Source organism: Lactuca virosa, chromosome 9 (assembly GCF_052849685.1).
Source record: "Lactuca virosa cultivar CGN04683 chromosome 9, Lactuca_virosa_CGN04683_v6, whole genome shotgun sequence".
Lineage (NCBI taxonomy): Eukaryota > Viridiplantae > Streptophyta > Magnoliopsida > Asterales > Asteraceae > Lactuca > Lactuca virosa.
The window spans coordinates 292,821,083-292,893,171 of record NC_136434.1 but is presented as its reverse complement, the minus strand read 5'-3'; the positions used below and the strand labels follow the sequence as shown (position 1 = coordinate 292,893,171).

Below are 72,089 nucleotides of genomic sequence, written 5' to 3'. Positions count from 1 at the left end.
TTATTTTTGTCTTTGATTTTCAAAAACAAAAATCCAAAAAGATTTTCTTATTTTTGTATTTGTTTTTCAAAAACTAAAAATCCAAAAAGATTTTCTTGTTTTTGTTTTTAATGCATATTATGTTTAACTCTTCGTGGCTCATTGTAACAACATGTTATTGTGGCGTATGCTCAACGATCATATTCAGAAAGGGAACAAGTGTTACTTCGAACTAATGTACTAGTAGGGGTGAGCAAAACTGAAACCGAAAAACCGAAACCAAACCCTAACCGATGGTTTTGGGTTTATATTTCTTAAAACCGAAACAATGGGTTTGGGTTCGGTTTTGTTAATATGAGAAACCGAAAAAACCCAAACCAAACCGAATATATCTATATATATGATTTTCGTGAGATGTTAACATAAAAAGGAGCTTGGTCTAGTGGTTAAGTGTCTGGACCTATAACCTTCATGTCTCGTGTTCAAATCTCGTCCTTTGCATATATCTTGATTTTATTTTGAAAGCATGTTGCGTCCTTATTTCTTTATATCTTCACTGCATTTCGTCCCACATCGCCCATGATACTAAACAAACATGCTACTTACCTCTATATAATGAAGTCTTTGGCTCTCTAAAACCCATAAATCGGTTAGTTGGGTTTAAACTCGAAACCGAACTGGGGAAAATTGAAAACCCGAGAAACTGAACCCATTGGTTCTTGTTTTGGTTTTGGTTTGGGTTTGGGTTTGGTTTTCAGAAACTGAGCCTTGTCGGTTTGGGTTCGCTTTTAGGTCAAAACTGAACCAACCTGACCCATGCTCACCCCTATGTACTAGTTAAGTGTCCCTAGAAGCATGTTGTTGTATGTTGACCTCAAGCCTCATAGACTTTATGTGTTCGAAGCCTTAATGGAACTCTTATTCCGAAGGTTCCTTCCCAATTAGGCTATATTCACATTAGTCGAAGAGGTACCTTCTCTTCTCATATAGAGTAAAGAGATTTCTGTTATGTCCATATATTTCGTAGAGGTACAATGTGTTCTTACACACAATCTTTTTCACCAAAATTTCTCTAATAATCACACACTTCACTGCATATCATTGACATCTATGGTCGAAACCTACCAGAATGTAGATATTGCCACACTCTGTGTTTATGATCCTAAGTTATTCTTCCATGATGATGTTGAAACCCAAAAACTCCAACTAATCAAGGAATTGATGGTGAACATTTTTGTTCAAGATTATAATGAAACACTTGTTTCAGTACCTTTTTGATATTCAAAATTATATTTCATTTAACATGCGTGATCTTGATGAAATGTTCTAAAACCAAGACAATTTTGCCCAACAATATCCAATACTTATTTTTTTTTGGAATGTGATTTTCGTCTGAATATCTTTCTGATTTCAAGTTATTACAAATGATATCCAACCATACGTGTTTTTGACTACACTGGTCATCCAAGTAATTTTGATCAATTGAATCACACTTATGTTAAGTTGTGGTATTGAGCAAAATTGAGCCTACCTTTCGAAACCAATACAAAAAAAGCCCTTCAATGCTCATTAATGAGTATTCGGTTGTAATTCACGGGAAACCACGCAAGCAGTTTGTCATCTCTCTTGATGTCGAATGAAGAGATCTTTGCCCAGGATCCAACTGTTTTCGTATCAAATGCAATTTGATATCACAATACCCACATTTTTTAAAAAATCTGTTTCTCACTCATTCTTTGGCACACAATTGCACTAGAATCCTTGAGGTTTTGGGTATTACCAACTCGAAACCTAGATTTCTCAAAGACTGGCATGTGATTTCACTTTCAAATCCCAAAAGCGAATGAGCCTTACCTCAAAGCGACAAAATGATGTTCTCTTGATGTCGAAACAATAAGATGTCCTTGCTCATAGTTCAAAATTTATGGCGGTTCTGATCCGGTTGGGAACAACGAAAGATCCGGCTAACATGACGGTTCATAATCTTCACGGGATTTGAGGAAAATGTGATGATCGCTTTTATGACGTGGCGATTTTTATGGCAACCAGTTAAATAACCAATGCAATACGTGGCAAAATATTATTGGTTAACGGTTCAAATTCAAAATTACCGTGAATTATAAAAGGAAATTGGTGGTGTCATTCTAAAACTTTATGCTCTCATAATATTTTCCTAAAAACCTCTCAACTGTTTATCGTCTTCAACAATCCTTGCACTCACAACAATGGCGGCTCCTAACACCAATGTTGATCCCACAAATACCACCAATGAAGAATAAATTTCACAACCCCTGATGAATATTAAGAACACAAATCTTTGTTTACTTCCAACTGTTGATCAATATCCATAACAATTAGAGATGTTGATTCTAGCCCTAAATCATTATGTTCTTTCCACAGTGTTATCGTCGTCGTTTGTAGTTCTGATGACTTGGCTGTCTCTTGCTGGTTCTACTGTCGTATTCAATAAAACAACCAAGGTTGTTACCTTTCAATTGACGAACAACAAAATGCAAAAGCTTACCAAGAAACAATTTGCCCAAATCATGAGGCTACCGGTCTCAGGTACTTTTTATGAACTCACTAATGAACAGGTTGTTCACATGTTCAACGAGATGGGTCATCAACCAGTTCTGACTAGAATAAGTCTATTTTGCAAAACGAGTCTACCCTGCATTTGGAGTTTTATATTTGGCATTGTATTGTGATGCTTGACTTGTCATAGTTCAGGGTTAGACAAAGCAAAATTTTTGGTTTATGCTTTTCTTGCTGGCATTTACTACGATTTAAATGTCGATTATGCAACACAGCTTTGGGAAGAACAACCATAACCAAAAAGCTAATAAATACCAAAATGTTGCAATGGATTCATAGTGCCAAACCATGTTCCTACCCTCAACAGCTCCTTAGAATTTCTGGTACTTTCCTTGATTCGAGTATGGATCTTGTGTTTTCAGTAGTATGGGCCCAATACTACCTTCCACACCTATCTATACTTTCATCATAATCATCCTGAATCCTCTAAGCCACTTCCTCATAATGGTACCTTCCAAAATCTGCTAAACATTGCATCACTTGCACTAAAAACGCTTCCCAATCCCTCCTAAGATTCCCACCTCACCCTACCATCAACTACTGAAAGACTCCCGTCAATGTCAGCTAACTACTTCATGGATACCATTACATACAACAAAACTTAAATAATCATTCGACTAAAAAACCCAGACTTACAACAGTTAGACTCAGACAATAGTTGCATAATAAGGCCAAACCAATCACTCTGAGATTAGTTTACCCTGCCAGTATGTAACTTAACATATCCATGTGATAATCAACTTACATCAATATGAGTCCTACAAAGCACAAAGCAATCCTCATCCGAGCATCTAGAACTAAAAACATTATATAATTAGGCAGTCCTATCTCAGAAGCACCTGAAGATCTCTAATCACTAGCATGCATCACTACCAACTCACACAACAGACAATAAGGCATCTCTCCTAACCAGGCATCCTACCATGCAACACTGAGTGGATCCTTAGCCCTAATCTAGCATTCAATTCTCATATACTCATATCAAACATCAACTATAAAACATGTATGGGTATTGTGGGGAATACTTATTTGAGTTCGCCTGATTGCACGCATCGCACCCCCTTTGATAAAAAAATAACTTTTTAGAAATTCATTTTTTTAGAAAATTTTACCAATTCCTCAGTTTGAGTTCACGCACACCCGAGAGTATGCTTGAATCCCTTAAGCCAATGCTCTGATACCAGCTTGTAATGCCCCGAAATTCAACCCAAATTTTTCAAAAAAATAAGTAATTATTCCATTCTCAATTTACAAGAACTTAGATAAACCATTTAACTCAAAACATTTATCAGAGTATCATCAAAATTTAACATGTGCACAAATCTCCCATGGATGCGATGCAATCAAGTCGTGCCCTTCCTTTAATATAAAAAAACCTAAAAACATTTAAACCACAAAACGTAAGCACAAAGCTTAGTGAGTTTTCCCAAAAGTACCACATACAACACAACACATATAATAATTATGGGTTATCAACAACCCTGAAGACTACCCGAAGTCTTAGTGGGCAAACAGCACTCCCAGTGGGTTATCAACAACCTTGAAGACTACTAGAAGTCTCAGTGGGAAAACAGCACGCTCGACGGGTTATCAACAACCTTGGAGACTACCCGAAGTCTCAGTACACACATTAACAACAAATAAGACCTAACTGGTCAGCACATATATATACTACCACACAGACCCAAATACAACTAGCATCATTCATACATAACTTAGTGAGCCGACATTGTTTCCTTCAACCCACAAGCACAGTGAGAAGACTCACCTCAATCCGATGCTAATCAATCACATACACTCGAGGTGTTGATGTGAATACTCCTCACACTAATCATAACCAAAATGACCTTAATTAACAATTAAGGCAATTATCCATAAATAAGGGTCCATATTATATTCTATCATGCCAAGGGTAAAAGAATAATTTACCCTTCCCTTACTTGACCCATCTAACCATGGCCCAAACCTAGAATGATACAAGACCCAAATGGCGTCCTGGTGAGTACGCCCCGCATACCCACCCAGTACGCCCGACGTACTTCCCGATCGAAGAAAGGGAATTGGGTCGAAACTCATTACGCGCAATGTATCAGAGAGGTACGCCCAACGTACTCCAACTAAAGTCAAAACAACTTTAAGCTCTTAATGATTAGAGACCAATTTGCCCAAATCACAGATCTAACCTCTAAGGGATGTCTTAAGTCATAAAGTTCTTGACTTTATGGCTTTGCATGGATTAATGGAGTCCAAACCAAAGCTATAAATTCATAACTTCACCAAGAGGCCACTAACTCATGCATGGAAGATGTATACCCATCAAGATTCGATTTTTATAACTTAATGACCTAAAAATGACTAGAAATGAGGCTCAAAAGATCTGGAGTAACTTATACTCACAAAATCCAAGCCATGCGACCAAGGCATAACCATAACATGAGTCAAATATAGATCGAGTGAAAAGAGTGATAAAAATTCAAGCTTTATACCTTCTGAGGTCGAGGAAAGACAAGTGAGTTCAAGATCCAAAAGCTTGAGCTTCAGCAAACTTCAATGGTGGACTTCTTCTTCTTCAAGATGTATCCAAAAACACCCAAAATCACTCAAGAGGCTCAAAAATCTTCACAAATGGGACTAGGGTTTCGAGATGATGCTTTGGAGAGGTGAAGGCTGAGTATGGAGAAAGTTTCCAGAAGTTAAGTTGCTTAAATTGGGCTCAAACCCTAAAAATTAGGGTTTGCATTCTGTGTAATTACACCCAACATAATATATGTACGCCCAGTGTACTGGGTAAAGTCTCGTGATCCATTTAATGAAGTATGCCGTGCGTACTCCCATGTACGCCCATCGTACTGCTAATTCTTCATTCCCATCTAAACTTTAAACGACCATAACTTCTTTGTTCCAACTCCGATTTCGACGTTTTTTATATCCACGGAAAGGCCTTGAAGAGATTTACAATCCTATATAGTTAAATTTGGCTTAACAAAAGTCTAACTCAAAACCATAATCCTTGCAAGCAGTCTAACACATATCCTTCCCCAATTCACCCTTGGTTCCCACACACGATTTAAGGGCTTAGATCTCACAACCAAACTCGTCAACCTCCAATAAGGTCTAAACTTTACTTTATCAAAGCCCCAAAGTTTTCACATAATCGATTTATAGCCCACTGAATCACAAATTGATCCAAAATAGGTGTTACAAAGTGCACGGTTCTGGGAGCCCTAATGAAGGGTTCTGGAAGCCTCCAACTTAGATATGGAAGCTATATTTGAATAAGAATAAAATAGTATTATTTTATTATTCAAATATAGGTTTTCAAGGTTATCATGCTGCTATATAAAGGGTCCTAACCCTAAGCCAAAATTGATCCCTCCTCCTCACACAGATAAATCAGTTTCACATCTTTTCTCTCTCTCACCCATATCCAATCATAGGGTTTCATAGTTTTTGGGTGTGACACATTAAAGGATGTCATGAAATTGGAGCAAGTTTTTCAAAGAGATCTTCAAGTATTTGATTACTTAATTCAATTTAAGAAAAAAGTATGATTTCTTTATCCATGAATTTTGATTTACATAGCTTTTAGTTTTGTTTCATAAAGTATGTTGCTATTAATAGTGAAAAGCTATAAATCCTTATAGGTTGCATGTGCCCATAAGTGCTTATGTGAAATTTTATGTGATTCATAACCTAAAAACCCCAATAGTGGTATCAAAGCTTAGCTTTGTCAATTAGTAGTGCATAAAAATGAAACCAGAAAACTAAAAAATTCGACAATTTGTTATGACCACGACGTGGGCAGTCCTCTACCACGTGGTGGGAATTGCCTGAGATTAAAACTCGGGATTTTCCTGCCTTATTCAAAAGATAGGATAATTATTAGTTATTTAATATTATTTTAAATGTCTAAAATCTGAATATGATAACTAGATAATTAAGAATCCTAATTTGAATATAAGGAAGTTCTAATTATATAATGAAATCATCCTTTAATAAAGATTTAATAGTAATTAATTAAAAGCTTAATTAAATATAATTATTAAATCTTCAAATATTAATTAACTAAAAGGTTAACTAAATCAATCTGATTTGAACCTTGTGATTTAAGAAGTTTTAAAATACACCCTATACATATGTACAAGAGTATAACATTATATGTATGACTAAAGTAAGTCAAATCAATAGTAGATCTCATTCACAAAGCCACACTATAAGAGATGTATAAGGAAACATCATATAAAATGATCGTGGAACGAGTGTCCTTTTCACCCACCGATTCTTTATGTAGTGGAGGGTCGTTAGTTGAACTGGTTTGATAGAACACTAATCATATTAAAATTATAATGTAAAAGTAATAGAACCTTCCATAAAATCCCAGTCTCGTTTCTTTAGGAAAAATGTGAAATTGTATCCTAATCCATGAAAACGCACATCATTTATTTTCAAGTCATTAGTGGAACATGTGTGGCTAAATGACACACTAATGAGGGACTAAAAAGATGAAATGATGGAACATACTCAAATTTGTGCTTGTTGATAGAGCGTGTGTGGTTAATCGGCATGCTAATGAGAGATCATAAACGAACTCGAGAATGTCACGTGGGTGTGGATGGTTATTCAACAATGTTGCGAGCCCCCTAATCGTGGCTATTCAACAAGGAAAGGGAAAGAAGAGAAAGGCCCATTCCCAACCCAGGTGGAAAGGGAAAGCCCACACTGGAGAGTCCAGTGGGTCAAAGGGAAAGGTCAACTTCGATGCTCCTCCTGTCAGTGATCCAAAAAAAGTTGTGCGATTTCATTATGGATAAAAGGGGCATTGGAAGAGAAGCTTCCCCGAGTACCTATAATAAGTTAGAGAGGCTAAGGGCAAGATGAATGGCTCTTCATCTAGTATGTATTATATTGAAATCAATAACACTTATATTTCAAACTCCTGGATCCTTGATACTGTATGTGGTTTCCAATTTGTTCTGATATGTAGGGAGTAAGGGAAAGTGAAGAGGTCGAGCATGGGAACCTGAACCTGATTATGGGGAATATGTGAAAGTTGGTTGTTACAAGGATTGAGACTTATGAGCTTATATTTGATAGTGTTAGGGCTGATTTGAACAATTGTTGTTATTCGTCAGAAATGACAAGAAACATAATTTCATTTCATGCTTTAGTTAGACAATGATATCATTATGGTTTTGATGATAATGATGGTGCAATTTTATTTTATAAAAATGGTGCATTTACTTTCAAAGCTTATCCTTGTAATGGTGTATATGAAATTGTTGTGTGTGTGAATGAACTTGGCAATAGTGTTTATAGTATTGATTATTGTAATATTTTAGACAACGCATGCTTATGGAATTGTCGTCTAGGGCATATTAACAAGAAATGCATTGCCCAACTCCAAAAGGATGGAGTGTTGGAATTGTTTGACCTCAAATTAGATGATGAATGCAAGTCTTGTTTATTGGGCAAGATGACTAAATCACCTTTCCTGGTACTTGTGAAAGATGTGAAGGAATATAAGACTTCATCCATACTGATGTATGCAGTCCTTTAAGATCCGCCATAAAGGATGCTAATCGGTACTATGTGATGTTTACTGATGATTATAATAGATACTGGTATATCTATTTGATCAAGCATAAATATAAAACCTTTTAAAAGTTTAAAGAGTTTAAGCATGAAGTATAGAACCAATTGGGCAAGAAAATAAAGATGCTCCGATATGATAGAGGTGGATAATATATTAGTATCGAGTTCAACGACTATCTTAAGTAATGTGTAATTATTTCACAATTGACACCTCCTAGGACACCATAACTTAATGCTTGCAACCTAAAATTGTTTGCATCACCTTGCATATCTTAGTTCGAGCTTGATCTTGAAACATGTATTTGAGCTGCTCGTTCATTCTTACGCCCTAAGGTTCTCGCAAATTTTTTGGAGTTTAGAAGACATGGTCACCAAAATTAGACATGAGACCTCGATAGAGTGATATCGATGCTTTTCATGTTTGGCTGCTTCTTTGTCAGTAGCATCGTCAGGAAGCTCCTTTTTCAGATACTCATCCAAGACATACCCTTTTTTTCATACCTCATAGTGATCCTCAAGTTACGAATCCAATCAAGGTTGTAGACTATTGGATTAAGTGTCTAAGGTCTTAACTAAATTGCTATAATCTTAAAGAATAAAAGAGAAGTCCTTTTTGGGTTGCCCTCATAACCAACAAATAGTTTGGATTGATTATAAGAAAGAGAGAGAGAGAGAGAGAGAGAGATTAATGATTTATTAATATATTATATGATTAATATAATAATTGGAAATAGTAATAAATAATAAATAATTAATCAGGATAAATTTGGAATTAATCGTGAGCTAATTAGAATTAATTAGAGGTACATTGTGATATCCTCATTTTCACGGCCAGAAAAGATCGATTTGGTTTATGCTTTATAAAAATCAGAGTACCTCTTTTAATGAAAATGTTGCGGAATTTGTTCCCAGAAAAACATGATAAATACGTCATCAAAGCATTTCTGAAGAAATGTATTTTTATTCATTTTAAAACATTGGGATGTCATCGTCAATACAGAAACATAAGCATAAACAGAACTTACATTCATTTACACTAGTGATCTACATCTCTTTTAAATCTCTCAGTGTAATGTAATTTCATATCGACACCTGTGATACAAATAAACTGAGTGGGTCAGGTTGGGAAACCTGGTGAGTACATAGGGTTTTCAACCCACAATAATATAATTATTATGTTTAATCATTAAACAATTAACCCAATTACCCATCCCCATTATCTTTTTTACTCTTAAGGATCTACCCTAAGAATCAACTATTTCTTGTTCATACGTTCCTAAGGATCATCCTAAGGAATAGGCACGAAATCCATCGTTGCCAGGGTTTACTCAACGGGCACTAAATCCATAGTTGCCAGGGTTTGCTCAACAGGCACTAAATCCATAGCTGTCAGGGCTATTTCGTTTATCAACAGTATCGTTTCCAAGAATCCACTCGCAATACATGTCAATGGGTTTTTATCTCGTTTATCGACAGTATCATTTCCGAGAATCCACTCGCAATACATGTCAATGGGTTTTTAGAGTACATCTGGTGAATACACAGTTCAAAACACCTACAGGTTGCGAGCCTGCTAGTGTCCACTGGACTGTCTAGAATAGTCTGTGGTTGTCATCCATACTCTGCTGAATGACAGGGCCAACACATGGGTAAAAGGCTTCTCTCATGGTTTACCTCTCACCCTTATCTCATGGTCTATATCACTTCTCATCATTTTATTTTTGTCACACAACAACTATTTCATCTACCCATGTTTTACCCAACACATTTTGTAGATATAAAATACATATACAGTTTAAATCATTTAAAACATGTATAAAAATCTTTCACCCAACACAGACGGCAAGTATACAAACAATATGCACACATAGCACGTAATTTATATTAAATACTTCATATCTATGTGTAAGATGAAAGGGACTATGCACTCACCTGAAAGGTGGTGACTCGGAACTCAGACAACGCTTCGTTATCTCAAAACAATTTTCCCTTGACAAAACCTAGTATCAATACCACTAGGGTTTAGTCTAACGTTAACCGAGACTAATTAATAGTCTAGCTATTATTATTATTATATAAGCATTAAACAACACTATATAACTCATAATAATAGCCCAAATAATTATTATAAGGTCCTAATAACATTACTATATTAAAACATAAGCTATACTAAAGATAGGTTAGACGTAGCGCACTTACAGCGGGTTTTTCTCAAAAACCGGGCTTCGCTGGAGCAGCGTTCCCAAGCCGAAAGGCTCCTTTCTAGGGACTCCGGGAGCCTCGGGGCTTCCTTCGGGTGCTAGGGAGGTTCCCTAGGCTTTTTGGGGGGTTTAGGGGCTATAGAGAGGTTCTAAAGAGAGAGAAAAAAGAGGTTGGAATGGTGTGAAGAATGAGGGAACCCGACACCTCTATTTATAGGCTGGAAAATAGCTCTACTCGTCGAGTCCATGCCACATGTCACCTTCTGGTGGCTTGCCTTGGGGAGAAAGCCTTGGCCCATAATCAGCCACGTCACCCCTTTTGCAGCAGCACCCTGCCGACTTCTAAACCCCGTAACTTTCGCATACGAGCTCCGTTTTCGACGTTTTTTTTCCACGCGTAGGTAAAAGCAAGATCTACAACTTTCATTTAGACTCCATCGGCTAATTCCCGACCGATCTTAAATTTAACAATAGGATGAGATTAGACTGTTAAATTACCACGAAGAATTCGTAACTCCTTCATACGGACTCCGTTTTCGTCTGTCTTTTTACTGTTGAGTTCCTATTAATGACATCTTCAACTCTCATTTAGGTTGCGTAAGCCAAAAACCACTCGAACTAAAATTCGAGTTTCGGGTCATGCATTGATATGCCAAATCTTAGAAAATTCATAACTTCCTCATACGAAGTCAGATTTGGGCGTTTTTTTTATGGATGTTCTCGGTTTAACATATACTACAACTTTTGTTTAGATCACTAATGCTAAAAAGTCCTCTATTGTAAATTCACTATTTACGTCTCCCGGTGTCGTGCCGGTTTTGCCGAAAAACTTCGACGGGCCATAACTTATTCGTTATAACTCGGATTTCGGCGTTCTTTATATGTACGGAACCCTTGAGACATATTCTACAACTTGGTTAAGATTATTTATTCTAAATGATCTTTTGTCGAAAAGTCGTTTTCGACCCCTATTATCTCTAAATTGACTAGCCCGGATCTACGGGCGTTACATACATGGTGTGAGGTGCAGTTGTTTAATAGTTGAGCAAAAGAGAGGATACATAACCTTCCTAGAAGTGGACGGTTTTAGGAGCCCTGATGAAGGGTTCTGGAAGCCGTCAACTCAGATAAGGAAATTGTATTTGAATAGGAATAAAATAGTATTATTTTATTATTCAAATCTAGGGTTTTAGGGTTATCTGGCAGCCATATAAAGGGTCCTAACCCTAAGAAAAAACCAATTCATGCTCATCACATAGATAAATCGGTTTATCATCCGTCCTCTCTCATATATTCAATCATATGATTTCCTAGTTTTTGTGTGTGACACATTAGAGGCTACCACACAATTGGAGCTATTTTTTCAAATAGATATTGAAGTGTTTGATTGCTTAATTCGATTTAAGCAAAAGGTATGATTTATTTATCTATGATTTTCATTTTACATAGGTATTAGTTTTGTTTCATAATGTATGTTGCTATTAATAGTGAAAATTTATAGATCCTTTTAGTTTGCATGTGCCCATAAGTGTTCATGTGAAATTCTGCAAGTACATGTGATTCATAACATAAAAACCCCAATAGTTAGGACCAGTAAGCTTATCTCGTGAGAGGGGTTGGGTAATGAGAAGTTTGTTGAAGTGGTTAGTACAGGAGGAGGAGTGGCACCCGAACCAGAAGACGTATATTTAAGACAAAGAAAACACAATTAGTTTGATCAAGATATCCATTTCATATAATTACCTGATATCAAATTATTAATCAAAAGGCTAGGATTCATATTTGTCTTCACAATGTAAAGTGGAATAGCCGAAAATTACACAATGAAATTATTTAGGTGGACAAACTATTGTTAATCTCAATCTCTATGAGACTCCTAGAAAAATGTGATTTATTGACTTATGTCATTAACATGCTAATCTTTTCTAATGTTAATTTAACAATCATGATTGGATTAGCCAATGATAATGAATTCAAATAGTGAATCAACCATGCAGAGTTAAAATGAGATTCGACTCAAGTAACACTTGAGAATCACGATCAACATTGTAACGCTCGCGTTTCTCACTAGGCATTAATAAAATGATGTAATTAAAACGATCAACAATTTTAACCTTTTATGAAGTTAATAAAGATAATTATTTGAGTATTATGTGATTTACGAGTGATGTGTAGTATACGTGCTTAAAGCAATATAATGAAATAAGAATAAAATATACATTCAAAATAGAATAATAATTAGGAAAAATAGCCTTAATGAAAATCGAAGTAGTCATGATGAGGATTATGGGGATATAAGGAACACCCAAATCAGGCGTAGAACGAAGAAGCTATGACTCGTTGAAGTTTCGTGTTCAACTCAGTACGAGATCAAGTGTCGTAAATAGTAGAAGCTCCCGATTCAGACTTATGCCCACATAGTTCCCAGTTTTCATCAAACTACTCGGTAAGATAAGCTACACTCTTTCTCTTTCACTGTAGCTTATATCTATAGTCATAAGTTATTTTTATGAACCTATAAATAAGATTTATCAGTGATTCCAAGTCATTATAGTGAATGGTCGACTTACAGGGATGATGTCTAGGCTGGATTTATGAGGTGTTTAAAGTGGGATTTCAAAACAGTATACTCTGTATACCAAACATATCTTACCTCCGATATGATCCTACCTGGTTGTTCCTTACTTGTTAGATCTTGATGTAGACTTTGGGATTGTTGTGGAATTTAGACTATTAATTAGTCATAAGAAATAATAAACTAAGACTTAGTGATAATTGAACCTAGGTCACATCAAAAGAAAGGCTAAGTGTTGAAGTGAAGTGCTGCCCAACTGTCCTCATCCACTTTAACAAGCGAGTGTATTGTTACTTTCAGCTTCCATAGATGTAAAGTATCTAAATGATTAAATGCTATGTGTGTCTATTATCTTAATTACTTTATATTTGTGTTAGATAAATTATATGATTTTACTTGGTTAATCATATATGTATTTTCTTATATATTTATATAAAATATGTTGGGTAGTAATGGGCGATGAAAATGATGAGATGATGATGAGAGGACTTGACTATTGATGAACAAGTCGTCTAGCAGAGTATAAATGACGACCACTGACTATTGTAGATAGTCCAGTGGAATGTTGGCAAGTTCGCAACCTATAGATGTAGTGAACTATAAGTCCATTGATGTACTCTATCCCCCATGATTCCCTTACCGAAATTAATTGCTAAAGGAATCCCCCGAGCAGTATTGTTTACCCGTTGATGATGATGATCCTTAGGATAGGTCCATTGAGATCTGTATATTAGGATCAATATATGAGAATAACGAGAATGGGTAATCGGGTGAATTATTTGATGTGAAATATATAATTAAAGAACTTAATTATTATGGTTCGAAAACCCTATGTGATCACCAGGCCCCAAGTATGACCAACTCAGTTTCTTTGTATCACAGGTAGCGACGCGACGGCCCAAGGATGTTGAGTGGTTTATGGATACTTGTAAGCCATAGTATAATAAAATATTGTAAGGCCTGTAGTATTTTCGTTATGCTTATGTTTCTGTATTGACGATGACATCCCAAATTTATTAATGAAACGCATTTTTTCGGAAATGCTTGGTAATAATATTATCACATTATTGGGAACAAATTCCACATTATAATTCTTTAAAAATGATACTCTGAAATGAAACAAGCATAATTAAATCAATATTTTATGGCCGTGAAAACGGGGATGTCACAAAAATATATGCTTTTTTTTTACTATATTCTTCCTTTGATGAGTCGGTAACCACACATGCTTATATAAGAAAGAATATACCACAAGGCATAATTTACATTGCAAGCATAAGACTCACATTATTATAAAACTGGATTTTGTTTTACTACTTATTAAGTTAATAATTTTAACTTTTCATAATTGTCCTATAAAACCATTTCGGTAACTCTACTTCTAAACGCAAGAAGGCTGTGAGGGTGGCGAGCAATAGATGCCACTTAAAAGCCAACCTAATTAGGAATCGAATAGTCCTCCTAGAACCTTCCTTATAGCAATCAAAGTAGGTGAGCCTAGTCGTGGTAAGACTAACAATGCACATTTAAGAAACATGTGAGGACACAATGTTTATTTTAGTGTTATACATAAAAATACACTTTTGCTCTCTCTCTCTCTATATATATATATATATATATATATATATATATATATATATATATATATATATATTGATGAGTTTTGAGCATTACAACATTCCTATAGTGCACATGCAACCCTAATTGGTTTGGATCTAGGTTTTTCTCAAGTTATACATGCAAATCAATTATCAAAAGCAAGAACCCTAATCTAGCATACAATTTTTCGGATCAATGAATAAAAACAAGAGTTAGAAGAATACCTTTCTTGTTGATTCCTTGATCTTGACCTTCAAGAGCTTGGTGCCTCAATTGTTGCACCTCTAATGGAGTCACAAACACCACTAACAATAAGGAAGGAGGAGAAAGGTTGTGGAGCTTCACAATTTTCGGCCAAAGGGTTCTCTAAGAATGCATAGTCGAAAACTGTAACCTAGGGGTTCCCTATATAGCTGAGCTGCTAGGGTTTTCCAACTGGAAACCCTAATTTCCCTTGCTTAGGCCCTAAGCAACATATGGACCCCCTTATGGCAAGCCTTGGACGAAAACTCTATGGGATCCCCATATATTTTCGTCCATCCTATACCAATAGGATCCATTAGCCCAAACTACAATTATTATTGATTTACATAATCAGTCCCCGTTCTTTTAATCAATCTCTTTTGATCACTAAATTAATTTATGATCAATACTAAGTAATTAATATGATTTCTCAATTAATATATTATTCTTATAATATATTAATAAACCATTAATTAATCTCTTTCTCCAAAACTCATCCTATCAAATTGCTATGGTGAAGGCAACACAAAAGGACCATGGTACTATCGGGTCAAGTACATACCAATTATAGTTATGGGCTTAGACACCTAAACCAACATATATATATATATATATATATATATATATATATATATATATATATATATATATGTATAGAGAGAGAGAGAGAGAGAGAGAGCAAGAGAGAGGGAGAGAGAGAGAGAGTGAGAGATACATTTGGGTTTTATATGTCTTTTAATTTTATTGACTAAAATGTCAACGATTAAATTTTAAGAGTCCTAATATTTTGTCTTTTAATTAATCTTATAATTAAATCAAATTTACTTTATATTTTTGTATAAAAGCTAGTTTGTATGTGTTTGAAATTGAAATGAATGAGCAACCAAAATAAAGAACGAATTTAGAAAATTTTGGAACTTCAGTTTCCACAACGTGAGGAATGAGAAACCACGTCGTGGCACATAGAAAATGTGAAATTTTTTTAATAATTATTTTAGGGTTCTCAGCAGCAGACTACAACATGGCCAAGAGGAGACCACGATGTGGTAAAGAAAATAGTAGCGATCCAAATTCAGCATCGACCTAGCCCACGACACGGTGGAGGACTAGCCACGATGTGACGAACAAATCCAACACATACAAACCCTAACATATATCAAGACGAAATCTAAGTGCAATAGACTTGAGTTAACCTATGCTTTGATACCACTAATAGGTTTCGACCCTAGTCAAATATAAAAAAACAATGGAAGTGGAAACAATAATTATCAACCAATGACTCGAAACCAACATATCTAACTCAACAAATCAATGCAAGTTGTAGGACACAATAGATTGAAACATACCTTAGATTTATTGATGATTTTATTCTTTTGACGAACCAGTTGATTGGACTATAGAACCTAACGGAGAGTTCCTCTTCTATAATCGCACCCAAGAAACAAAACTCTAGCAGGACCAAGCAATCCTCGAACAAGAACAACTAACATAAACGAAGAACTCGAATCTTCTGTGGACCACGACGTGATGAACAAGTTGTCACGACGTGAGAACTTCACTTCAGGAATTCTAGGATTTTTTAGGGTTCCGAACTTTGGTGACCGAAAGGTATATCTTACATGTCACATCTGTCAAACAGTATTTGGAGCCCTCTGTATATAGGGTGATGGTTTGAAACCCTAAGGATAATCACCAAATATAATAATAATTATCTATGGAATTCAAATCATTCTGGAATATTCCATATTTCTCTATTTTCTAATTAATTAACTAAACTATTAATTAATTAACAAAACAAGTCCCTCATATAAATATCTTTTTATTTATGCTTTATTATGTTCTTACATGTAGCCTAAAAGGGCACTGTTATTATACTAATATTATCGGGTTTGTTATGACTGTGGGCATTAATCTTCATCAAATCAAAACCTGAAATCAACAATTTAAACCATGTAGAGTCAGCTACACGTACCACCTATAACAATTAGATGTCACACCTCATTCTACAACCTAAAACCTCAAAGTTGACCAAAATTCAACTTAGTCAAAAGTCAACAGTCAACGGTTAACCAACATCGACCACCGCTCCACGACCAAACTCTTGACCGTCGTGATCGGTATAGGACAAAACAGTCAAAGGACTCAATATTCCACCGTTTCGTGGACAAACCATTGATGTGTCACCGTTTTCGTCCAAAATAACTCAATATATTAAGCTCTTAACCTTTAAATCTAAAGCTCCAAGCTCAGATTTGGATTGACTCAAGCCATGCATGGATAGAGTTTCCAACTTTATCCATCCCTTAACCTCTAATGACCTAGACCTTGAACCCTAACACAAAAAGGGACCAAAATGACCTAAACGTATTTACATGGCTAAGTTGAGTGCAATACTCAGCTTTATGGAACCATAAGATCCATAAACCATCACTAAATCAAAAGAAGGCACGGAGTTGCTAAAAATTACAAGAATCTTCCTCCAAAGACCATAAAGGGACATCTATGCATGCTTAACTACTAACTAAGGAGATATGTATGAACTTTATACCTTTCGAAAGCTTGAAATGCTTAGAATATCAGCTCCCCATAGCCACAAACTCCAACAACAAAGAATAGCCACCTCCTTCTTCTTCCAAGAGCACTTAAGATCTTAAAACACCTCACAGCACACACTAAGACACCAAGAACACTCACACACTCACACCAGGGTTTCTCTCTGGATGGTAGAGGCCGAGAATGAGATGAAACTCTAAATATAAGGTTATTTAAATAGGGCTCAAGGATTGAGATCTAGGGTTTTGAGTCCAGCCGCCACCACGCCGCAACTACCACCTGATTGCACTGCGACTTAAATGACGTGGTCTCACTGTGGTGGATCTCCGCTACCGTACTGCGGTCAGTCATAAATTTCCAAACAACAAAACTGAAATAATTAAATGCTAAAAGATTGATACCTAAAAACAGATATTGCGCGTTTAACCATGAATTGCAAGCAACAACATGAAGCACAAACTCTTCTCATTAAGTTGAAATCCATTTCAATAATCTTCATTACACTTTGAATTGAAAAGAAACATATGTCTCGAAGCATCTCAAGATCGAAACACCATATCAATCAAAATTTCTCCATCATAAAACATATTAAAATTAAATCATATGATTGTACTACCAAAATTTGATTCGAGATCAAAAGCCATCAAGTACATCTTTCGATAATACTTCACATTGAAATTTGTGTGCAGATCTAAATCTCAAGGCATCTTCTTCAATGAAACAACACTGGACCATCATTTTCTATAATTTTCTAACCCATAAAACTCAAAATAAGATCAAAATTCGAAGTAGTAGGAAGTAGTTATGTATAGATTTCTTCTTCGAAATTCGTTATTGCAAACAAATTAGGATAATACGTCCACATCTCATTATTCGGCTCCCATGTCCGCTTTGAACCCTTATGGTGTTGCCATTTCACTTCACCACCTCCACCACCTTGTTGCATAAGGTCTTTGTCATCTTATCTAAAATCGTTACCGGTCTTTCCATACAGTTCATACGCTCATCTGCCTGAATGTCATATAGTGGAACAATAGAAGTCTTGTATGATATGAACTTCCTCAACTAAAAGACATGAAAAGTATTGTGAATATGTCTGAGCTCCTCGGGCATATCCAAGCGATATTAAACCTTACCCACTTGGGAAAGAATATAAAATGGTCTAAAAATTTTGGGTCCTATGTTGCCCTACTTATGAAATCGGATGACACCCTCCCCTGGGGACACTTTCAAAATCATAAAATCCTCGACCTGAAACTCAAGATCGGACTGAAACCGATCAACATAGATCTTTTGTTAGATCTATGTGGTCCGTAGCCTCTCTTGCACCTGTGACATCCCCATTTTTACGGCCAGAAAAGACCGATTTCGTTTATGATTTTTAATAAAAATCAGAGTAACTTCTTAAGAAAAGTATTGCGGAATTTGTTCCTAAAACAAAATATGATATAAATTTTATCAAAGCATTTCTTAAAGAAATGTATTTCCATTACATTACAAAAACTCAGGATGTCAATCATTGATACTAACCATAAGCATAAACTAAAAAGAAATAAACATCTTAGGCCACAAAACACTATCTGGCCTCAAATCCGTAATCTCTCGTCAAATTATCCAACTATGCTTTTGCCACTACCTGTAATACAAGAAACTAAGTAGGTCAGGCTGGGGAGCCTGGTGAGCATATAGGGTTTTCAACCCACAATAATAAGTTCATTATTTACTTTCATCAAATTACTAACCAGATTACCCGTTCCCGTTATCCTCACTAATGTATGTGGACCATTCAAAACCGCCACAAGGGATGCTAATCGCTATTATGTGACTTTTATTGATGATTTTAGTAGATATGGTTATGTCTACTTAATCAAACATAAGTCATAAACTTTTGAAAGATTTAAAGAGTTTAAACAGGAAGTAGAAAATCAATTGGGCAGGAACATTAAGATGCTTCGATCCGATCGAGGTGGTGAGTATCTTAGTACTGAGTTCCTCGACTATCTTAAGGAGTGTGGGATTGTCTCACAATTGACACCTCCCAGGACACCACAGCTGAATGGTGTAGCTGAGAGGCGTAATCGAACTTTGTTGGACATGGTTCGCTCTATGATGAGTCGAGCTTCGCTACCGATCTCTTTTTGGGGGTATGCCTTAGAGACTGCCGCCCACATCCTTAATCTAGTCCCTACAAAGAAGGTTGCCAAAACACCTCATGAAATGTGGACTGGGAAAGTTCCCAATTTGGACCATATCAAGATTTGGGGTTGCGAGGCTTTAGTGAGGCGCGAGACTCATGACAAGCTCGAACCTCGAAGTGAAAGGTGTATTTTCATCGGCTACCCACAAAAATCCTTTGGTTACCTCTTCTACAGACCCAGTGAGAATGTGGTCTTTGTGGCAAGGATAGGGGTATTTCGAGAGAGAGAATTTATAAACCAAGGAGACAGTGGGAGGCAAATTGACCTTGAAGAAATTCAAGACTCAATTGGTGAAGGAACCTCAGACACTAGAAATTAACCTGAGGAGGAAATTCCTGTTGATCCAGCTGACGAGTCTATACTTCTGAGGCGTTCTACAAGGGTTAGGAACACACCTGAGTTTTATTATGGATTTCATATTACTACGGAAGGTGATACATTTATCAGTGACAGTACACTGGTAAATCTGGATGAACCTAACAGTGTTAAGGAAGCCATGGCAGGCCCAGAGTCTGCTAAATGGAAGGAGGCTATGGACAGCGAGATACAGTCCATGTATGACAATCAAGTTTGGAACTTGGTTGACAATGTACCAGGGCGTAAGACAGTCGGGTGCAAATGGATCTTCAAGAAGAAGACCGACATGGATGGGAAAGTGCACACTTATAAGGCTCGACTGGTCGCGAAGGGTTTTACTCAGACTCAGGGTATTGATTATGATGAAACCTTTTCACCAGTAGCAAAGATTAAGTCTATTACGGTTATGCTAGCCATTGCTGCATTTCATGATTATGAAATATGGCAAATGGATGTCAAAACCACTTTCCTTAACGGAAATTTGGCTGAGGATGTTTACATGAATCAGCCAGAAGGTTTTGTCAGTGCAGAGTACCCCAATAGAGTGTGCAAGCTTGAGAAATCCATTTATGGATTGAAACAAGCATCTCGAAGTTGGAATCTTTGTTTCGATGAGAAGGTCAAAGAGTTTGGTTTCTCAAGAAGTGAAGATGAGTCCTGCGTGTATGTCAGAGCTAGTGGGAGTATAGTTAGCTTTTTGGTACTGTATGTGGATGACATACTACTCATAGGAAATGACATCCCAACCTTGCAGGAGGTTAAGTCCTGGCTTGGGAAGTGCTTTGCTATGAAGGACCTTGGAGAAGCTGCCTATATCCTAGGGATAAGGATATTAAGAGAAAGGAGTAAAAGACTAATTGGACTTAGTCAGAGTATCTACTTGGATAAGGTGTTGAAAAGGTTCAACATGCAGAATTCCAATAAAGGAGAATTACCGATCCAAAGCAATGCCAAACTGAGCAAGGCTCAGAGCCCGAGTACAGAAGATGAGATAGCTGAGATGAGTCGATTACCTTATGCTTCCGCTGTTGGCTCAATCATGTATGCTATGACTTGTACCCGTCCTGATGTGGCCTTTGCTTTGAGCATGGTCAGTAGATATCAGGGGAACCCTGGCAAGGCTCATTGGACTGCGGTAAAGAATATTCTCAAGTACCTGCGGAGGACTAAGGATTGGATCCTTACCCTTGGTGGGAGTGATGACTTGAGAGTAGTAGGGTATAGTGATGCTAGCTTTCAGACTGATAGGGATAACTTCCGCTCTCAGTCGGGCTGGGTCTTTACCTTAAATGGAGGGGCAATCACTTGGAAGAGTTCCAAACAGGAGACTGTAGCTGATTCGACTTCTGAATCAGAGTACATAGCAGCGAGTGAGGCGGCAAAGGAGGCGATATGGCTGAGGAACTTCATCGGAGACCTTGGAGTTGTACCAGCTATTAAGGAGCCTATGGAGATTTTCTGTGACAGCAATAGTGCGGTTGCCTTAGCCAAGGAACCAAGAGATCATGGCAGATCCCGGCACATTGACAGAAAATATCACTTCATAAGACACAAGATAGAAGAGGGACTCCTCGTGGCAAAGAGGGTATCGTCGGATGAGAACCCTGCGGATCCCCTTACGAAGGGACTGACGAGGGTGAAGCATTTGCAGCATGCGAGACGCATCGGGCTGAAGGACGATATTAGTTTTACAGATTAGATAGTTATTACTGAAACTTGTAAAATGTAATCGACGTTTGATGATGAATAAAAGTTGTGATTTATTCATGAGTAAGGTGTTGCTATCATTGTCAATTATTTACTATTGTTTCAGCTTTGCATGTTTTGACTTCCAGAATAATAAGTTTATTCAAACTCTCCACAGTCGGTCATATGTCGGAAGTAGGTATGAATCAAGACTGTCATGAATTGGGATTGTAGATGACTAAAAGTGTTTAGCCATAGCAATGGTTGCTACAACATTCATGAGTACTCATAAGTTATGAGTATTGCAATAAACCCACGCTCACTTGTATCACTTCATGGAATTTATCTCGAGTGATCGTGAGACGGTAATATCATATAAGTCTTCAAACCTAGAGATATGAGTTGTTACCTATGAGTTGGTTGTGCATTGATTGCACGTAAACGCATCAGTAACTTGATGTTATAAAACGTGCCTTTGTGTGCAATTCAATAAGTAGTAGAACAAGCATATGAGTCGAAGTTTATATGTTCCTTCTAGAAATAGAAGCGATATCTGGGCCCCTCGATGATTTTGTTTTGACCTATGTACCGGGCCCGGTCAGAACTAAACTTATGTGTTCGATTAAGTTCTTTGTCAAACAAATCGGAAATCGGGAAACAAACTGCTGGACAATAAGTAAGACATTGTTCCATGTATTTGTCCGGTTGATATCATGAGAGCAGAGGATTATGTGATCACTTATCTAAAATGGCGCTTCATAGTTCAACAGAGTTTTCGAGAGCTACGATTGCCGGTTGGTTCCTGAAGCTATATAGGCAAATACAGTTATCAGACTCATCCAAGTGGGAGACTGTTGGATAAGGTGTCTAAGTCCATAACTTATTTGGTATATACTTGACCCGACCCGGCATGGTCCATTTGGGTTGCACTTCACCCGAACTATTTATATGGATAACATTATGAGAAGAGTATATTTACGGCCTACTAATATATTATAAGTTATAATATATTAATATGAAATTGTATTATTTAATTAGTATTGATCTTAAATTAATTATGAATTAATTTAGTGATCATAAGGTGACTAATTAAATAATGGGCTATTGTACTTATATAGTGTGGGCTAACACTCATTAGGGAATGGGCTAAGCTTAAATAGGAGTCCATGGATGATCCATGGAGCTTTTAACCCATGGATCCTTGGAATAGGAAAAGACATGGGTTATTAGGGTTTGCATGGTTCATAACCCTAATCATCTACACTATATAAAGAGGCTTATGGTGCTTGAAAAGAGACTATGTGTGTGTGCATAAGAGTGGCCGAAATTCTAGAGTGATTGGATACTCTCTCATAAGTTTTCCAAGTTTGTGGTGATTTGTGATTTCCATTTGAGGCATTCACATTATTGGTGCTTGGCTCTCAAACTCCCAAGGAATCAACTCACTAACAAAGGTATGTAATTCTTCTAGTATCTTTTATGTTTAAAAGTACCCCATGTATGCTAGATAGGTTATGAACCTTGGAAAATTATTTTGCATGTATTTTAGACAAACATAGATCCAAGGTTTCTAGGGTTGCATGAACACCTTAGGAGTGTTAGTTTGCTCAAAACCCAACAATTACATCATCTACTAATGCCTAGCCCCGAAACACGGGCGTTACAATTTGGTATATCATGTCAATAATCTTGATCACCACCTCATTGCTCCTTATAACTCTCTAACCTACTTATCCCTAACAAATCGGAGTACGACACTTCCTACCACATAACAACTCGAAGGGAGGCATATCAATGTTGGAATGATAACTATTGTTGTAAGAGAACTCTACTAACGGAAGGTAGACTCCTAGCTCCCACCAAAATCCAATACATATGCCCTAAGCATATCCTCAAGAGTCTGGATGGTCCTCTCACTTTGCCCGTCAGTGTGAGGGTGATATGTTGTACTGAAATGAAGTTGCATGCCCAATTCCTCATGGAACCACTTCTAAAACCTAGAAGTGAAACTAACATCCTGATGGGTTTTAGGTACTATAACACTCCTATGGTGCACATACAACCCTAATGCTTTGGATCTAAGTTTTCTCTAGTTATACATGCAAAAAAAATCATAATCATGAAACCTATAACTAGCATACAACTTGATATTTGAAACATAAAACAAGTTAGACAATTACCTCTTTGTTGTAGCTTGTAGAGTTTTTGGCATTTCAATAGCTTAATGTCTCAAATTTTGCACCTCTAATGGAATCACAACACACCATGAACAAATGGAGAACTTTGAGAGAGAGGTTAGACACACCAAAAACGGCTATATTCTTCATGGAATACACAAAGTACCGATTTTAGGGTTTAGAGAATACATATATAGTGTAGAATTCCAAGAGTCATATGTAAACCATAATTCTTACACTTAGGCTTATGATCCAGTAACTCATATGGACTAACTCTTCATGGAATCTCATATAAACTTAGTCCATCATGGATCAATAGCCCAAACCATATGTATCACTGATTTACATAATAAGTCCTCATTAATTTAATTAGTCTCTTTTGATCATTAAATTAATTCCAAATTAATTCTTGATAAATACTAATTAAATAACAGGATTTCTCAATTAATATATTATACTTATAATATATTAATAAATCACAAATAACCTATTTCTCAAATATCCATCCTATCAAATTGCCCTGGTGAATGCAACCTAAAAGGACCATGCTACTCTCGGGTCAAATACATACCAATTATAGTTATGGACTTAGACACCTAATCCAACAGTCTCCCACTTGGATAAGTCTAATAATTATAACTACAAGTACGACTTCAAAACCCGACTAGCAATCGTAGCTCTTAAAAGCCGTTGTCGAACTCTGACGCGTCCTTTAGATAAGGGATCATATATTCCTCCATTCTAGATATCGTATGGACATGAGACATGGATTATAATCATTCTCTCTGTCCATGTGTTGTTTCCCGATTTCCGATTTATGACGACCGACTAATTGAACAAATTAAATCAGTCCAGGCTTGGCCAAGCGCTTAGGGTGTCATCACTAAATCATCGAGGGGCCCATAGATGCCACTTTTATTACTCTTAGGGTAAAAGGAACGGATAAACTTCGACTCATATGTTTGCTCTATTTACTCATCAAATCACACACAACAATATGTTTTATAACACCAAGTTACTGGTGCGTTTACATATCATCAATGTGCAACCGACTTGTAAACTGCAACTATACGTTTTCGTTTCAAGAATATAATATATTATCGTCTCACAATCACTCGTGATGAAATACATGAAGTGATTATTCAGATGAGCGTGGGTTTAATCCAATACTCAAATCTTATTACATGAGTACTCATGAACACTGCAACAAACTTGTGCTATGTCTAAACACTTTAGACAATCTATAGACGGATTCATGACAATCTTACCTCAATACCTACTTCCAAAGTATGATCGACTGTGGATAGTTTGAATAATCTTATTATTAGGGAAGTCAAAACATGCAAAGTGAAACACAAGAATAATCGAATTCAATATTGTCTCAAAACTTTTGAATATATATAAAACACCTTTTATTTAATCACCATATTGATCACACATTATTCATTGTATAATGTTTCGATTAATCAACTTAATACTTGAATTAAAACAATAGTTATCCCATGCTCCAAGAATGCACACTATGGTTGCCTATGGTCCTTTCTTTGTGAAATAGACACATTTTCAATGAAACTCATTTCACAATTCCAAATCTTTATCATAAGTGTAAGATTCTAAAATATCATGCAATGATTCATTTTGTAATGTCATGGTACCAAAGTCACAGAGACTTTGCCAATGATATTACAAAGTATTCAATTGGAGATTGTTACAAGACAATTCCTCGGAATTGAAGTCTCACATTCAAAGTACATTCCTTTGAACATCCTTCTTGCATTACAATTTCTAACCTACACATAGATTCTCAATATCCAACTCCCAATATGGAAACATTTCCATATTTTCCATATGACAATTTATTCTTAACAGAATCCTATCTATTCAGAATCATGTCAACATGGTCCATTTATTACTATACTTCCAACTGCCCACAAACGACCAATCCTTAGCGAACCTTAGATTGTCCTTGACAGTTGTTTAACCACTTTAGTCATATCTGATTCTAGTCCTTTTCTCTCTTAATGCCCTAGGTATTTGGAAAATCAGAACACATTAATATTATAGCATATGTAATCGATCCTATACCCGTAGCATATGGGATATGATTCATAATGTCTTACATAAAGACATGATGCTTGACCAGTCTCTTGCTATAATATTTTCATATATAGAATTTTCAGATATTCATATATAGTCATGACTAAGTTTGATTAATACTTCAATCTAAGCTTTTAGATTTTAAATAAAGTATAAGTATCCTCTCCCTTACTATAACGAAACAACTTTTCAACCTTTGCAACTTTGCAAATTAGAACTTTGTTTCCTATAAATAGCATTGTTAACTCGCAACACTTACCATAATAATTATGCTCTAACTAGCATAATAATTATTATCTTACTAGCATAACACTTATGCTCCCTCTATCTTTGATATGTATCCAGAAATCAGTTGGACTTCCAAAAATCAATATTTATTGAATTTATTTCCATAGTTCAGATTTCTGATACGAGATGCTTTGATAATCCTTTATCTAAGCTCATACACCTTTTATAAGAAAGCTCATATGTGTGTCTAAACTATTTCAGAACTTACAGCAGTAAGTCCCGAATGTTCAAACTATTTGTCATTTCTCACAATTCGAACTATGAAGAGGGATGTCGTAATCATAATCGAATTTGAGAATGCAAATATCACAATTGCTAATCTTTAAAATCTACTTAGTGAAAGCGTTTCCTCACAATCATTTTCATGAATTCGAGAGAAACCTTACCACTTAGATTTATTGGTGTATGTGTTCCTATCCATGTGAATCTGTCATTTCCAACCATTATCATAAGACAAGGTCTATGACAAATTCAAACACATATGGACTGAACTTATTTAATCTTAATTTCTTGCTATCTGGTAGCACAAGGGTCCTACCATTGCTTCCATGTTATTGAGCAGCTCACCCCTACAAATCAATGTACTTTCCATTGATTAAGGTGCTTTGCCTTATGCAATCAAATGAGAACTCACATGCATAGTCAAATTAACTGGAATAGGCAAAAAAAATAAGAATATGTCAACACGATAGGATATAAACCTCAAGTCGTGTGCTAGTGATAAACAAATAGGTTTATTCTTGATTAGTTCTTGAAACTATTCATAACCATTAAGACTCCCACTGACCTCTTGAGATATAAGATTCTCTTGTCAAGAAACATTCCTTGACTAACTAATATCCAAGAGTTAGTGTGGATTCCTATCAAGACAAACACTACACACAATTGTTCTTAGTTGGTCTTTGTTTTATCACAACTACCAATCACAAATGTGCTATAAACCTACTTAAGATATGTCACTCAAGGCATAATCTTGGAGTATGACTCTAAGACTTGATATTGGAACGAAGTATGACTCGTCCTTTTAGTTTTAACCATTTTAACAATTCCCGATACCTCTCCTTAGTCATATAAATGCACTAAGGTATCCTTAGAGGATCAGTTGAGACATGATTCCATAATCATAAGGATGATCATAAAACATGATACTAAAGTACTCTCCTTTCCTTTCAGATTGGAGAAACTTTTATCTTTCTGCCTAATTGATTCTTCTTATTCATTCTGCTATACATTGAAACTTTTCAAGTTATTAGAATTACACTTAAACTTGTAAGCATAACCATATTTACTGAACCATTAGTAAATCATGACGAATAGCCTTTATCATCCTTTGTGGTGGACCTGACCAGTACACATCAATGTGTACTAGATCCTTTCATCTTCCACTTGACTTACATATATATGTAAACAAGGAATTAGTCTTAATTTCCCAAGTACCAATATTTTCATACATCATATGATTCCAGGTTTCTATCCAATTGAAACTTGGGCGATGAGAATCTTTCCTTACTTAGAAAATTACGACACTACCACAATTGATATAACTAAGAATCAAACCATTTTCAGTATTGCTATTAATAGAAACATATAAACAACAATTTTCACAAATGCCATTGCAAGGAAATATAAAACAAGACAAAATCAATTTTTTTTATTTATTTATAAAATGTGCAGAAAAACTTGTCTTTACAATGCAAATACAAATGAAAACTATGTTGCCATCTATTCCTAAGCAATCTATCATAACTCCTAAGCAGCAACTCAAAAAAAATTTGATCATCGAACCATGCGATCGAAGTCCATCTCTTCGCAATCAGTCTCGACTAACTCTTCTTTCAAGCTTTATTTCTCTTCTTTGATCCTACAAAACATCAAAATGCAATCTTATCACATCATTTATTAATAATCTATAAGTAGGAACTTAATAGAGTTAGATAGTGAACTTACCTCAAAATAGAACCATACAATTTGATTTTACCATCTCTTAGATCTCTCAGGTAGTCAGAGCATCTTCACAACCAATGCCCCTTTTCTTGGCAATAGAAACAAACAGACTCTCTCAGAATGGTACACGGGACAATCACAGACTTAGCCTTTCTCTTTACCATATGGTCAAACGGTTTGGCCTTGGCTAATCCCTTTCCATTGGGAAGAGAAAGCTTTTCTGGACTTCCAATTTCGCCATTGTCAATGTCCATGGAAGTTTTGGAAGTGGATCTTCCAATCAAGTTTGCTTTACCAGTGTGCAAAATCATTGCTGATTCAGCAACAATAAGCAAATAAGTAAGATTGATAAGGGTCACGTTGTGGTCTGTCACATAGTAATCTTTAACAAACTCACTATAGGACTTAAAAAGTGAATGAAGAACCAAGTCAACTGCCAGCTTCCTTGGGAACACGACACCCAACATTCCCAGCCTGTCAATATGCAGCTTTATGTCCAAGACGTGAGCACATACAGACTTTCCATCTTCATGTTTGCTTGCCAATAGAGCTTGAGTGATCTTGAACTTTTCAAGTCGACGAACATGTGGGTCAGGGAGAATAATTGGAGGAGGTGGAGGAAGTGAATAATGATTTCCATTTTCATGATCGAAGCGTGGAACATCATCTTCATGAGGGAAGTTATCTTCAAAATATTCGGGAAGACCATAGTTGTCAGAATTAGACATCTACAAGGGAGAAATTCAAGTTAATTGATTTAAGTCCTTAATATAACACCCAAATGAAATATTAAGGCTAGGACCCAACACAATATTCTGCAATTCGGAAGAGGGATGCCGTAGTCCAATTGCAAAATATTTGAAGGTAGGTAAATGACGATTTACCAATTTCCACCATGAAAAACGAAAATGAATATTAGGTTTTAAATGAATTGAAATTCATAGATTCTTTTAAGATTCATTGAACTTTTCAATGGCATGTTTAATCTTGATTATGCCCTTCAACTTTGTGACTAGGATACCGAGGATCACAAATAAGGTGTGAATAACCATGCAAATTAGCTTGGTACTCTCGATGTCATTAATCACCTAATCAATGTGCCGGTTAACCACACACGCTCCATTGATCAATGATAATTTACGAGAAACCCATTGCCATCCTTTATTAGTCTACATTAGTGTGCCGGTTAACCACACACGCTCCACTAACTAACCAACAAGGTGCAATGTGCAATTTCATGGGTTAGCATCAAATTCACATTTTTCGTAAAGTAACTAAGATTGAGAATTTATAAAGTGTTTAGTTACTTTGCATTTCATTATACTTTTAATGAGGATTTAAGTGTCCTATCAAACCCGTTCGGCTAACGACCCTCCACTGGTCAAGGGTGTGGTGGGTAAAAGTGTATACCTAATGGCAGCCATTTTACATGCCGCTTCCTTAAGCACCCCTTATAGATCAGCTTCGTGAATAAGACCTACTAACGGTAAGACTGACTTTTTACTTATACATATATAATATATTAAACATTTATTTTATATAGTATAAAGGTGTATTTTACACTTTTAAAATACTAGGTGGTTTAATCTATTAATAAATTAAACTTTTAATTTAATTAACAACCCTATGATTATGGATTTATTAACTTTCTCTTTTAATTAAACATTTAATCAATTTAATAAAGTCCATAAGAGTGTAATTTGAACTATTCAAAGGAAACATTAAGGTTCTAAATACAAAATTCAAAATTAAAACTATTTAATTAATTTTTTAAGTTATGAACCCAAGAGTTGCACCTTTTCAAATTACTAGGTTTTTTCGAATTCAATGTTTCATAAATGAGACTTTTCAATTTCCAAAACTTGAGGACAAGTTTTGTAACTATTCAAAACCTTTTGAATTCCATAACTTAAGGAGTTAATGTTTCATGAATGAGACTTTTCAAATTCCATAACTTGAGGGCAAGTTATGAAACTCTTCAAGACTTTTGGATTCCAAAATTGATGGCAAGTTTTGTAACTCCTTAAAAAACTTTTGAGTTCCAAAACTTGATGGCAAGTTTTGTAACTCTTCAAAACATTTAGATCAAATTTTAACCAATATAATAATCATATTATCTATTACTAATTTGACCTAATTACAAACTCTTATAGCAAGATAAATCAAATAATACAAAATTAGCTTATCATATAACTTGTAATTATATTAATATTTGACATTTATCTTTTAATTAGATGAGGATAAACACTACCATATCAGAAAAATCAGATTTTATGATGTAAAACAATTCATGGTAATGTTCCGAATCCAATTCTGGCCAAAAAGCCCGAAAATCTGTCACCAGACAGTCCGACTCGTCGGGCCAGACAATGGACTCGTCGAGTTCATCATGAAATGAACCAACTCGTCGAGTACACTCATGGGACTCGTCGAGTCCATCAGTCAGTAAGCAATTTTTCAATTTTTTCAACTTTGAACAAATAACCAATGCATCAATATAACAGAAAACACCTATGGCTCTGATACCACTGATGGGTTTTAGGTACTATAACACTCCGATGGTGCACATACAACCCTAATGCTTTGGTAACCCTAAGTTTTCTCTAGTTATACATGCAACAAAAAAAGTCCAAATCATGAAACCTATAACTAGCATACAACTTGATATTTGAAACATAAAACAAGTTAGACAATTACCTATTTGTTGTAGCTTGTAGAGTTTTTGGCCTTTCAAGAGCTTAGTGCCTCAAATGTTGCACCTCTAATGGAATCACAACACACCATGAACAAATGGAGGACTTTGAGAGAGAGAGGTTAGACACACCAAAAATGGCTATATTCTTTATTGAATACACAAAGTACCGATTTTAGGGTTTAAGGAATACATATATAGTGTAGAATTCCAAGAGTCATATGTAAACCCTAATTCTTACACTTAGGCTTATGATCCAATAACTCATATGGACTAACTCTTAATGGACTCTCACATAAACTTAGTCCATCATGGATCAATAGCCCAAACCATATGTATCACTGATTTACATAATCAATCACCGTTAATTTAATTAGTCTCTTTTGACCACTAAATTAATTCCAAATTAATTCTTGATCACCACTCCTCTTATACTTCAAGACTTCTTCTTGCAAATCACCTTCCAAGCTGGGAGTCGGGGTGTTACAACTCTCCCCCAATTGAACTAGACTTCGTCCTCGAAGTCGGCTGCGACAAACAACTCCGGATAATGCTCCTGCATCTCAGCATCCGACTCCCAAGTCCACTCAAATCCCCTCCAGTGCTCCCATTATACCTTTAACAAAGGCACTTACTTGTTTCGCGGAACCGTCACTTTCCTTTCCATAATGGCCACTGGCCTCTCTACGTAGCTCGAGTCTATATGCCACATTGCCAACCCTGGAAATGATCCGGAACGATCCAATGTATCGGGTACCCAATTCCCCCCTCTTCCTGAAGCGGATCACACCCTTCCAGGGTGAGACCTTTAGGAGTACCATGTCACCGACCTGAAACTCCAACTCAGATCGGTGTCGGTCGGCGTAACTCTTCTGCCGACTATGTGCGGTCTGCACCCGCTATCTAATCTGTTGAATCATATCGGTAGTCTGCAGGACTACCTTGGTCCGACCCATCACCCTGTGACCCACCTCACCCCAACTGACCGGGGTGCGACATCTCCGCCCATACAACAACTCATAGGGTGGAGTACCAATGCTGGAGTGAAAGCTGTTGTTGTAGGAGAACTCTGCAAGGGGTAGGTAGGAGTCCTAGCTCCCACCGAAGTTAATAACACAGGATCTCAACATGTCCTCAAGAGTCTGTATAGTCCGCTCGCTCTGGTCGTCCGTCTGCGGATGATAGGCTATACTGAAGTGCAGCCGTGTGCCCAGCTCCTCGTGGAACTTCTGCAAAAATCGGGAGGTAAACCGAACATCATGGTCTGAGACGATAGAGACCGGAACCCCATGACGAGCGACAATCTCGCGTATATTCACATCAGCCAGCTTCTCGGCCGATGAGCTCTCCCGAATGGGCAGAAAATGAGCACTCTTGGTCAATTGATCCACGATGACCCAAATAGTGTCGGACCCCTTCGCCGTTCTCGGCAGCTTGGTGATGAAGTCCATCGTGATCTGTTTCCATTTCCACATGGGAATCTCCAGAGGTTGCAGCTTGCCATGCGGCCTCTGATGCTCGGCATTGACCATCATGCATGTCAAGCACCTCTCGACATACCAAGCGATTTCTCGCTTCATATATGGCCACCAATAACTCAATCGCAAGTCCCGGTACATCTTGGTGGCCCCCGGGTGAATAGAGAAGTGAGACTTATGAGTCTCCTCCAGTATAGTCTGTCTGACCCCACCAGACATCGGAACCCAGACCCGCCCGCAACGGGTCAATAACCCCTGGCTATCCTGCACTAACCGGGTGTTCTCACCTCTAATCCTTTCCAGCTTCCAATTCTCCTGGCGCATACCCTCTGTATGGGCTTCCCTGATCAAGTCCACAAGTAGAGAATCCACTGATATCCTCATACATATTACCGGAGTGGAAGACCCAGCTGAGTTGCGGCTCAGAGCGTCCCCAACCACGTTCGTTTTACCTGGGTGGTAAAGGATCTCACAGTCGTAGTCCTTGACTACATCTAGCCACCTGCGCTGTCTCATGTTTAGGTTCGGCTGATCCATGATGTGTGTCAGGATCTTATGGTCCGTGCAGATGGTACAGCGGACCTCATAGAGATAATGCCTCCAAATCTTGAGGGCGGACACCACCGCCCCCAGCTCCAGATCATGAGTAGGGTATCTCGTCTCATGCGGCTTCAACTGCCACGATGCATAGGCTATCACTCGTCCTCTCTGCATGAGGACCGCTCCCAGTCCCGTGATGGATGCATCACAAAATCCTCGACTCCCTCTGGGAGAGTCAACACTGGAGCCTCGCATAAACGCTCTCGTAGGGTCTCAAACGCCCTCTGCTGCTCGGGGCCCCACCGTAAATCCACCCCTTCCTCGTCAGACGAGTGAGGGGTATTGCAATCTTGGAGAAATCCTGTATGAATCTCCGGTAGTACCCTGCCAATCCCAGAAAGCTCCTGATGTCTGAGGGAGATTTTGGAACCTCCCACTGCATAACTGCCTCGATTTTAGCCGGATCGACCAAAATCCCCTCCTGGTTAACAAGATGTCCTAGGAACTGAACCTCTCTTAACCAAAAATCACACTTCAAGAACTTGGCATATAGCGGTTCTCGCCTCAAGACTCCCAATAACTCCCGTAGATGCTCCTCATGCTACTCTCGGGTCTTGGATTATACCAAGATATCATCTATGAATACGATGACCGAACGGTCGAGCATCGGTCTGCAGACCCAATTCATCAGGTCCATAAATACTGCAGGCTAGTTGGAGAGCCCAAACGGCATAACCACGAACTCGTAATGTCCATAACGAGTCCGGAACACGGTCTTCTCCACGTCCTCCTCCCTAACCCTGACCTGATGGTACTCGGACCTCAGGTCTCTCTTAGAGAACTAAGATGCACCCTGCAACTGATCAAATAAATCATCTATCCTCGGGAGCGGATAACGGTTCTTCACCGTCAACTTGTTCAACTCCCGGTAATCAATGCACATCCGGTGTGAACCATCATTATTCGTAACGAAGAGTAGCGGCGCTCCCCACGGGGAACTGCTCGGACGAATGAACTGCTTGCCCAGCAGCTCCTGGAGCTATGATGACAGCTCCTGCATCTCTGGTGGTGCCAACCAGTACAGCGCCTTGGCGATAGGGGCTGCACCGGGCACTAGGTCGGTCCTAAACTCGACCTGCCTCTCCGGAGGCACTCCGGGTAACTCTTCCGGTAATACATCAACAAACTTCCTGACCACTGGAACCTCTAATACTGAAATCTGATCTCTGACCCGTGTATCCACCACATACGCTAGATAACCCGCACACCCGTGCTGAATGTACTGTCAAGCCCTGGCAGCCGAACAAAAACCTGATCCCAGCCTGGTACGATCTCCATAAACAATCAGTTCTCCCCCATTTGGGGTTCGAACCACAACTCGTTGACCCTCACAGTCGATCATGACACTGAAGCGACTAAGCCAGTCCATACCTACGATCACACACACATCCCCCATGGGGGTCGGAATCAAATCTATCGGGAAAGACACCCCGAAGATCTCCAACACACATCCTCGATAAACTGAAGAAGAGGAAACTCCGTGTTCGTTGGTGATATAGACTCGCAACAGACACTCTAGCTCTCCTACTGACACACTGAACTCCCTACTAAACGTCTGAGATACAAACGACCGACTCACCCCCGAGTCAAATAAAACCAATGCAGGCAAGGAGTTCACTAAAAACGTACCTAATCACAGGTACAAACAGATAAGCATAAAACATATATAATCAGTAAGATAAGGGATAGAAACATACCAACAACCACATCTAGTGCTACCCTGGCCTCCTCTGCTGTGAGCTGGAAGGCACATCCCTGAGCCTTCGGAGGCTCCGCCCTACCCTGCCTCCCATCAGTAATCCTCAGTGTAGCTGACACGGGAGCCTGCGCCGGCTTGGCGGCTAGTAGGGGACACTAGGCCTTCATATGGCCCACCTGTTCACAATTGTAACAAAGTCTGACTCCGGGAGCTGGAGTCTGCTGCCTGCAATCCCTGGCCAAATGGCCCTGCTTGCCACATTTTTGGCACCCACTCCTCGATCGACAAATCCCCGAATGAGCCTTTCCGCACTTCCCACAAGTGCGGCCTGGCTGTCCCCCAGATCTGGTATCAGCGGTCTTAGACCGCTTCGGCGCCGGCTGCGACTGTGTTGGGGGCTGTTGCTGCTCCCTCAACTACAACTCAATCTCCAACTCACGCCGCCTAGCGGCCTCCTGTAAGTCCAGCAGTGTATCACATTGTTGGGTGGCAACAAACTGACGGATGTCCGTATTGAGCATGCTCAAATAACGTGTCATCTGAGCCTGCTCAGAAGCAAACTCCGGGCAAAACATCGCCCTCTCAGTAAACATGCGGGTGATCTCCGTCACCGACTCCGTACCCTGTCTAAGATCCAAGAACTCCTGTGACAACCGCTCGCACTCGACCCGTGGGATATAACGAGCGCGGAACATATCTCTGAACTGCTCCCAAGTAACAGCAACTCTCTGGTCATCCGTATACGACCCAGTCATCAATCTCAACCAGTCCTTTGCCCCATATCTCAGCAAGTTCAGGGCACATCTGACCTTCTGGTCAGTAGGACATGAGCGCGTGAAGAAACATCCCTCCACGTCAGACCGCCACCTCATGGCTATGATCGGATCCTGAGTCCCATCGAAGGTTGGGGGCTTCGTGTTATCGAAGTCCCGGTAATGAAAAGCTCAGCCAGCTCCTCCTCCTGCCGCTGTTACAGCCGTTGTAGCTGTTGCGGCAGCCGTCTCAGCAATGGCTGCATATATGTCATCAAAATACTCCATCATAGCGGTGTTAATAGACCCAAACATCTCCGGAATCTGACCCCGGACAATCTCGACCACCTCCTCGCGGATGATCTCCCTGACATGATCCTCTGTCAACACTGGCCCACCCTGGCCGATAATCTCGGGCACTGACGGGGCCTCCTGATCACCCTGCCCTGATCCCGATCCGGATCCAGTCACAAAACGCCTCGTAACCACCATACTGAAAATACACCAGGAAGATATCAGATAATCCGCACAAATAACAGGTAACCAACTCCCAACTAGACCCTAGGGGTTGTGACTTCCTTGCTACGCGTATGGGTCCTGTGCTTCAGTAGTACGGGCCCATACTACCTCCCACACCTACCCATATTTGTCTCAAGTATCACCACAACACCCTAACAATATATATATACATGGTGGTCGCTCAATCCTCACCCTTAGAGGAAGGCTAACTATCTCATAACTGACCTACCGGCCTCACACAACCCACCCATCCATGAAACTTCCACCAACCCTGCAACCCTGCAACACTAGTGTATGCTAGTCATACATAACGCTGGACCCTATAGACTTTCGAATACCTGATCCTACCCTAAGCCCTTCATCAAACAAGAATAGGAAATAAGGCCAAACCAAACATTCTCATGCTATAAGGTCTTAATTATGTACGGCCGTGATGCATACACTAAGCAACTACATTAATGATGTCAATTTCATATAAAGAAAACCCTTGGCTATCAGGCATCATACAATCAGACAATTCTATCATGCAATTCCTGAAGATCCCTAGCCTAGTACTAGCATGCTGTTCTAACATATCACATAATTAAATAACCGCATGGTATTTTGGGGTCTACTTACTGGCTCTGGCTGATCGTACACTCTGCATCCTCATTTACTTATTTTGAAAACCATTTAAAATCATTTTGAAAATCTTTCCTTGATTTGAGACTGGATTCACACGAGTGTTCATCCAATTCACTCAAACCAAGACTCTGATACCAACTTGTAACACCCATAAAATCATGCCAAATTTAAACTTTTTCAAAACATTTCAAAACCATTAATCATTACAAAACTTGTTTTCAAAATAGTATAATATCAGAGTATCCCATAAACAAAGTCATAAATGTGAGGAGCTGTACGATCACGCCTTTGCCTTCCCGCGATCATCTGAGGTACCTGAAACCAAAACTAAAATTGTAAGCCCGAAGCTTAGTGAGTTCCCCCAAAATACCCATACACGCAACAATATACATATAATCACGAACATCATACTATGGGTCCAGTCAACCATCAGGTTGGAATACCCCAGGCCCTCAACCATCCGGTTAGAATGCCAACATACTATGGGTCCAATCATCCTCGAGATGGAATACCCCAGGCCCACACCCAACAGGTTGGCATACCCACATACTACGAGTCCAATCATCCTCGGGATGGAATACTCACGGTCCACAACCATCGGGTTGGAATGCCCAGGTCTATTGGCTCTCGCACAAAGCAGATAAGCCTCAACCACTAATCAAACATGTGCACATATATCAGCTAATCACATAACAGTCTATAGACAGACAAACCGATCTAACAGATCATAACAACATAGTAACATCCTATCTACCAGGATATTGATCTAACAGATCATAGCAACATATAACATTCTATCTACCAGGATACTGATCTAACAGCTCATAACAACATATACCATCCTATATACCAGGATACTGATCTAACAGATCATACAATACTCAAGCATATAACATATCAGGATAACAATCCAAAAGGGCCGTCCTTGGTGCCTTAGACCCTTGGTATAGTGAGGAAAACTCACCTCACAACTGTCGAACTGAAGCGATAAGCTCAAACTCTCAAATCACCGCCACGTACTCCACTGCCTTCAAACTGATGCCAATAAGCAGAAGGGTCAGATCCACTAGCTCCTATTGCACCACTCCTTTTATACTTCAAGTCTTCTTCTTGCAAATCACCTTCCAAGCTGGGAGTCGGGGTGTTACACCACATAATCTTCATCACCCTCGGGAAGGGTCAAAACCGATGCCTCACATAAATTCTACCTCATATCCTCGAATGCCACCTGCTGCTCAGGCCCCCAATGAAAAGCAAATGCCTTATTCGTCAATTGAGTCAAAGGTACCACTATCTTTGAGAAATCCTGGATAAACCTCCGATAATACCTGAACAACACAAGGAAACTTTGAATCTCAGATGGAGACCTTGGAACCTCCCATCGCATCACAACCTCAGTCTTACCCGTATCAAGTAAGATACCATCCTGATTGACGAGGTACCCTAAAAATTGAACCTCGCGCAACCAAAACTCGCACTTAGAGAATTTGACATAAAGCCTCTCCTTCTTAAAGTCTCAAGAACCTCCTGCAAGTGCACCTCGTGTTGCTCCTCGATCTTAGAATAGACCAAAATATCATCAATAAACACAATCAGTGACTGATCCAGCATCGACATGCACACCTGGTTCATGAAGTCCATGAACGCTGCCAGTGCATTGGTGAGCCCAAATGCATCACCACGAACTCATAATGGACATAACAAGCCCTAAAGGTCATCTTCTGGATATCCTTATCCCTGTCTCTCATATGGTGGTGACCCGACCTGGAAGTTTGGGACGTTACAATGAGACGAGACCCTAATCATAAGGTTTGCTTAAATAGGGCTCAATGCCAGAGGTCTAGGGTTTCGATCCCATCCGCCACCACACCACAACCAACACCTGATTGCATCGCGACTTAAATGATGTGGTCGTACCGTGGCGGGTCTCTACCACTGCACCACAATCAGTCATAAATCCCCAAACATCAAACTTGAAATAATTAAATGCTAAAAGATTGATACCTGAAAACGGATGTCACACGTTTAACCACGAATCGAAAGCAGCAACATGAAGCATGTACTCTCTTCATTAATTTGAAAATCCATTTCGATAATCTTCACCACACTTTGAATTGAAACGAAACGAATGTCTTGAAGTATCTCAAGATCAAAGCACCATCTCAATCGAAATCTCTCCATCATTTAACCCATTAAAATTAAATCACATGATTGTACCACCGAAATTTGATTCGAGATCGAAAACCATCAAGAACTTCTTTCGATAATACTTCACATCGAAATTAGTGTGCACATCGAAATCTCAAGGCATCTTCTTCAACGAAACAACATTGGACCATCATTTTCTATAATTTGCTAACCTATAAAACTCAGAATAAGATCGAAATTAGAACTAGACGAAATTAGCAATTTATCGAAAATCAGTGTTGATCAAAACAAAACAATATCATTGTGTTACAACCAATCAATCAAAAAAAAAAAAAATCGGTTCAACATACCATTCGATAATCATATCTCAAGCATCAACACATTATTTTTATATCAAACCTTGTGTTTATAGCTTCCTCGATGAAAAAGAGACAAAAAAGAGTTGGATCAATTTTGAGAAAAAGTGGCACGCATACGCAAAAGAAAGTGAGGGAGAGGGGGGAGGGAAGGACACAACTCTTGGGTTGGATGAGCCTGTTTTTTAATTAATAAAATATTAAAATAAAAATGAAAAAATACAAAAAAGAAATTAAAATAACAAAACGGTCCTTACAACTATTTAGGGACCAAAACCATTAAAGTTTTTTGATTTTATACCTTCCGTACAAATTGAAATATTTTTAGATCTAAAGTATAAATAAATCCCATTATCTTGTTTGTCTTAATTGAAATATTTTTAGATCTAAAGTATAAATAAATCCCATTATCTTGTTTGTCTTTTTTTTTTCAACGGTGTAGGCCCTAAAAAGAGCCAATAGCCCAATACCTACAGTTTGATGGGCTTAAATAAATATTATAATCCAACCTAGTTTCCACATAAATTATAATCTAAATAATGGGCTATCAATCAATAGAAACGTTAACACAAAGCAAAAAAGTATTATATTTTTGTTAAGTTTTAACATAAGGTGTCATGAATTATTTAAGAATGGAGTATTCTTTTGTCCTTGGATCCTTGAGGACAAAATGGGACCCACATGGATATATAGGTTAAGAAAATGACAGAAAATATGCCATGTGTCGTCAGAGATTCCCTCTTCCCTTCCTGCCTTCTGCCTTCTGCCTTCATCTTCACGAGTCAAAACTCAAAACCATTCGAGCTTCCTTCCATCCCTCAGACACTGCTACGTATCAATCGATCCCTCGCATTCCAACGCTCTTTCACATAGATCCGAAAATTTCTCTCTCCATTCCTTCTCACACCTCACTCGTCGTCATTCTCAAGCACCCCATTTCATTCGTCTCATCATAAAACTATAAAATAATCGAGTTGTTGAGTTTTGACCCATTCAATTGACTTAAGCAAGATAATAATTTTTCACATTCATCTGAATTTCAACAATTCTTCAACACTCCGATCTGGGTCTCTCTCTTTATTGAGTTTCCGCTTTTCATTCACCGGGGTAGGTTTGTATATTCTAATTAGGGATCTTGAATCGTTTTGGGTTCATAATTATTAGTGCGATTTGGCGAATTTAGGGTTTTGATTACATGGGTAAACATTCCAGTTTATTTTATATCGAAGGTTCATAATGCAATTAGGAAGTTGGGGTTTCAAGCTATCAATAACGTTTATATTGAGGATCAAATTGATTGGATCGCTGGATTAGATGATATATATTGGATTGTAAAGCTTCATATCTGGAAACAGTTATGGGGTGTATGTGCTCGAAAGGAATATCAGCAAATGAGTATTCAGAGAAGGAATCAAAGAGATCATCAAAACGTTTCCTCGGTTCTTCAAGAAGGGATGAAGTTGCAGTGGACGTTGATAATGGCAGCAATGAAGCTACTGCTAGGCTAATTTCAGAGGGTAACAGAGAAAACACAGCAAGTTCAGGGCAAACACCATGGGATGAAGGGGAGAGAAAGAGTGTGGTTTATGAGCAGCAACCTGTGGTGCAAGTGCAACCGCTTGTGCAACTATCTCAAAAACCTGCAAAAACTGAAACCAAGGGAAACGGAGAGATACACCAGCCTGAAATCTGTAGAACATTTAGCGTTGCCAATGGATTTGATGGTGCTCAAGAAGCTGCTGGTTGGCCTTCTTGGCTCACTGCTGTTGCCGGGGAAGCCATTAAAGGATGGTTGCCCAGAAGAGCAGACTCATTTGAGAAATTAGACAAGGTCTGCCCTTCTTTTGCTTATATTTTAAAGTGAAGCTGTTAGATTTATATAAATTGTGTACATTTGGTTGCAGATTGGACAGGGGACTTACAGCAGCGTGTACAGAGCTCGAGACCTTGAAACTGGAAAGATTGTTGCTTTAAAGAAGGTAAGGTTCACTAAGATGGATCCAGAAAGTGTTAGGTTTATGGCAAGAGAGATTATTGTTCTTCGTAGGTTAGACCATCCAAATGTGATGAAGCTTGAAGGTTTACTGACATCTAGGGTTTCGGGGAATTTGTATCTTGTATTTGATTACATGGAGCATGATCTTGCTGGACTTGCAGCATCTCCTATGATTAAGTTTACTGAATCACAGGTATATCTCTTTCTTTTAGGCAATCATCTTGTTTATTGAGTAGAACAATTTGTTTCCAATAACATATAACTTCTATCTTCTAATATGGATTTATTGTATTTAACTTGCAGATAAAATGTTATATGAAACAATTACTTTGTGGGCTAGAACATTGCCACAATCGTGGAATCCTACATCGTGACATCAAGGGCTCAAATCTTTTGATTGACAATAATGGGAATTTAAAAATTGGGGATTTTGGTCTAGCAACTATTTTTAGCACAAATCAAAGGCAACCTTTAACAAGTAGAGTTGTTACTTTGTGGTATCGGCCTCCTGAGCTTTTATTAGGTGCTACTGATTATGGAGTAGCTGTTGATTTGTGGAGTGCTGGTTGCATCCTTGCTGAACTTTTTGCTGGCAAGCCTATAATGCCTGGAAGAACAGAGGTACTTTATATAAACCATTAAGTCTTATATGGATAAAGTGGCTGAATGGGTAATGATATAATGTTGTATACACAAAGACTGTTTCTTTTCTAGACTGAATAGACTATCTGAATCTGAATAAATGATCATTTTACCCTTCTATTGGGAAATGACAATTTGTCAAACAAATCAAACCCATTTCATAGTTTATATCTTATTAAACAAATCAATCCAATTTCATAGTTTATACTTTATACTCTATACCAATTATCAAACTAATTCGAACCTCATCAAATCAAATATGTAAACCTAAAGCTAAAAAATGTAATAGAAAACCTGAACCAATTTCACAAATTTGAACCTAATCAAAACTGTAAATCTCATAGTATTCTTACATGTGAAAGTATAGATTTACAATTAGTTTTTTATTTTATGAGTATTCTTTTTTAAATAAAACAAAGCTCCAAATGTCTAACCATGTGCTTCAAGTCCGAATCCATAAGGAATGGTTAGGGGATAGAAAGGCAAAAATGTAACAAATAATGTTTGTATGTATTAAGCTAGGTTTTTTTTTTTGGGTTAAACATATACTTCAACTCTAATCCCTGTTGTATGATTTTTTCACCTTTTTAGTCACTGAAACCGACACCGTGATTAGATGCATGTAGAATGACTATTTTGCCCTCTATTTCATATTTTTCTTTTTAATCATTTGTATTAATAATTATTCACAGGTGGAGCAACTACACAAAATTTTTAAACTTTGTGGTTCACCATCTGAAGAGTACTGGAGAAAATCAAAGTTGCCTCATGCCACTATTTTTAAACCACAACAGCCTTATAAACGGTGTGTGGGTGAGACATTCAAGGATTTCCCTCCATCTGCTTTAATGCTTTTGGATTCTCTCCTTGCAGTTGAACCTCATAACCGAGGATCTTCTTCTTCTGCACTTCATAGTGAGGTACACTTAAGCTCTATTCTGTATGAATGGGTAATGATGTCTGTCTGGAATCTGGATAAAGTGTTGTATACATAAAATTGACATGAGAGTAGTTGGGAAGATAAAAAAGAAGGCCAAAATAGGTAAATGAGTAGTGTCTTAATACGTTAATTGATGTTTTTTTGGGGGGGATAACCCATTAAGAGTAAAAAAGAAACAACATTGTATAGTTTTATCTAGATTAAGGGATTAACCCATTAAGCTCATTAAGTCAAAAAAAAAAAAAAAAAAAAAAAACGTGGTGTATGTACTTACTATTTGAGTATTTAATACAGTTCTTCACAACAAAGCCTTTACCTTGCCACCCTTCAAGTTTGCCCAAGTACCCACCAAGTAAGGAGTTTGATGCCAAAATGCGGGATGATGAAATGAGAAGGTAAATTTTCTTGCTTTTGTTTGCAGGACATTTTATGAGGAGGAGGAGGAGGGCATTTACGTCTTTTGCCCACACATGATGTGTTATACTCATTTTTCTTTATTGTGATGGCAGGAGTAAAGCAAGTGGTGGAAAACCACGTGGAGTGGAACCGTTAAGAAATGGTACAAGAGAATCAAGAGCTCAGCCAGCACCCGATGCTAATGCAGAATTGCATGCATCCATACGGGTATTTTGTTTTCTCACTTAAAATTTCAAAAAAATATATATGGCTAATTTTTTATTAGGATAATATACTTCTTAAAGTCTACCCAATTATAGTAATGAAAATTTCTTTGTATTTTGAGGACATTGTTATTTGGGTAAAAATTTAAAATTACAATCCTGTAGTAAGAAATGAAAGTAGAATGCTATTATAAACAAATAAACGAAAGTAAGTAGCTATTTCTTGCATTTAACCCAAAAATAAAATGGGCTAATCACTAAAATGACAAAAAAGGGAAAAGGTCATATCACAAAAGGACCAACTTTTCAAATTGTATCACAAAATGATCACCTATTAGGCTTTTGTGAAATAACTTTATTGTGCAAAATTGCTTTATCAGTGGTCCCCACAACAAAAAATCTTCAAAAAGATCCGCAAATCTTTTTTATTTTGTGAAAATGACATCATTTTCGTGAAAAATGTAGTGGGGACCACTGAAAAAACAATTTGGCAAAAAAAGGTATTTAACGAAATTCATTTGTGAAATAAGTGGTCATTTTGTGATAAGTTTGAAAAGTTGGTCAAATGGTGATAAGACCACCCTATTTTTGGTGGTGATTAGCAAAAATAAAAAAGTAAAAATTGTGCTAAACCCTAAAAGTAGAGTGATGATGATGATGATTAATTGATTATGTTTGATGCTTTTCAGAAGCGACTAGAACAACAAAACCCTAAAAGTAGTAGTGAGAAATTCAACAATGAAGAAGATACTGAGTCTGCAGGCTCATTACAATATGGCATCTACAACAATCGATCAAATTCAAAGCAACCCGAAGGCCTAGAAAAGCCCGATGAGCCTCTTCAAGTTGGGCTTGATTCGGCCCAACACTACAAACGTGGGGCCCAATTGTCCAAGTTTTCAAATTCGTTAGCTTGGCATGGTAGTTCACGGTTGGACCATAGTAAAGGTAATAGTTCACATTGGCCCGAAGATCGTCCAAATGGAAAGTATCACCAATTAAATGATGCTGACGTGGAATCATCTCACCAAATGGATGCCCCTAATTGTTCTTTCAAGAAGCATGAACATCCACCGGGGAAGGTATGTAAAACCTTTTTTCATTATAGTTTGATATGCCTCTTATTGGTCTGGTAAGAGGTGAGTCAGATTCAGACTGTTTGATATCACAGTTAGAAGCTGATATTTGCTCTTCTTCCTTGTAATGTAAATGATAAACAGAAAAGAAAAGTTATAAGCTTGTTATAGATTATCAATTGGGCTTCATACTAATGAATTGATATGATTATTAACATTGACAGGGTTATGCCCCGAAGAAAAACCGGATCCATTATTCTGGCCCATTAGTTCCTCCTGGTGGAAATATGGATGAAATGCTTAAAGAACACGAAAGACAAATTCAACATGCTGTTCGTAAAGCGCGCTTTGACAAAACCAAGACCAAAAAGGGCCACACTGATAATGGTCAAAGGGAGTCATTATTGCAGTATGGAGGAAATTTTAGATGAAATTTATTTAAATAGAAAAAAAAAATTAGATAAAACAAACGAAATCATTACGTTTCATCAAGAAATGGTACTTCCGGACGGGGTTTTTGTCATGTATAGCTTTAGCCTGGTTTTAAAGATTTAATGTAAAAGGTCGAAAAAGTATTTAGAAAAAACTTTAAAACAAAGACACATGTAATCTTTATATTGGATAGTTGGCGAAACGCCCAAATGAGAACAAGTACAGGCAAGTGTTATCTTTCTTGATGTGGTTGCAAAATCAAGAAACTTTATACATTTCTGACCAAATTTCTTGCAGAAAAGCTTTCTACTTTCAAGTACTTATAGAACCATTTAATTTAATCAACTTTTCTCTAGTGATAATGTCTATAGATGGCAAGCAACATTAAATGGATGTACTCGTAGCAGGACTTGTAAGTTGGCCCAATCTTTGCTTTCCCATACCTCTTCAGGATACAACTACAAAGGTATACACCAACCTTGGGCGTTTCACCCCACTCCCCACTGTAAAAGTACATCTTTACAAAATTTCTCAAACACAACCATTTTGTGAAAATTTCTTTAAAATAACATATTTTACACTAGTTGCACCTCCATATTGATCAAAGGACACAAGTTTACATCATTACATTCTTTTATACAAAGACAAAAATCTACAAGGCACGAGTTGAGTGTTCAGAGCTCACCCATCCTGAAATTGTTTTTGTTTGGGCCTCCTTAACTGTTAAGTTCTTATATGATATGTTTGTTGGATTAGGTGTCTAAGCCCATAACTATAATTGATATATACTTGAATTGATAGCAGCACAGTCCTTTTGGGTTGCCCTCAACCTAGCAACTGGACAAGGAAATTATGAAAGGAGAGATATTAATTTATAAGATTAATAAATTAATATATATATAATTGATTTATTAATATGTTAATGGATTAATATATTAATTAGAAATCATTATGTTTAATTAATTGTTAGCCAGAAATTAATCAGAATTGATTTTGGGGTTAAAAGAATTAATTATAAACTCCCTTGGAAGGGGGTGGACGAAAACCCTAGGGGAAACCCTAGAGAATTCGTCCAAGGGGTCCAAGATAAGGCCTTGGGTCTTGCTTAGGCCCTAAGCAAAGGATAACTAGGGTTTTCCCTAAACCCTAGTTCCCTCAACTATTTAAGGAGCCTCCTGGCTCACATTTTAGTGTACTCATTACACTTGTGGTGCTAAAGCTTCCAAGAAGATCAAGAGGATTATCAATTGTTTGCTATAACAATTGAAAGGTATGTAAACCCTAAACCCTAGTTTGTTAATTTCGAAATTAGCCTCTCTCCTCTAGGGTTCTTATTTTGCAATTCAAAGTTGTATGTTCAATAGTTAAAACATAGATCCAAAGTAGGTTGCATGTGAACTTAGGAATTGTTTTTCTAGTTTATTTGTTGTACCTAAAACCCATCAATGTTGTCCTTACAATTTTAGAACATATTCTGACAGAGAATGTATCAACACCCTTAAAAGAAATGTTTATTTCTTTTTCCCAACCAATGTGGGACCAGGTGCAAATAACTACCTGCGTTCACCCCTTTATAGTGTTCGACTTCCCGGTCAAACACATCGACCCATGTTCTAGCATTTATAACATCTCCCAAAGGCACAAACCATAATATTGTCCTATTTAGGCATCTCGGTACGAAAAATTCCCATGATGTTACCCATCTAAAATTACTCTCGTACGGGCCTCCTTAACTGTAGAGTGCTTATGGGATATACTGCCCTTATGACTTTAAATCACATCATGATAGAGAAGGTATCAACACCCTTTATAAAAAAATGTTTAGTTCTCCTTCCTAGTCGATCGATGATCATATGTAGGTAGCCTCCAACCTTCACCTCGTACCCTTTGAACACATCAACCAATACCTTAGTTTTTATACCATTTGTAATCTCCCCCAAAGGCACACACCACAATATTGTCCACTTTGGGCAATCTAGTGTGAAAACTTCCTAGGGCGTCACCTATCTTGAAATTGCTCTCGTCCGAGTCTCTATAACTATAAAATTATTATAGGATTTGTTGCCCCCATGACTTTAAAAAGCGTTGCAACAGACACCCTTATAAACTTGACATATATTATCACATAAACATGATTAGATAATTGGTAAGTGCTTTGTACACAATACAAAACCATAAATGCCTACATTTTTCATCAATGTATTATACTTACAACTTAAATAAAATAAACCACATTTCTCTCAAGGTCCTTACGAAATTCGCATATTAACTCAACTACTTATCCAAAGGCATTAAGATTTACAAGATGATAAATTCATAAAAGTTTCGGTGTGTATATTGGGTCTTCCCACAAATGTGTTCCACAATTAACAAAATGTCCCAAACTGCACATGTGAACTTGTTTATACATTCTTACATCTTTACGATAGAGGTCAATTAGAGCATCTTTAATGGTTACTCTTTAAAAGATTTATTTTTAAAAAAATAACTATAACTTTTCTACTAACATTTATTTAATATAAATATATTATCACCAACATTTTCTAATAGTTTTAACATTTTAAAAAGTTATTATAAAAATAATTAAATAATTTATCCTCATTCATTCTTAAATGTTTAAAAAATTCAATTCATCTAATTTATTGTTTGTATTTTTAAGTTTATTTAATATTTAAATTAACTAATTCATCATCATAATCACTTGTGTTGTGGTGACTTGGTAAGACATGTAGAAGATACAGTGGATAACCTATTGACCTAATGTTTAAATCCTGACATTACTCAGTCTCTCTGGCCTGGAGGTTCGCCTGGAGTGACTCTAGGGCATGAGGCATAGCCTCATGTTCGCAACGGAGGATTAGTCGGTACGCAAAAGCTGGCCCGAAAATCTTCGTTTGGGAAGTTTCCTTTCCAAAAAAGAACTAATTCATCATCATCTGTTATCAAACATTTTCAGCATACAATCTTTATTTTTGTATGTTTAATAAAATCTATTAACTAGTCAAAGAATAACCAATTCTTAATACGTAGATATGATTGGTGTAAAATAAAATGTTATTACATGTAATGAACAAAATGTACAAAGGTAAAAACCTAACAGAAATATGATAGATTTGTTGAAAATGGTTAGGTTGCACTCTTTTCTCTCTCGCACACAAACATATTACATATATATATATATATATATATATATATATATATATATATATATATATATATATATATATATATATATATATATATATATAAGGTGAGAAAGAGTGCCAAAATGTCATTTTTAGCAAATTTAATCGGTTTCTGACATGGTGCAACTGCCTTCACCAAACTCAAAATGATTAGCAACTCAAGATGTCTTTAACTTTGCAACTCAATGACCAAATATTCCACCAAACTTAACAACTACCCTTTTGCTTCATTCAGAATCTTTCTAGATTGCATGTCTTACATCATAGAATTCTTTAATATAATCACTTTAACTCTAAGCATCACCATACCGTCTCTCTCTATAGATATATATATGTATATATACATACTTGAATACAACCCCATAGCTTCATAACAATCCCAGAAAACTTAGTTTTATCTGTTGATAAAAAAATGAGGTCGAGAACACAATACCCAATGAACACCAAGCTTCTTGTCATTGCCATCATTGTCGTCTTCTTTCTTCTCTTTGTATTTCGATCAACCTTTTCATCTTCCAATGATCAAGTTTCATCTCAAATTGCGCAAAAAGTCATTCCAAAAGCAGTTTCAGATTCTTTCAGAAACATTCAAAAGTCGCCAAAATGTTCAGAAACCTGCAACAAAATCCCACCTTCATTAGCTCAAGCCTTGGTACACTACTCAACCTCCACCATCACCCCACAACAAACCAGCAAAGAAATATCGGTAACCAAAAAGATCTTAGACATGAAATCACCTTGCAACTTTCTAGTCTTTGGGCTAGGGCACGATAGCTTAATGTGGAGCTCTTTGAACTTCAATGGCCGAACAGTCTTTCTTGAAGAAGATAAAGCATGGATCGAGCAAATCAAGAAAAGATTTCCCATGTTGGAATCTTACCATGTAACGTATGACAGTAAGGTGAACCAAGCAGATGGCCTTATGAAAGCCGGAAAAGGGTCGGAGTGCACGGCGGTGGGTGAAACCAGGCACTCGGTTTGTCAACTAGCGCTGAAGGGTTTGCCGGAGGATGTTTATGAGACGACGTGGGACTTGATCATGGTGGATGCGCCGACGGGGTACTATGATGAGGCACCAGGGCGGATGAGTGCTATTTATACGGCGGGGATGATGGCGAGGAACAGGGCAGAGGGAGAGACCGATGTTTTTGTGCATGATGTGAATAGGGTTGTTGAAGATAAGTTTTCTAATGCGTTTTTGTGTGAAGGGTATATGAAGAAACAAGAGGGGAGATTGAGGCACTTCAGGATTCCAAGTCATAGAGATGAACCTAACAAGCCTTTTTGTCCTTGAGATGATTTTGAAATATTGATTATTGATTTCTTTTCAATTGGCTCTTGATTCTTGTTATAAGAATCTTAGATTTTTCTTTTTGAGCATGTAAAATAAATGACAAAAATAACGAGTATTAGAATAAATTTTTACATGAGGAATTTTTGTTCTAATTTAGTGCATGTTGATTCAATAAAGTTTTTCATTAATTGTTTTCGAGCAAAAGTATAACTCATTTATCAATTTTGCTATGTTTTGATCATAATTTAACTAATATAAAATTATTTAAATGAACTTTGGTCATTTATTTTTGAAAAAAAGTAATACAATAAGAAAGAAATTAAAAAAAAAATAATAATTTATAATAATTCAATAAAATGATTTTTTTTTTTTGTAGAAATGATCATTGTAGTTTGGTAAAAATATAAAAGTGTTGAAATGATTCTTGGGATAAAACTATAATTTTCAAAAATTTAACAAACAAACTTTTAAACTTAATGAGATAGGGACCAAAACCACAACAACATCAAATATAGACATTTTTTTGCTAATAAACTTTTTTTAGGAGCTTAGGCCAAAAAAATCGACAAACCATAGATACTATTTCTGCAATTTTATCAAATCTATAAAAGATTTTTTAAAGTAATTTTTATAAAAAAAACTACTATTCATAAATCCAGTTGGGCTGGCCCGTTATCATTTCCAACGAAAACCCAAAACTTTATTGCATAAAGAAGTGCCCACTAGGCCACTACCCCCTTCAACAGTAGGAAACCCTAGTCATATATCTCTCTTTCATTGTGGACTCTTCACTGTGCTCTCGGAAGAAACGCTCGTGTAATTATCAGGTATCATCTTCATTCCACCGTTTAATCTTTTCTTGTTCAACAATTTCTTACCATTTCTCTTTTGCGTGCTCATTCGAAGTCTTTATTTGTTTCTTTTATTCAGATCTGACGTAAAAACGAACGTTTGTTCCTTTCAGCAATGGCTCTGGTGAGTTTTCAATTCTGATTTTGTTACTTTGTCGTCGATATTTTTGCTGAATTTTGTTAGTTGCGCAAGTGTGCATGCATAATAACATTTCAAGGTAGGCAGATTTATAGTTTTACGTTTATATATGCATGAACTGTTGCTGTTCTGTCTGATTATTTCACATTTCGCTTTATCGAATTTATTTGAAATATTCGCGAAATTCTGTTTATGTTTGGAGGCCAACTCGTGATTCGTTGTGCTTGTGTAGTTAATTGCGTTTAGATCCAGTTGTGGTGCTATTTGATCACTTAATTTACAATGTTGATCGACAACTTATTGTGTTTTACTTGTTGTTTTGGTTTTAATTTGTAATCTAAGTGATCAAATGCACAACCATCTGATTTATCGCTCATTTATTTATAATGAATTAATATCAACTTATTGATGACATTTTCAAACTAAAATGTTCTAACTTATGTTCCTGGGAGAATATTTAGGGATATATACCTTGTGTTCTAACATGTAGCTTCACAATCGAGAAAAAATTCATTGAACAATTGCCTAAGCTACCATGATAATAAGTTCATCACATACTGGATATATGTTGATAGTGAAATATTAACCATTAGAAACTTGTATCATGTTGCTTGTTGAATCATAAAGTTGACAAATGAGCCTTCAAACAAAGTGCCAACTTTTGTGTTACTATGGTGTTGTAGTTATGGTTAGTTGCATTCATTTAAGTTTGAGATAATTTGTTTTAACTTATAATTTTCTTGTAGGTCATGCATGCTGCGAAAACCAACAAGAATGCTTTCAAGACATTAATTACTGCAGAATATGTTGGTGTTGAAGTTAAGTGGGCTGAAAAATTCGAAATGGGCGTTTCAAATAAAATTCCTGAGTTTCTTAAGATGAACCCTATTGGAAAGGTACATTTTTAATTCTGATTTCACTTTTCTACAATGTGGGTGCTTTTTTCACTTTCTTTACTCAATATGCATATGATTGTTGCAGGTTCCTGTTCTTGAGACTCCTGATGGGCCTGTATTTGAGAGTAATGCCATTGCTCGCTATGGTAAGTGATCATGATTCATGACCATGTAAATTTATTTTAAAATTTTATATTTCTTTGGTTGTAGTACTTATTCTGTTATATTTTGTCATCACAGTTGCTCGCTTGAAGACTGACACTTCTCTTTTGGGATCTTCACCAATTGAATATGTAAGTTTCATCATTTTTCGATAAAGTTTTTTTTTTTTATTAAACTCATTTACTTAAAGCTTTATTTATTCATTGAATGTTTTTCCAGGGACACATTGAGCAATGGATTGATTTCTCTTCACTTGAAATCGACACAAATGTGTTGAAATGGTTGATGCCAAGATTCGGTTATGCTAACTATGTTGCTCCGGTTTGTTTACACTTTATTAATTACCAATTTACCCTTTTTGGTTATAGTGTCCATGCCCTATCAATAACACTTCTTTTCAACACGAATTAAAGGTAGAGGAGGCTGCAATTGCTGGATTAAAGAGAGCTCTTGGTGCCCTAAACACACATCTTGCCTCACACACATTCTTGGTTGGACACAGCGTGACACTTGCTGACATCATCACAACATGCAACCTATACCTTGGATTCAAAGTCATGATGACCAAAACCTTCTCAGCTGAGTTTCCTCATGTTGAGAGGTATTTCTGGACCATGGTTAATCAACCTAACTTCAGTAAGGTCATTGGTGAGTTGAAACAAACAGAAGCTGTTCCACCTCTTCCTTCTTCAAAAAAGCCAGTTCAGCCTAAAGAAGCTAAACCAAAGGCTGAGCCTAAAAAAGAAGAAAAGAAAGAAGCTCCAAAAGCTGAAACTAATGGTGATGAAGAAGAGGCACCAAAGCCTAAACCAAAGAACCCTCTTGATTTGTTGCCACCAAGTAAAATGGTTTTGGATGACTGGAAAAGGCTTTATTCCAACACCAAGACCAACTTCCGTGAGGTTGCAATTAAAGGTATATCATCATTCATTATTTTTTTATTTTGGAAAAGAAATAGCAACATGCTTTCATTGAGTTGCTTATTATAGCATACTACTTTTGTTTTCTCTTATTTCAACAATATACTTTAAAAAGTCTACAGGTTTATAAAAATGTCATTTAAATACACGTGTTATCATAAAAGATCCTATATTTTTGGGTTTTTTCCAGATTAAACCTAAACATTATTTTTTTTTTAAAAAAAGACCTTGTGTTTTTCTCTTTGTTCCGATTTGACCCTTTTAGCAGGTTTACTGGTATCTTTCGGTTTTAGACAGTTGTTCCAGAAAAATTCTTAAACGTTTTTTTTTTTTCTGAAAAAACCCCTCAGTTTTTACCTTTTTCTGAAGAAAAAAAAAGTCAGCTTTTTATTTTCTAAAAAATGTCAAATGTGAGGTTTTTTTTTGAAAAAAAAAGTAAAATTCTGAGGTATTTTCGGAAACAGTTGTCTAAAATTGGAAGATTACTGTAAGCATGCTAAAAGGGCCAAACTGAAAAAAAGGGAAAAAGGAAGGTCTTTTTTAGGAAAAATAAAAAGTTGAGGTTAAATCTGAAAAACCCAAATTATAGGGTCTTTTATGATAACTCTAAATTCAAAGCAATTTTCAATTTTCATTGCTATGAATGGATGGAAATCTTTTAAAACACAATGTTGCAATAGAAACAAACAGAAGGAGGATGCTATAATACACAAATAAATTAAAGTATATTGGTATTTTCAATTTGGCAAGTTACTTGTAAGCTACATTCCCAACTATTTTTGTTTCTATTTTGTGCTATATATTACATTAAAAAAATCCACCAATGTATATCAATGTTTTAACAAGAAAAATCCGAAAGTATGATGCTATAATTTCTTGATATGGAAAAATAGAGTTAGGAATTTTAAAGTGAATTTAACTTTTGTATATGTTTTTTTTTTAAGGTTTCTGGGAAATGTTTGATCCAGAGGGCTACTCTCTATGGTTCTGTGATTACAAATACAATGATGAAAACATGGTGTCATTTGTGACAATGAACAAAGTTGGTGGATTCCTTCAAAGAATGGATTTAGCAAGAAAGTATGCTTTTGGGAAGATGCTGATTATTGGAAACGAGCCTCCATTCAAGGTGAAGGGTTTATGGCTTTTCCGTGGGCCCGAGATCCCAAAGTTTGTAATGGACGAGTGTTATGACATGGAGCTTTATGAGTGGACAAAGGTGGATTTGTCTGATGAAGCACAAAAGGAGCGTGTGAATCAAATGATTGAAGATTTTGAGCCTTTTGAAGGGGAAACTCTTTTGGATGCTAAGTGCTTTAAGTGAGAAAAGAAGAGATGTTTTTTTGTGGGTAGTATGTTTGTTTGAAAGTGTTTGTTTTTTGTCGGTTAAAATGGTGTTAATTTTAAGTCAGTTTTGATCTCAATGTAATACCCAAGACCAAGACCGGATGGTTGTTAATCATGAGTTTGTTTATGGAGTGTGTTCTCTTTAAATTAATCATATTGTGTGTCAATGGTTCAAATAATTAAGAATTTACTTTGGTAAGATGATGCATTCTACTGAATACTACTATACTTGTGACAGCTACAAGTGTTGAGGTCTTGAGGGGACTGAAGGCGTTAATTGGAACGTCCTCAACTCATTATAGAAGCTCCAAAACACCCATAGTTATCCGCATCCAAGTATTTACTTTGATTCTGTCGTAACCCCACTTGATCATCCCAGCTTGACTATTCTTCGGTTGTAATGAAAGAGAGTATCAATCTCCGCTATTATCTATAGTCACTCCTGTTGGCCTTCTATCTAAGCAAAATCTTCAATCCATGATATTTAACTTGATTGCGACCAATATATTCCATCTTGCATAATTTAATCTTGGGATAATCCATCAAAGACACTTTTAATAAAGACAAAAAAAAGTCACGTTATTAGAGATATAGAAAACCCCAATTTGTAAGACAGACCCACATATGATGAAATATAAGTAAATGTATTTATACATCCGCAAAAGTAGACAAAGTTGAAAAAAATATAGAATCTACAATAGCAACAGTTTGTGAAGATAACTGTCATGCAACTCGAACTGTCTGGACAAGCTAATTACATAGGCGGAGGCAACGTGGGTTGTAATGTAGCATGAGTTGTCCCAAAGCAGACTCAAAACTACCTTGTTTCTTTTTATATTCTTTCGTTCTAATCATGTTTTCTATTACATTGCATCATCCCATGTCCAAAGTTATATAAGTGGTTTGGGGTGTTGCTGTAAACCCCGCCCATTGACCCCAATATTTTGTTGTGTACGAGATCAAACTCGCCTTATATACAAATATACATTTCACACCACCTAACTTACTAGATCATAGTTTAAATCTCCATTTACACTCATACTATTTTCAATTACATCATATGGTCCGTGACATTAAAATGGCCAACATTTTCTAGTCGGTTCAAGTGTAAATGTACATTTATTCTCTAACTCCCATTACCATCTATCTTACATGTTTCGAAATTTTATATCTCCACACTAAACATCATTTGAAAAACATGACATGTGACTATTATCAAATCAATGAATCCAAACCAATACCTTTTTAGTGAAGTAGATTGGAAACCAAATGTTGTTATTCGAAGCGCCTTTAAACTTGATATGATTCACATCGTCTCTAAACCACCATTTAAACCATGAATCACTTATATGATAAACATTCATAAAGAGTTTGGTTTTGACATGAATCCCCACCTCCGTTTGTAGCATAAAACCCAACTTAAAGCAAATAAGCTTCCAATTCCTAAACCATCATTCTTTTCACCCTTAGAGGGTGTTTGGCTTAGCTTTTGAGGGGCAAAAGTCCTTTTTGTAAAATGACTTTTTATAAAAGTTGTTTTTTAAAATGTGTTTGGATTAGCTTTTGAGTGGAAAAAGTCAAAAGTTATTTTTAAAAAATGTTTAGTTTAACTTTTACATGTAAAATGACTAAAAATGACATACTTAAATATTTACATTGATTAGGGTAGTTGGGGGGTATAAAAGTAATTTAAGGTTTAAGTGGTTGAAAAGTTACAAAAGTCATGTTTAGGTGACTTTTCAAAAGACTCAATTTCCTTCTATTTAAAAAGTTGTCTTTTTCATTTTACCAAACATCTTTTATCTTTTTTTTAGCTTTTAGGAAAAGATAAAAGTGAAAAGTCACTTTAAAATATAAAACAAAGGGAAATTGTCAGAAAAATCCTAATATTTTCAGGAAAGTTACACTTTAGTCCCAAGATTTTTTTTTTGAACGTAAAAGTCTCAATTATTTTTAAAAACACGATAATATGTCATTTCCTGTTAAAAGAAAAAAAAAGGACTTTTTTGTAAACTTGAGCAAAAATGAAATAATCGGGACTTTTTTGTTTAAAAAAAAATCTTAGGACTAAAGTGTAACTTTCCTGAAAATATTAGGAATTTTCTGACAATTTCCCATAAAACAAACACCCTCTTAAGTAAGACAGAATCACAACCCACCCAGTGGCGGAGGTTATATAGGGCCAGGGGGGGTTGTGCCCCCCTATTTTTTTTTATAATTAGTCCTTATACATTAAAAAAGTTACATATTATGCCTAAAACTATAAAATTTGACTTTGGCCCCCCTGTTATTCAATTTTTATATATATTCTATTTTCGGCCCCCCAAATCAAAACTTCAAGCTCCGCCACTGAACCCACCTACAATTTCAGTGGCTATTTAAGTGTTCTCTTTATCCCCTCAATGATAGTGTAGTGGCCGAGAAGTGAAATTTCACAAAGGGTTTAAACCATGAATCCAAATATTATTAGTGTTCTGCGATTGATATCGTTTGTATGTGCGAGTCTTGAGTCTTGAAATGGGTTGGCATAGATGGTACGGTTAACATTTTTTTTTTTTCACTTTTTTTATTATATCTTTACAAATGATAAATTAAACTAAATTATTATAATTATATATCCAATTCAGGATTTTGTGGGGGACATTGGACAAATTTAACGTCGGTTTTAGCCGTCGCTATTTCTTATATTGCGAGTCGGTTCAATGCGGGTGCAAAGCCCTCGATACTCGATAGAGCTGCATGATTCGATTGGGTCTTGTTTGAAATGAAGAGCGCCACATCCACATAAACGAAAAAGAAAGAACGCGTAGGTAGGGTTGACGAGTGGTTTCATAATCTTGGAAAACACCCAGAAAAGCCAGAGATGACTGAGATCTCACGCCGGATTTTCTTGCACTTCCTGTTGATATTCTTTTCAATTTTCCTTCAATTCCTCCCTGGTGCGTTTCTCTCATTTTTTTTTTTGTTAATTGTTTGTTTTACGTAAAGATTACGTATCCGAATGTTGGTGAATTGGCGAATTGTGTCTTTTGATTATAACTATGGAGGGTTTTGTGGCTCTGAAGATATATCTGGATGATTATTTAGCGTTAATGTATGTTTTTTCTTCAAAAATGTGTTTTAGGGTTATTACATGTTAGCTTGAGTTATGTTTGATATGATCATGGTTCATGGGTTCTACCCCCACTCTATTATCTCTCATGGATCATTACGTATGATGTTTTTTATTCAATGTGAGGGATAATTTATTTGCTTTGAAGGAAAAAGGGAAAGCAACGAACAAGCTAATCAAAGCTTAATTGCATTTAGTTAAAAGCAATTCAAGCTATTGCACAATGCACATGATGACCATGTTCTGTGATTGGTGTTAAGATTGTGCTGAATATGAGCTAATAAGAGATTTGAACATAGAGTGCTAATTTCTATAAAGAAGAAGATGAAATGGGATTTAAGTTGACTCATCTGTCAAAACTAATTAAGGAATATGTTTCTTGTCCCCTTTGTGATGTAGTCCTGTGTGTTAGAATTGAATCAGTGATTTAGTTATTGATTCATGGAGGCATAAAGAGAAAAGAGGTGCCACGGCTATAATAGATGTACCTTCTTACGAAGCATTGTTACCTAATTTTGTAAAATTATTTTTTCTCATCCCAATAATTCTAATAACTTTGTTATACGTTTGATGATTTCAGGCTTCTCAGATGATTCAGATTCCCAAAAAGATACGAAAGATAATGATGCTGATGCATCTTCACGTAAAAAGAATGGATCTACAATATTCATAATATGCATGGTTCTTGCAGGAGTTGTTACTTTATCATTTTTCCTTTTCAAGCTATGGCAAAAGAAGAAACGTGAAGAACAATATGCTCGTCTCTTAAGGCTCTTTGAAGAAGATGATGAACTTGAGCTCGAACTTGGTCTTCGTGACTGATATGGAGGTATGTATGCCTCTTTCTTGTTGTTTTTCCAAATTTACCCTTATTTTCAGTTGTTTTTTCATTGGTAGTGTAAGGGTAATTACGGGTATTTCATAACTACAACTTATCTCACACAGATGTAAATGGAGGAGGGGACTTTTCAAGTACCCATAACAGGAAATGGAGCAATTTTACACATTATTATGAGAAAGCATTAAATCTTTTCATTAGGTTTTGTATCATGTATATTCATATAACCTAAGATATACTAGTTTTCCCCCTTTTTTTCTCTTTCTTGTTTGTATATTGATTGCTGAAAGAACAATGTTTTTTTGTATGAAATGTTGCAACTTAACTGGATTTCTACCAATGGAATAGGAAAAAGGAATTGGACATTTGATTGGAAAAAGACACATCGAGGGTAAAATGGTCATTTTACAATGACTTTACACTACATTCTACAACAAATATAAAACTTCGCAATTGTTAAATGTCAAACTCCAAAAAATATGCAATCTAATGTTGTTATTAAATTAATAGTTGATGCAAGCATACAAAATATTATACAAAGTTTTTCTCCTCTCAATAGATCCCTTGGTTATAATCAAAACCTAGACTATAGCAATACACTTGATGCTTATTTCATAAATCAAACATGGGAATAATAAAATTACAAAAATAAAAAATTAACTAAAAAAACATCAAAACCAACCACACACACACACAGTCTTTTTAAACCCTAAGTTAGAAAAGCAAATTGGTGACATTTGCCCAAACCAATCACCACCTTCTTCTCTTGATCATTCAAAGATTTTTGGTTATGTCTTGTTTGTGAAACCCGTTTGCGGTTCACATAGTTGATGCAAGTGACACGTCAGCATCTCAAAATAGAATTTGAACCACTGAGATTATGCCACCTGTCATCTTCCTGTTTTGGCGCGTTTCATGCCATTGCTATTAAACGGAGACATGCTTGGGCTCATACTAGGACTCATGCTAGGGCTTTCCTCTCTTAGAGTACCATTTAGCATAGCCAATTCTCTTAGTTGATGCTTCTTGTAAGTGTCCATAGACTCATCCTAGTGATTTATAAAAATAAATCAAAAATATAGATGTTGTACATATAAGAACAACTTAATAGAGAAAAAAAAGGGTTTTTCTTACCACTGGCTTTAGGAGGTTTTCTAGTAGTGTAACTGCATGATCCAAACGTGAGTCAATTATATCTTCAGGAAATTCAGCTTCAAGCAACAGGTGAAGAGGATCATTCAGGTGTTCGTACCCTGGTTTATCTTTTAACTTCTCTTCCTGATTTCATTAAATAAAAAAAAAAAGTTGCTTTAAAAAATCGTATAAGCAAATATGTAACAATAACTTGAGGGATATGAAATAAGTTGAAATAAATAATACCTTAACAGAATCCTTAACGGAGCCTCGCCCTCTAATATATATTCTACACTCTGTCATGGCTTCTATCCTTTTTAGAGAATTTCCACGTGGGCCCAGAATTCGGCCCACAAAGTTATACTGCCATGTCATGATTCCATCACATGTTAGAATAAATTTGTAAATAAAAGAAGTTCAAATTATGATATATTTTTTTTACTTACATTTGGGAATTTTTCAACGGGAACATCGAGTCTGATAACTTTTTTTATAACTGTGGGGGTAGCCATTCCTGGTGATGCGGGCCACCCCATTGCAGAAGCTTGAAATGATGCCATTCTTTGGAGGAGACGATTATCCTGAAAATCAATAAATAGCAACGTACTTTTATTTTAATATTTTAATAAATAACTTTCTTTATAGGACATTGTACTTTGAAAAATCTACTCAATTATAGCAGTGAAAATTGATCTGTATTTGTATCAACTGCTTTTGAAAGGTTTTGGGGTTCAGGGATTATTTGTAAAACCTTTAAAAACTCAATAAAAGAAAAGAAAAAGAATGTGATGATACATCTGGTTGCATTGTGGGCCATGCCTCTACATCCATTGGACCCCTTTGAGGTTTTTGATTAAATGACCGATATGACCTGTCACGCAACATTCTCTCATGATCCACAAAATTATGATTCGACACCATTCCTGATGTTTTCATGATCTCTGCATAAACAACACAAACAAAAAAAAAGCAAATTAATATGTCAGAAACACGCACTACAACAACATAACATATAATATAACATAATTAGAGCTAGATCTTGTTTCTTTTTGACTTAATGGACTTAATGGAAAAAGAAGTTAGGGGTTGTTTCCTTTTTACTTAATGAGCTTAATGGGTTAAGCACCTAATTTGGACAGATAATCGTATGACTTTCTTTTTTACTTCACCTACACAGAATAACTTAATGGGTTAAACCAAAAAAAAAACTCGGCTTAATGTATTTAGACACTAACATTTTTCCTATTTACCCTTCTTTTTTCTACCAACTCTTCTCACATTAAAATTGATGAATATCGTGATTTTTTTTTTGGAATGTGAGGATAAAATGGTGATTTAAATAGTCTCATTCATGTGGTTTATTCGGTCTATAAAAAGAAGCAGACTTTATGCATACAAGACTTTATCAAGACAGACATCAATACCAATTCAACTATTTTACCTATACAGGACTTAATGGGAAATAAAAATCCCTTAATCAGGTAAGCTATATGCCTATATAAGTATATCCTTTTGACTTAATACAAAGAGAACACTTTATCAGGACAGTTTAAATGGAAAAGAAAAAAAAAAACTATCAAATGACTACAGTCTTCACCATTAACCATTAGCAAATTCAAAATTTATATTAAAAGAGTGAAAATGAATAAAAGAACCTTGATTTAAAAGCCTGCTGCATATCGGCATGACTTGCATAAATGGTGCCAACTTCTGCCTTTCTGCAAGTAATTCTGCCAAATATCTGTGTTGACAAAATCCCAAATAGTCAAATGCAAATAAAAATCAAAATGGAGACCATAAAATAAATATAGATAAGGTTTTATGCAGTTACTTCATTTTCTATTCCAACTGACCAATATAGAAATTATACAACAATAAGAAGTCAAGAACTGGTGAGGGTGAAAGCCATGAGATAAAAAGGCAAAAAGTGGAGCTCATAAATCATAATACATGCTTAACAGAAATGGAAGTTGATGTTGACGCTTGACAAATGTCACTCAATCTACAAACACTGGCATCACAAGACTTCAACATCAGAATGATCATGTTCATGATCTGCCAATTCTGTTCTTAATTTCAAGATTCTGAAAGCCAAGGATCCAAGCTCAATAAAATTGACAAAAAAAGCCACTTCTCCAAACAACAAATCCATACTTGTAAAAAAACTCACATGAACACCAAAACATGCAAACAAGCTCAACCCATATGCGAATTAACAGGTCAAATACCGATAAGTGTAGCATATGATTACAAAAATAACCCAAAAAGGAAAAAATAGATCCCCAAATAGTAGAATATCGGATACTAATACTAAGAACAGCAACAATCCCACAAAACAACAGAAACCCAAGATCCAAAAGTTATCAACATAGATAATCACATACAGAGAGTTGAAAGCTCAAAAGTTTCTAACCTTTCACGATCTGAGGGAGACGAAGACCTCTGAAGTGAAGTATGAACTCCAGTAGGAGAGTACTGGAAGTAACTTCCTGGTGGTATTCTATTCTCCATTAATGGTTAATCTTCTGTACTATGAAGCTTTCGGCAGTCAGCTCTGTTACGCAAAAAAGAAACCCAGAAGCATGAGAGGTGTCTCTGCACACAACACATGTATAAACAGATACAACACAGATAGAAAAAACTTACTGGGCAAACTTGATTTGAGGTGCGCGACGTTTAGGGTTTGTGAATTAGGTAAATGGGAATCGAAATGGTAATGGTAATGGAAAGACAGATTTCTTCAACTCTTTTCCCCCTAATTGGACCCCTCTTGAGAGGGAGAGGAGGAAAATGACAAGAGGGGTTGGAGGGTAAGAGAGAAAACTCACTGTACAGAATTGAAAGAGGTCCCTTATGGCGGATTCGATTCTTTGATTTGTTGTATTGTATTGTATATACCAATACGTATATGTATTTGTGTGTATTTGATTTGTTGTATTGTATTGTAAACAGTGACGATGAGGGAGAGAAGATCATCGCATAGGATACGAATCATTAGATTTGGTACTTTCATTTTGTGTTTTTTTAATCAGATTCTATGGGCTAAATGAGGTTAAATGAACCTGTAATTTTCTGATTATAATCCTTTATTTTAATTATTATTTTATAGTTTTTGTAATAGAATATAAATTTTGTCCAAATTTGTATATAATAATATCAATAACTACTATTTATATCCATTTTAACCGGAACTTATAGATATTTTATTAGGTACGATTGCCGTGAAAAATCCAATTAGTGTCGATTAATCTTCGATTCCCTCTAAGCGATATACAAGAGAGAATTACTAATGTAGTTATTTTCCCTAATTAACTATTTAAAAATAGCCAAAAATTAGTAATTGTCCAAAAATAACCCATGAAACCGTAGATAATTAGAACGGGCTACTGTTTCGGATTAACTATTATTTTTTTTTTCCATTTCGAAAATCTAAAATTGTAGGTTATAAATAACCTACGGTTTCCTCTTGACGAACTACGGGTTCCCAAACCATAGTCTACGGTTCTGGGTAAAAAGTCTACAGTTTTTTTTTTTAAATAAATGGAGAGTAGTTTTACAAAAAATATTTTTTAACAAAATAATTGTCAAAAAAACTACTCTACATTTATTTAAAAAAAAAATTAAACCGTAGACTTTTTACCCAAAACCGTAGACTACGGTTTGGGAAACGGTAGTTCGTCGAGAAGAAACCGTAGGTTATAAAATAACCTACGATTTTAGATTTCCGAAATGAAAAAAAGATTATAGTTAACGCGAAACAGTAGACAATTTTGTGAAACAATAGCCATTGCCCTAAAACCTTAGATTCACCCCTTTGACCGTAGTCAATTCTGGCCGAACTACTCTTTCGTGGGTTATTTTTGGCTAATGTATTTTTTTTACTATTTTTGGATAGATAATTAGGGAAAATGGCTAATTTAGTCATTTACTCGATATACAATTGATTAGGTAGTGCCTAACAATTAATCATTGCTTAGACACTTAGTGAAGTTATCGAACCCAATAAATTTTCAAACACTTTGAATAATCTCTATTTTAATAAAAATTATTTGAGTAATGTTACTCATGTGGTAGTTATATTAACTTATTTTGTTATAATATTAGTTGTATCCCTTTGTTAAGATTTAATCATCTAAAAAAATTAACTAATTACAATTTAGGGTCCCGATAATTCGTAATATCTAGTCATCAGTTCACCAATTTAGTACCGCCTAAGGATTTTTATAACTTTTATGTTTAACAGAATACTTTAGACAAATTGAATAAAATATTATATTTTTCAAAAAGAAAATCATAAAAGTAATATCAACACATTAATTATTATATATATATATATATATATATATATATATATATATATATTAAAGTTATGAAAAGTTTTAACAGTAAACCTGAGACATTTTGGCCAATTTTGGTCCCTTAAATTACATTTCCGGTCCCTCTATTTTTGTTTCTGTGTCACTTTAACTAGGTTACTGTTCATCGGGCTTGCTCCTCGACCATGGTAAGAAATATCCGTCGTTCAGTTTCTTTGTTCTTATCCAATCTTTTCTTCTCCCATCAAAATCGTCTAGAAGCCCTAAAACCACCCTACCCCACCGATCGATTTTGCTAACGTTCATCGCCACCGCCATCCAATCCACCGCCTCCACTCTCTCCATACCTTTACTCCTGTTGCTATAAGGTGGTGGGATAAAACCGACGCTTATTCTTCCATTTCCGCTCTGGTAGTCGGCTTCCCCCTTCACCGTCCACCGCCTTTCTCCATCTTTTATCTTATGGTTCCATCTTCCGGCTTTCTGGATAGGCCAAACGATTCCATCGATGGTTTTGCTATCCTAAGACTACTCTAAATCCCTATTAGTTCATGTACACCTCAATTTCTTCAATTTCATGAAGGTTAGTTTTGGATTTTTTTATTATTCTCTTCTTTTATCCATGTCTTCTTTCCTGTTTTCTGTAAATTTTGGGGAATTTAAAGGAAAAAAAAATCGTTACCTGTGTTGTATCATAAACATTTGGGGATGTCAATCGAAGTTTCGTTTACCCCGTGGTCAGTGATTTCTTAATTCTTCTGAAACTTCGCCTCTATTACTAACGCAGTTTCATGGCTTTTTGAAAAAAAATCCATTTCCAACCTCACAGAGAGGTTCTGTTGTGAGGTTCTGGGTACTGGACGAAAAGTTGTTGAAGGAAATCCTAAAGTTTTTTGATATTATTTACTTTCAATCTTCCGCCTTCTCTCTTAATCAATTTTAATGTTTCGAATTTTACACATTAGAGACAGGGGAAGTAAGAGAGCATCATGAGGAAGGAGGTAGCAAGAAGAGCTGGAATTCAAACTCTCGGGACCTCCAAAGCATTAGTTTAACAGGATGAACAGAGCATCTTGGCCATTTTGCTGTGAAAATCATGTAAAAAGGTAAAGTCACCCTTTGCAATTTTGTTGTAGAATACATTTACACCGTATGGAACATAGTTTTACAGATCTGAAGTGCAATGTGGCAGGCAACAATTGAAGAAAACTCAGAAGTCGGCTTCATATTCTGTCTTTTGCATTAAAAAAAGTAACATCAAACCTTTTTTTTATGCGGGAGAAGAATATCACATGGCCGGATATCTTTGAGGAGATACATGTATGTTCTTTTTACAACATTACTGTATATATGTCGCACTTCAATATTAAATGTTGTTTGTTAGAATACTATGAAACCGATATGTTTCACATTTTAACATATCAAGGTATTTACGTTTTCTACAATTTTCTATTTCCACTTGGTCTTATTCTTTAAACTTTAGGCTAATTATTATAGTTTTGCAGGACCGTGTGCGTGCAGAAACTTAGAAGACAACCATTTTACAACATCAGAGTTATATACAAGGCATAGTAAGAAAATATTTTCAACCATATGTGTATCGGTTTATGCCTTATGATTTAGTCTAAATTTGATTTTTTTTTTTTTTCATTTTTGGTCATATAAAATGGTAAAAGTATAATAAATTACTAACGATATGAAATATTTTTACAGGTTTTAGAAAATGTTAAATAACACTAAAATTTTGTATTTTACTATATGGTCAAATTTCGATTTCCTTTTACTTAAAATTGATTCACAAATGTTTTTAGGAAGAAAAGACGTTGAATTCGGTGGTAGTTTTCACAAAGGTATTTGAACATTTAACCAAGAGTGGCGAATGTGAAATGACAACTCTGTCCCTGTTGGAAACTTTAAGGTTGAGCCGCCTGAGTTGTTCTAAGGTCGTGGGGAGCATTTGAAGGTTAAACGACAAGTATGTCCCCGTTATGAAAGTTTGTATTGTAAACTATTAAATCATGATTTTTATCTTTGTTGTTTAGATAGGAATGCTGAAAAGTCGTATCCGCCCATGTGATATCGCAATAAATATTGGCAATGCTTGCATGATTGGGGACAATCCTTCGGATGATGTCAGGGCCGCAAGATAGATTTGTTTTATTACTTTTTAATATTTATTAAATTGAATTCTAATTTTATATAAACATTCGTTTTCCCTTTTTATTTATATATTGCAGGCAAGACATCCATGTTTTTCAATTTTGACAAGGATAGGTGTTTTTAGAGGAAGAGAGAACCGCTCAGATTATCCTGTTTATCGGGTGAGTTGGAGTTGAAATGATTTATGATCCTTTTTTTTCAAAATTTATTTGAATTTTGATGTTGAAAAGTACTTATTGATGCATAATACATTTTGGATGTGTGTATGTCTGATCCACTTTGTATGTGTGTGTCATATGATATGAATGTGTATGCTCAGATTTTATCATGGGTTTTTGCTTTCTAATGTTTTCATGTAATTACTGTGCAGGTCAGGTAGCAGAGTTTATGTTGTCCGGATTAAACGCAATGAGGTAATATTTTCCAACTTTTTTGTGGCCCTTAATGCCTTAATATACATCATTTCGTTATCTAATAGTTGCGGCATTAATTTATAATGGTATGGTCAGCTTATATATGCAGGAATCCAGCACAATCCGGCTTCCGAGTTATACCCGATTATAAAGCCTTGGCCATTTCGAGGGTGGGCAAGGAGCTACGTTTCTTTTTTTTCTTTTTTTATTTATCTAGCGTAAGTAGAACTAACATAAGTGCAATCTTCCGAGAAGAGAAGAATGTTACCGATCTAAATATTATGCTCCTAAGCTTTTGAAGGTAAGAAAATTTGTTATAATTCTAATAATGTGAATCTGGTCATTAAATCTCCGTATAGGGAGATTGTTGTGCTAATGTACATTCTTTTTTTTATTCTTATTTTTATAGCATACTGCAACACTTTGATATCTTTTCTTATTAACACATTGTCATGTGGAAATTCTATCCAATTATTGGATTGTATTTTCTTATTATAACATTTACACGTTTGTAAATGGACAAATCTCCTACAATGGCAACGTACTTTATTGTGGCTAACAACTTAGGCAATGTACTTTACTTTGACGCAAAAGCAACACCTTCCGCCCTCCGCAACGCGGGGGGGGGGGGAACTTTCTAGTTATATATTAGAAACCAAATGTCAATGAGTATTTCCACCGACAATTGGCATCCCTCTACCTTGTAAATGACACTTTCTATCTTTTACTTTTTAAAATATTGTGTAAAATGATATCTATTCTTCTACTTTTTAAAATATCATTTTGATTTGATCTACTTTAAACTTTGTAAAATGTCATTTTCATCCTATTTATTTTCTAAACTTTCATATTTATCCCCCGCAATATATGATAATCTTCACCCCTCTACTTTGTAAAATGTCAATTTCACCTCCTCAACTTTGAACTTTCTAAAATCTCATTTTTACCTCTTTTCTTTCCAAACTTTTGTGTTTATCTCTCGTAATATATATATATATATATATATATATATATATATATATATATATATATATATATATATATATATATATATATATATATATATATATATATATAGAGAGAGAGAGAGAGAGAGAGAGAGAGATAGGTTCAGGTATTCTAACTAAGTATTGTATTATTGTATGCATGATTGTGGACTAATAAAAAATTAATAGAAAAAACAATAATTAAATAAATCAATAAGGGTAACTAGGTAATTTGAGAAATAACTTCCACAAATACTCTCTATAATTTTGCTAGTTACGTTGATTTTAACCTAATTCCCCCCTTTTATATACGGCCTACGACTGATCTGATCAATCTTCATCACCGGTGTAGGATCAATCTTCATCACCGGTTGAAGACTCCTTCACGCCGACCATCCAATCGGCTACTGACCTAATTTCCCGGCGACGATGAAAAAGATACTGAAGAACCCCACTCCCGCCGTTGAAGATGCCATCACCAAATCCAAAAAGAGAACACGAAAGGTCTCCCAATCGAAACCGCAACCAGCGTTTACCATCGGCGACATAGAAGATTTTCAATTTAAGGAAGACGAAGTTAAAGAAATTAGGGCATCCTTGTTGAAATGGTACGATGTTAACTGGAGAGACCTTCAATGGCGGAGGATCAACGATTCCGATGATAAGGACAAAGATAGAAAAGCATACGTTGTGTGGGTTTCGGAAATCATGCTTCAACAAATAAGAGTTCAAACTGTTGTAACCTACTTCAATCGGTGGATGGAGAAATGGCCGACTGTTCATCACCTAGCTCAAGCTTCCATCTCAGAGGTAATTTTAGTTTTAGAATTTCAAATTTTCTGTTTTTTTTAAAACTGAATGCTTTTATTTTTACTTTTTGCAATTGCCCTCAACCCTATACTCACTGATATAAAGGAATAAGTTTTCATCAAATCTTTATCTCATTATTTGAATCCAGTCACACTCTTTTAGAATTTAAGAACTCAACTTCTCAGTTCCCTCATCTATGTAACTCAGTTTCTGTTTGATAATTGATACAATTGATAGTTTGTTTGATTGGTTGATAATGATACACCATCGATGATATTAATTATTTTCCCATGTCTTGGCTTCAAACTTCCATATAAGCATGAATAATTTTAGGGGTTTTAAACTTGGTTTGAATCCGAATTGGATTGAAAGATTTGTTTAGTGGGCAGTAGGCGAGTTGGCTTTCAATTAGAACTGATAAAAAAGGGTTTCAATTAATATATTAGACTTAGACTTTTAATTTTGAGTTGTTTGACTATATTTCATTTTTAGTTATGTTTGAATTAGAATTGTACAAGTCTAGAACGATTAGTAAAATGCATAGATGCTTTGATGCTTCTTTCATTTTGAATTAATTTGTTTATGTAGATGATTCAATGGATGATATTGGTGAGATTCCAATTCTATTGGAATGGAATTACGAATTCTAATTCTGTTGGAATGGAATCATGAATTCTAATTCTGTTGGAATGGAGTATGGATATTTTCTCACTGATTTATGCATGTTCTACAATTATTGTTTATTGCTTTTGGTGCAATTCACAAGTCCACATCTTTTTCCAAAGGAAATTAGTTTTTAATTTTCATTTGCTAATGCATTATTGGAATCTAAACTACAATTTTGTTTTGTTTTCACAGAAGTTGATGCTTGAAGAACGGACCACAAAATTGAAAGTGGTTCTAAGCAACATTATTCCTTTAGAATGTATTAGTGTCGTTGTTAGATTTTGATGTTTCTTTCCCGTTTTGAAAGTTTTTGTAGTTTTATTCTTTAACAATAAATGTAATTCTTAACAATTGTTACCCGTATTCTATAAGAAATAATGTATTTTTTGTTTTTATTCGTTAATTGATTGTTCAAGAATTTGTTATTATACAAGAAGTTTTTAAAGTCATGATCAAGAAATAGGTTCAAGAATATTTTTATTATTTATGGTTCAAGAATATTTTTATTTTTGAATATACTCATAAACATATTCTGTCAGAATGTCCGAATTAAAAGAATTATAATTCGTAAAATCTGATTTTTAAAATTAACAGAATCTATGAACATTGCTCTGATACCAATCTGTCACACCCCCAAACCAGACGGCGGAAACGTCTGGGGGTAGAGGACTTCATTTGTAGTATCACAACACATGTAATATAGTAATCAAAGTACAAACAACCATTGTATTAAAAAGTATAAATATTTACACGTGTTTCACATTGTATACTGAAACTATAAAGTTGTACAAAAAAAAAAGACAAGACATAAATAGCTCCATCTTCTCAAAAGCTCGGGGTGTACCTGTCTACTGGTTCCCTGAGAATACAAGTAATTTGAAAAGAGAGTATCAACATAAAGTTGAGTGAGTGCATAAGTATTTATCTATGTAAGAATATCTTCTGTTTCTTGAATATGTAAACTGTTTCCAGAAAATCCTATATTTTCTGTTGTATATGAAAAGTAGTTGTATTTGTATAAAACTGTTCTATTTGTAAACCAATTATCTGTATTTGTATTCTTTATGTAAACTTGTATCTTGTTAACTGTATCTTGTAAAGTGTATCTTGTAAACTGGTACTTTGAAAATGTACTTAAGTTTAGTTAATTATACACTAACGTATTGTTAATATCTTTTAAATTAGTTATTATAACCATACTAACTAGATGACCTGATCCAACGCTATGAATGAGCTGAAAGTTGATGATAACAATTGTCACTCACAGGCGTGTATGCCTGACTGTAGCTAGCAGTCCGAGTGCGGGATTGTCAATCCCAATATAGATCTATACACCCATTGTTTCGATCCCCTGTTGGAGACTCTGGTTATAATATCAGGACTTTACTATATTGTTTAAAATGAATTAAACAAACTGTACTACTTGTCTCATAAAAGCATATAAACGTTACATGTATATTAGTTATGAAAACCCAATCATTCTAAAGTAATTGATTGATAGTATGCTCTTTAATTAGTACTCTTAACATGTATCTGAAAGAATGTATATTCTTGAATAGTTTTGAATCAATCTTTGTTCTTGTAAAACAATGTACTCTAGTATGCTTGAATCATGAATTATTGTTCTCTGAATCATAAATTATACCTATTATAATTTATATGTACTTTCTGTATTGATACTTAGTATTAATGAATACAACCCCTTGCTCAACTTGTTACAAAAGGGTAATTGAAACTAAATGAATAAACTTTTATACTTGTATACATATACAATATATATATATATATATATATATATATATATATAAGTAAAATTTAAATGACACTCGGACAAATAACTAATACTTGTAATCCCACATCCAAACAAGGAAAAGGAACCAAAGTGGGTTATCAGTCTTAAATCTTTTAAATCTTATTTATATAAATATATGTATACTAGTATGATTTTTGGGGAAAATATAAGTTTATAAAATATTTAAAAGAAGTTTCATATTTTGAAATCCATTTTGGTGACTTGACGTCTTTTTGAAACAATCACTTAAAACCACTTCATTTGATGATACTGAAATTCATTTTGATAAGATGTTTGAAACCATTTGTTTTGATAACTGTAATCCATTTGAAATCATTTGTTATAACACAAAATCTTTGTGATGGACTTGTATTCCCCCCCCCCTCCCTTAAAACAGTAAAAACTATGAAAATATGGGGGTGTGAACTCACCTGTAGTGAGTGATACGGAAGTATATTTGGAAATAGGATGTAGAGTGTCAGGTGAAACCTTGAGCACACAAAGATCCTAATAAACATATAATGACATGTATGTGTATTTGATTAGTGTATAAACAACTAATTATAAGGGATAACACCCTAATAGACTAGGAAACTCTTAGATTGAAGGAATACAATCACATATGATTGCATAACTAGGGTATATGGCCACCCTATAGAGTTTACGGTCCAAATGACATGACCAAGTGAGTTTATGGTCCAAGTGGTTTACGGTCCAAGTGGTTCACGGTCCAAGTGTTCACGGTCCTAGGTGTTTACGGTCTTAGTGTTTACGGTCCAATGACCTTACGGTCATGGAGTTCACGGTCTAATGACCTTACGGTCATGGAGTTCACGGTCTAAGGAGATTCAACCGTAAACTCATCAAATATTTCATAAATGAAGGTTTTCAAGGGCTTCAATCAAAAGGCATCGGATTCTAGGGACCATGCTTAGCCTTAGGAAGGGTAAAGGCTATAAGAACACCCTTTATAAGGGTTTACGGTCTATGGAGATTCACTAAACCGTAAACACCTTTTGTTCTTGAGTTTCTTGATGTTTTCTAGGTGTTTAACAAGTGATTCAATTATATAACAAGCTAAGGGTAGTGTACTTACTTATTAGAAGCTTGTAAGGATGATTAGGATTCAAAAAACAACCGTGTTCTTGAGGATCTTTGATGATTTGTTGAAGATTTGGAAGCAAAATCTTATGATTTTTGAGAGAGAAATCGGCTCCTATGCTTGAAAAGTGAAAAGAATGGATGAAATGATCAACCATTATATATATAGGGAGGAGTTTACGGTTACCCTGACCGTAAACTCAAGGTCTCGACCGTAAACTCCTTTTTGAGGAGGTTTACGGTTGCTAGGTAGTTTAGAACTTAAAGTGACACTTCCAAATACTAATTCCTTTGATTCACTAGAGTTAGAATACTCAAAACAGGTTCCAAACAGTGATAACTGGAAGCAAAATGAGTCTAACACTGATAAATTTGAATGTTTACACAAGTTAGAAATTTCGGGTTGTCACATCATCCCCCCGTAAGAGGGAATTTCGTCCCGAAATTAGAGTTTAAGCAACTAAATTATTACAAATAACTAAGTAAAAAGATGAGGATATTTCAGTTTCATTTGATCCTCGCGCTCCCAAGTGAATTCAGGTCCTCGCTTGGCGTTCCAGCGAACCTTCACTATTGGGATACGGCTTTGCTTCGTTTGCTTGACCTCTCGGTCCATGATTTCTATAGGTTCTTCCACGAAGTTGAGGCTCTCGTCGATCTCGTCGACTGGGATAACAAGAGTCTCGTCGGACAGACACTTTTTCAAGTTTGAGACGTGGAAAAACAGGATGTATGTTACTTAGTTCTTAAGGTAGACAGAGTTTGTAAGCTACGGGACCGATTCTAGCAAGAATCTCGAATGGTCCTATGTACCTTGGATTTAACTTGTCATGCTTTCCAAAGCGTATCATGCCTTTCCAGGGTGATACCTTCAACATGACGCGGTCACCAACCTGAAACTCCAAAGGTTTTCTTCTTTTGTCAGCGTAGCTTTTCTGTCTATCTCTGGAAGCTTTAAGTCGCTCCCGGATTTGTACGATTTTCTTCGTGGTTTCGCGAATGATTTTCGGACCAGTGAGGGCACCGTCAGGAACTTGACTTCTAGCTAACTGCGTATCACCCACTTCAGCCCAGCACAGAGGGGATCTGCACTTACGGCCATAGAGAGATTCGAAAGGAGCAACTTTTATGCTAGTGTGATAACTATTGTTGTAAGAGAATTCGACAGGGGGTAAATGAGTATCCCATGCCTTACCAAAGTCTATCACGCAAGCTCGCAACATATCTTCTAAAGTTTGAATTGTCCTCTCACTTTGTCCGTCAGTCGGAGGATGGTAGGCTGTACTCATGTCCAGCCTAGTTCCCAAAG

General features: G+C 36.1%; 5 protein-coding genes and 1 long non-coding RNA gene across 7 annotated transcripts; 5 read left to right on the top strand and 1 right to left on the bottom strand.

The window, feature by feature from the left end:
- Positions 1-39,668: 39,668 nt before the first annotated feature.
- On the top strand, positions 39,669-44,959 carry LOC145135971 (putative serine/threonine-protein kinase At1g54610). Its single transcript, XM_079070185.1, has 8 exons — positions 39,669-40,783; positions 40,857-41,141; positions 41,252-41,569; positions 42,283-42,510; positions 42,825-42,925; positions 43,040-43,154; positions 43,840-44,232; positions 44,451-44,959. Exons 1-8 carry the CDS (start codon positions 40,310-40,312, stop codon positions 44,655-44,657), a joined length of 2,121 nt encoding a protein of 706 aa, XP_078926311.1. The 5' UTR covers positions 39,669-40,309; the 3' UTR covers positions 44,658-44,959.
- Positions 44,960-48,184: 3,225 nt separating this feature from the next.
- Positions 48,185-49,289, top strand: GXM3 (glucuronoxylan 4-O-methyltransferase-like protein (DUF579)). The gene has a single exon (XM_079069796.1). The coding sequence runs from the start codon at positions 48,256-48,258 to the stop codon at positions 49,135-49,137; it is 882 nt and encodes a 293-aa protein (XP_078925922.1). The 5' UTR covers positions 48,185-48,255; the 3' UTR covers positions 49,138-49,289.
- Positions 49,290-49,867: 578 nt separating this feature from the next.
- LOC145135532 (elongation factor 1-gamma-like) lies at positions 49,868-53,603 on the top strand. Its single transcript, XM_079069795.1, has 8 exons — positions 49,868-49,964; positions 50,068-50,112; positions 50,874-51,023; positions 51,109-51,169; positions 51,264-51,316; positions 51,405-51,506; positions 51,599-52,100; positions 53,050-53,603. Exons 2-8 carry the CDS (start codon positions 50,104-50,106, stop codon positions 53,427-53,429), a joined length of 1,257 nt encoding a protein of 418 aa, XP_078925921.1. The 5' UTR covers positions 49,868-49,964; positions 50,068-50,103; the 3' UTR covers positions 53,430-53,603.
- A 2,506-nt stretch (positions 53,604-56,109) lies between these two features.
- LOC145137004 (uncharacterized) lies at positions 56,110-57,781 on the top strand. Its single transcript, XM_079071139.1, has 3 exons — positions 56,110-56,391; positions 57,145-57,393; positions 57,510-57,781. Exons 1-2 carry the CDS (start codon positions 56,316-56,318, stop codon positions 57,384-57,386), a joined length of 318 nt encoding a protein of 105 aa, XP_078927265.1. The 5' UTR covers positions 56,110-56,315; the 3' UTR covers positions 57,387-57,393; positions 57,510-57,781.
- Positions 57,782-57,880: 99 nt separating this feature from the next.
- On the bottom strand, positions 57,881-61,414 carry LOC145137001 (RNA-binding KH domain-containing protein). 2 transcript variants are annotated; one of them, XM_079071138.1, is made up of 8 exons: positions 61,183-61,414; positions 60,950-61,090; positions 60,192-60,277; positions 59,356-59,477; positions 58,983-59,117; positions 58,783-58,899; positions 58,537-58,680; positions 57,881-58,451 (listed from the first exon to the last, which is right to left on the bottom strand). In XM_079071138.1, exons 2-8 carry the CDS (start codon positions 61,045-61,047, stop codon positions 58,293-58,295), a joined length of 861 nt encoding a protein of 286 aa, XP_078927264.1. In that variant the 5' UTR covers positions 61,048-61,090; positions 61,183-61,414; the 3' UTR covers positions 57,881-58,292. The 2 variants fall into 2 exon arrangements, with proteins under 2 accessions (XP_078927264.1, XP_078927263.1); XM_079071137.1 differs by having other exon boundaries at positions 59,332-59,477; positions 61,183-61,411.
- A 2,508-nt stretch (positions 61,415-63,922) lies between these two features.
- Positions 63,923-65,151, top strand: LOC145141144 (uncharacterized). Its single transcript, XR_013722463.1, has 6 exons — positions 63,923-63,958; positions 64,045-64,172; positions 64,358-64,423; positions 64,664-64,827; positions 64,895-64,984; positions 65,090-65,151. It is a non-coding gene; the product is annotated as an uncharacterized LOC145141144 (long non-coding RNA).
- Positions 65,152-72,089: the final 6,938 nt, after the last annotated feature.

What these genes read in the sequence shown, in the direction of transcription:
- LOC145137004 (XM_079071139.1), top strand. Translation starts at nt 56,316, where the DNA reads ATGACTGAGATCTCACGCCGGATTTTCTTGCACTTCCTGTTGATATTC. An exon ending in TTTCCTTCAATTCCTCCCTG is followed by an intron (nt 56,392 to 57,144) that starts GTGCGTTTCTCT and finishes TGATGATTTCAG; the next exon opens with GCTTCTCAGATGATTCAGAT.
- LOC145137001 (XM_079071137.1), bottom strand. Translation starts at nt 61,047, where the DNA reads ATGGAGAATAGAATACCACCAGGAAGTTACTTCCAGTACTCTCCTACT. An exon ending in CCGTTAAGGATTCTGTTAAG is followed by an intron (nt 58,681 to 58,782) that starts GTATTATTTATT and finishes TAATGAAATCAG; the next exon opens with GAAGAGAAGTTAAAAGATAA. An exon ending in AAAACCTCCTAAAGCCAGTG is followed by an intron (nt 58,452 to 58,536) that starts GTAAGAAAAACC and finishes ATAAATCACTAG; the next exon opens with GATGAGTCTATGGACACTTA.
- GXM3 (XM_079069796.1), top strand. Translation starts at nt 48,256, where the DNA reads ATGAGGTCGAGAACACAATACCCAATGAACACCAAGCTTCTTGTCATT.
- LOC145135532 (XM_079069795.1), top strand. An exon ending in TAATGCCATTGCTCGCTATG is followed by an intron (nt 51,170 to 51,263) that starts GTAAGTGATCAT and finishes TTGTCATCACAG; the next exon opens with TTGCTCGCTTGAAGACTGAC. An exon ending in ATGCTAACTATGTTGCTCCG is followed by an intron (nt 51,507 to 51,598) that starts GTTTGTTTACAC and finishes CACGAATTAAAG; the next exon opens with GTAGAGGAGGCTGCAATTGC.
- LOC145135971 (XM_079070185.1), top strand. Translation starts at nt 40,310, where the DNA reads ATGGGGTGTATGTGCTCGAAAGGAATATCAGCAAATGAGTATTCAGAG. An exon ending in CATTTGAGAAATTAGACAAG is followed by an intron (nt 40,784 to 40,856) that starts GTCTGCCCTTCT and finishes ATTTGGTTGCAG; the next exon opens with ATTGGACAGGGGACTTACAG. An exon ending in TAATGCCTGGAAGAACAGAG is followed by an intron (nt 41,570 to 42,282) that starts GTACTTTATATA and finishes AATTATTCACAG; the next exon opens with GTGGAGCAACTACACAAAAT.